The sequence below is a fragment of the Salmo trutta genome, chromosome 19, assembly GCF_901001165.1.
Source record: "Salmo trutta chromosome 19, fSalTru1.1, whole genome shotgun sequence".
Lineage (NCBI taxonomy): Eukaryota > Metazoa > Chordata > Actinopteri > Salmoniformes > Salmonidae > Salmo > Salmo trutta.
Genome location: NC_042975.1, coordinates 9,848,821 through 9,920,909, shown reverse-complemented (window position 1 = coordinate 9,920,909; position 72,089 = coordinate 9,848,821). Strand labels below are relative to the sequence as shown.

Sequence of the window (72,089 nt, the reverse complement as noted above, 5' to 3'; positions counted from 1 at the left end):
AGCCCTGTCCAGCCCTGTCTAGCCCTGTCCATCCCTGTGTAGCCCTGTCCAGCCCTGTGTAGCCCTGTCCAGCCCTGTGTAGCCCTGTCTAGCCCTGTGTAGCCCTGTCCAGCCCTGTCCAGCCCTGTGTAGCCCTGTCCAGCCCTGTGTAGCCCTGTCCATCCCTGTCCAGCCCTGTGTAGCCCTGTCTAGCCCTGTGTAGCCCTGTCTAGCCCTGTCCAGCCCTGTCTAGCCCTGTCCATCCCTGTGTAGCCCTGTCCAGCCCTGTGTAGCCCTGTCCAGCCCTGTGTAGCCCTGTCTAGCCCTGTGTAGCCCTGTCCAGCCCTGTGTAGCCCTGTCCAGCCCTGTGTAGCCCTGTCCATCCCTGTCCAGCCCTGTGTAGCCCTGTCTAGCCCTGTGTAGCCCTGTCTAGCCCTGTCTAGCCCTGTGTAGCCCTGTGTAGCCCTGTCCAGCCCTGTGTAGCCTTGGTTAAACTTGGAGGGATAACAACAGCTGTAGCTCCCTGGCAACTCCTCCAACACAGGATGACAGAATAGACTCAACCCCACAGTGTTTTGAGTTATGTTTGAAGGTACAATGTGTAAATACCCTTTAGACCTCGTGCCGCTCTCTGTAATACTGTCCAGAGATGGTGTCATGGTTGACTTTCTCTTCCATCTATTTCAGTCATTGTTTTACATTCACCTGATAAACGGTGACATTTTGCTGCGAAAAGACAGAGTCATTTGATTTTCTTTTTTGTTACTGTCCATATGTAGCTTGTTTTTGGTCGCAGGTTCAGGAATGGCTGAAGAATTGCAACATTTACCTGGAGTTAACTCTGCAGATAGCACTGCTGGGTGATGTGAAAAGTCATAGTCAATTGATCAATAATATAATAATACTCGTACCTAAAATGTGTATCTTTAATTTACAATCTGTAGAAACGATGAGAATAGAAAGGTTCAGAACTTTTGTGAAACATCACAGAACAGTTGAACAATATATGGCAAATAGAAATAAAATGATGTTCAGAGATAGATGGGAGGGGTTGAGGGGAGCTGAAGGGTGGGACTAAAAACAAATAAAAGATAACTAATGTATAAGTTTCTGTAGTGTAGTGGTTATCATGTTCGCTTAACACGCGAAAGGTCCCTGGTTTGAAACCGGGCAGAAACAGCGCTCATTGACACATGCAACAAGTACCGTATTTGTAAAGATAATTATAAAAAAATGCATGAAATTAAATGTATGAAAATGAATGCATTCACAACTGTAAGTCGCTCTGGATAAGAGTGTCTGCTAAATGACTAAAATGTAAAAAAATATAATATACCATGTCCATAAAATGTATATAGCACAGGAGGTTGGTGGCACCTTAATTGGGGAGAACGGGCTTGTGGTAATGGCTGGAGCGGAATTGATGGAATGGTATCAAATACATCAAACACATGGTTTCCATATGTGTGATGCCATTCCATTTGCTCCATTCCAGTCATTATTATGAGCTGTCCTCCCCTCAGCAGCCTCCACTGTTATTTAGTATGTATAAACTGGAAGTAGAAGCCTAAGTGTTGTTGTCCATTAGTTTACTCCAATTAGGGCAGGGGTTCTAGGGTTAGGGGAAAATAATAAAGGAAAATATATCAAATATATTTAAAATAATATCTACATTTATAAACAAAATATATATGGTGGATTGTAAATTATGCAGACAATTACATTGATAGAAGCTGCAATCTATCTGCAATGTTAAAGCTGATCCACCCCCTAAAAAGACATTATTTCCATATAACATACAGCCAAGATACTCTGAGAAAACATGGTAACATCACCTCAGGCTGGGGAGGTTTTTAAACAGACAATGAACATGGAATCTTGGGAATGCAGCAGAATGTGAACTGTACCCACAGCTATGCATCATCTGTAGCCCAACAAGACTACACTGTGTCTAGTCTACACACACCACTGCCCTCCAGAGCTCTGAGAGCCTGCCTAGACCACCTCTCAATCTCTGTCAGGGACGAACTAGATACTAGAATGACAGCGCTTTGAGGGGAATCTGGAGACATTGATGTCCACTCTTCATAGAGACAACAAAGACTATTCAAACCCTCTGATGTCATATCATGTCATTTCATGTCATTTTCACTGTTCAGGAAACACAGGACCACTGTAGCCCATTTATGAACATTTTAACAACTTGACCATGTTCTGTTATAATATCCACCCGGCACAGCCAGAAGAGGACTGGCCACCCCTCATAGCCTGGTTCCTCTCTAGGTTTCTTCCTAGGTTTTTGGCCTTTCTAGGGAGTTTTTCCTAGGGAGTTTTTCCTAGCCACCGTGCTTCTTTCACATGCTTTGCTTGCTGTTTGGGGTTTTAGGCTGGGTTTCTGTACAGCACTTTGAGATTTCAGCTGATATACGAAGGGCTATATAAATAAATTTGATTTGATTTGATTTTGATTTGTAAACACATTATGAAATGAGCCTTCACTGCATTGTTTCAAATGTCAATAATTGCCCATTAAAATAAATAACTCAACTGCATTTTCCAAGGCTGTATGCAAAGTAGAGCCTTCATATTTTTTCTAGTTATCCAACCACCCTGGGGAAATATATTGGCATAGCACCTAGTCCACTTCAACAACTCCATCTCCAAACAACCAGCAATTATGTACTTATCCATTTTGACATGTTCACTAAAGCAGCTGTTCCCGTAATCACAGCCCAATAGCACTGCTCTTGACCCATTCTGACCCTCTGAATGGTATATCTTATATGACACTTGAGAGGCATGAATCAACGCATTGACAATTCTGAGTGGTGCTCCAATTCCTCCTAGGGCGGGCATGGGAGAGACAGACAGATAAAGAGATAAAGATGTTCTATCTGTCTGTGTTTGTCTGCCATGCTGGCCAATGGATCCTCCATCTCCCCAGAGTCTCCCTTTATAACACTGTTGTGGAAGGAGAAGCAGGACCTGCTATTGTGACCCTGCCCCCTTAAGTGAAATATGACACAGGGCTCTTTTGTAATGCTGCAAGTCTGTGTGGAGTGACAGGCCACTCCAGTTAGCAGGTGTACTGAGAGATTGTGCCTTCATCAGCAGAATACAAGACGAGGGCTGAAGCACCACTCTGCAAAAGTGTCACGGTTCTTCTCCTAATGGTTACTATAGAGTGACGGGCTCGGCCTGCATGGGGCCACGGGCTCTGCTGTGCTGTCGATCAAATAAACCAAGAGCCAGCCTCATGATCAGCTGGGAGCTGACAAATAAATCACAGGGAGAGGACAGTTATTTCTTTACATCCTCAATGTCAAATTAATAGCAGCATTTCCCTGCTGAAGTAAAACATGCATGAAATGACATCAGCAGATATGCCTTGTGACAACACAACAAAGGACCTGTCCTTCACTCCTACGAAGAAAAAAAAATAAACTGCTGCATTCATATGGAGAACACTCGCCGATCAGCTGTTATGATTAAAAATCCCTTCAAAGTAAGATTCAATTATATGCATTATTAAACAATTACAAATATCATTACTCATATCAATCATATTAACACGTTCAGTTCAGTGATTCATTCATCATCATTCTGTGTAATAAGCAGCAGAAGTCTTCAGTGCCGGGCAAAAAAATAAACCCCCTTGTCAAAGTAAATTAGAGATGACATGTTTGCTGGCTTCCTTGAATGGATGATGTACATGCCAGTTATACACCTGCTTCTTTAATAGGTGCTTTAAACAAAGGAAGCAAGAGGGCAATTGAGATGACAGAAAGATGGGATTTCTGTTCAATTATGTAATGGCAATGGCAATAAATCAAGGAGTGAGTCGAAGAGGAGAACAGAGCAGAAAGACAGTCCTTTTTACCTTGTCTGGGGCTCCATACTGGAGGTTACCGACGTCCAGAGGGGTGATAAGCGGCACGTTTTGGAAGCCATCCTCCACACTAACCGGTTTAGCGCCTTTGTCTTCTAGATTGCTCCCCAGTTTAACCATCTTTACTAATAGAAAATAGTGCACTTCTCAAGCAGATGCTGTAAATATAACAAAAACTATGTTAGTTCATTGTTCATGTGTCATTTATCAAACAATAAAAAATCTACTGACCACGCAAATCGATACGTTTGTTATTTAATCCAACCAAGTTTATTTAAACATTTAAATGACCTACATTGGATTTCAACTTTAACTTCATAATAACATCAAATATTGTAACAGGCTAATAAGATGCTATGAAAACCCGTTTAATTATTCAAAAGATTTGATAAATTAAATGTGGGTGTGCAGGCTAATTTGAGATATAATTTCCCCCATCTAATTTATCAAAATTAATATATTCTACATTTAAAAAAGGTGGAAAATCACCTTTTCCAACGCCACAGAGCAGGCATCAAAATAAATACTATGTTATCGGGCTATGTTCATAGGGCTACACCTGCAGTAACCTAGCCTAGTCTACTTCGCCCTTAGCGTCCAAAAACAATATGTCAAATAAAAACATCTACTTACGATGGACACACTTTTATAAATCCTTTTCGTTTCTTCGTCTGCTGTTTTGTAGGCTAATATCAAAGACGCGAGGCAAAGAACGCAGATGCAGGCAGACCGGGCTAAAACGCAATCAAAGCTTGGTGGTGCTGATGCGAGACAGTAGGCAGAGTAGCAGATTCCATAGGCAACCCAGCCCCCAAACCCAAACACTGCCTCCTCACTTTATACTTGCAAACGGCACCACTAGGTGGATTTTTGAATGAAATCCCACATTTGTTTTGGCCGATTTGAATAAAACCATAAACCTCACTCAGATGTATTTTCTTAGTCTTTATCGCCATCTAGAGACCTGAAGTTAAAACTGTGCGGCAGGGTTGGGTAGTAACGGATTACATGTTTCGGGATAACTAAATGTAGTAACTGTAATCAACCCGGATTATAAAACAAAAATGTCTAATCGGATTACAGTAAATAATCCGCCCAACATTTACTGTGCCTGTCTGTATCTCTCCCTCTGCATAATAAATAGCCATCTCTATAAAACTGCCTTCACATCATCTAGTAACTTTATAAATAACAGCATATGACTGGGAAAATCCACTTGAAAGCCAATCCAATTGATAATTGCAAGTGGGAAACTCATCTATTATCCCAGTTCTCCCCTGCACCTCTCCGGCGTTATTTGTCAGCAAAAAAGACATTAAGCATGGCGGTGTCATCAGCAGTAGTTTATTGATTCTGTTTATCTTCCTTTTGATTTAGAAAGTGAAAGCATCTCTGGATATACTTTTCGTCGGCAAAAAAGAGCAAAACACTCATAAACCTTCTAATGACCACCATGTTTGATGGTATTTCCCAGTTCGAAACGTGAAAGCACACAACTTGTATTTACGACTTCGCAACTGGTAATTACCACATTCCCACTTTGTTAGAAAGTAGAACTGAGGAGCAGTTAAGTAAAACTGAGGAGAAATAACATTAAAATGGACATGGCCAGTGCCGTTTCTAGACATAAACTGCCACTTCAACAGTCATTGGCCACAACTCAATGTGCTGTTTAGTTAGGATTGATAGTAGGACACACAACTAACAATTTCATAGTGCTTCAGCAGTTTGGCAGTGTGTCAGCAGTTTTCGTCTTGTTATGTCAGTCACTGACGTTAACTCAATTAGCCCATGTCAGCTAACATTGACAGCTATCTAAATCTTTTAATAATCATGGCCGAATTACTAACCGGGCACTCAAGCTACCTAGGCACCATCACCTCCAGGGGTCCCCCATTGATTTAGTCACTCTCACTCAGATATCATATGAACATTGCATAAGACATGGCAAAATGTGTAGCATTGCAGGAAATTAGCTTTAAAACTGCTAAATAAGTTTATCTCCAACCCATGCCAAAATGTGTAGAATTGCAGGAAATTTGCTTTAAAACAGCAGGGTTCTCTCCGCCCCATGGCAAAATGAATAGAATTGCTAAATTGCTAAAACTGCTAAATGTTTTCTGTGCCCCATGAGAGAAAAAAAAAGGATTACAGAAAATGTGCTTTAAAACTGCAACATTTTCTCCATGCCATTACCGTTAAAGCCACACATTTTTCTCTCCACCACCAAGACGGGGCAGCTAAAATGTTTTGCCCGGGAGATGTGGGGGCCCCACCAAAAATGCTAGAAATGGCCCTGGACATTACAATCCAAATTCCAAATTTGTGAGATGTTAAAAGTTGTCTGATGTGTTGTCCATGTTGTCCAAGTCTAACAGTTTAGCTTCCATCCCTCTCCTCATCCCAACCTGGTCTCGAACCAGAGACCCTCTGCACACATCAACAACTGACACCCACGAAGCATCGTTACCCATCCCGCCACAAAAGCCGCGGCCCTTGCAGTACAAGGGGAACAACTACTTAAGGTCGCTGAGCGAGTATCGTCTCTGATTGAAACGCTATTACCAAGCAAGAGGCACCATGAAGACCAAGGAGCTCTCCAAACAGGTCAGGGACAAAGTTGTTGATAAGTACAGATCAGGGCTGGGATATAAAAAAATATCAGAAACTTTGAGCATCCCACAGAGCGCCATGAAATCCATTAATACAACACATTTGGTGTTCGCCAAAGGGCATGTGGGAGACTCCCCAAACATATGGAAGAAGGTACTCTGGTCAGATGAGACTAGAATTCAGCTTTTTGGCCATCAAGGAAAACGCTGTGTCTGGCGCAAACCCAACACCTCTCATCACCCTGAGAATACCATCCCCACAGTGAAGCATGGTGGTGGCAGCATCATGCTGTGGGGTTGTTTTTCATCGGCAGGGACTGGGAAACTGGTCCAAATTGAAGGAATGATGGATGGTGCTAAAATACAGGGATATTCTTGAGGGAAACCTGTTTCAGTCTTCCAGTGATTTGAGACTGGGACGGAGGTTCACCTTCCAGCAGGACAATGACCCTAAGCATACTGCTAAAGCAACACTCGAGTGGTTTAAGGGGAAACAATTAAATGTCTTGGAATGGCCTAGTCAAAAGCCGAGACTTCAATCTAGTTGAGAGTCTGTGGTATGACTTAATGATTGCTGGGGGGGGGGGGGGGGTGAATAGTTATGACCACTCAAGTATTCTTATTTCTTGTTTGTTTCACAATAAAAAATATTTTGCATCTTCAAAGTGGTAGGCATGTTGTGTAAATCAAATGATACAAACCCCCAAAAAATCTATTTTAATTCCAGGTTGTAAGGCAACAAAATAGGAAAAATACCAAGGGGGTGAATACTTTCATAAGCCACTGTATTCAGACCCCTTGACTTTTTCCACATTTTGTTACGTTACAGCCTTATTCTAAAATGGATGAACTGATGAGGTAAAAAATCGAATCTACACACAGCACCCCATAATGACAAAGCAAAAATAGGTTTTTAGACATTTTTGCAAATGTATAAAAAATGTAAAACAGAAACCTTACATAAGTATTCAGAACCTTCGCTATGAGACAAAAAAATTGAGCTCAGGTGCATCCTGTTTCCATTGATCATCCTTGAGATGTTTCTACAACTTGAATGGAGTCCACCTGTGGTAAATTAAATTGATTGGACATGATTTGGAAAGGCACACACCTGTCTAGTCAAATCAAATCAAATGTTATTGGTCACATACACATGGTTGGCAGATGTTAATGCGGATGTAGCTAAATGCTTGTGCTTCTAGTTCCGACAGTGCAGAAACAAGTAATCTAACAATTCAACAACAACTACCTAATACACACAAATCTAAAGGGATGGAATAAGAATATGTACATATAAATATATAGATGAGCGATGACAGAGAGTCATAGTATATACATATGAGATGAGTAATATAAGATATGTAAACATTATTAAAGTGGCATTATTTAAAGTGAATAGTGATCCATTTATTAATATTTATTTACATTTATTTAACTAGGCAAGTCAGTTAAGAACAAATTCTTATTTATAATGACAGTCTACCACAGAACAGTGGGGTAACTGCCTTGTTCAGAACGACAGATTTTTACCTTGTCAGCTCGGGGATTCAATCCAGAAACCTTTCAGTTACTGACCCAACGCTCTAACCACTGGGCTACCTGCCGCCCCGGCAGTAAAGTGACCAATGATTTGACTGTAGGCAGCAGCCTCTCTGTGTTCGTGATGGCTTTATAACAGTTTGATGGACTTGAGATAGCTGAAAAACAGTCTCTTGGTCCCAGCTTTGATGCACCTGTACTGACCTTGCCTTCTGGATGGTAGCGGGGTGAACAGGCTGTGGCTCAGGTGGTTGTTGTCCTTGATGATCTTTTTGGCCTTCCTGTGACATCGGGTGCTGTAGGTGTCCTGGAGGGCAGGTAGTTTGCCCCCGGTGATGCGTTGTGCAGACCGCACAACCCTCTGGAGAGCCTTACGATTGAGGGTGGTGAGGTTGGCGTACCAGGCGGGGATACAGCCCGACAGGATGCTCTCAATTGTGCATCTGTAAAAGTTTGAGGGTTTTAGGTGACAAGCCACATTTCTTCAGCCTCCTGAGGTTGGAGTGGCGCTGTTACACCTTCTTCACCACACTGTCTGTGTGGGTGTACCATTTCAGTTTGTCCGTGATGTGTACTCCACCACTACTGTCTCGTCGATGTGGATGGGGGGGTGCTCCCTCTGAAGTCCACGATCATTTGTTGTTTTCCTGACATCACACTCTGAGTGCCCTCACCTCCTCCTTGTAGGCTGTCTCGTCATTGTTGGTAATCAAGCCCACTACTGTTGTGTCATCTTCACACTTGATGATTGAGTTGGAGGCGTGCATGGCCACACAGTCATGGGTGAACAGGGAGTACAGGAGAGAGCTTGTGGGGCCCCAGTGTGGGGCCCCCTTGTGGGGCCCCAGTGTTGATGATCAGAAAAGTGGAGATGTTGTTTCCTACTTTCACCACCTGGGGGCAGCCCGTCAGAAAGTCCAGGACCCAAATGCACAGGGCAGGGTTGAAATACAGGGTATCAAGCTTAATGATGAGCTTGGAGGGTACTATAGTGTTGAATGCTGTGCTGTAGTCAATGAACAGCATTCTTGCATAGGTATTCCTCTTTTCTAGATGGTATAGGGCAGTGTACAGTGTGATGGCAATTGCATCATCTGTGGACCTGCTGGGGCGGTATGCAAACGGAAGTGGGTCTAGGGTGGCAGGTAAGGTGGAGGTGATATGATCCTTGACTAGTCTCTCAAAGCCACTCATGATGACAGATGTGAGTGCTACGGGGTGATAGTCATTTAGTTCAGTAATCTTTACCTTCTTGGGTACAGGAAAAAGGACTATATAAGGTCCCACAGTTGACACTGCATGTCAGAGCAAAAACCAAGCCATAGTGTCGAAGGAATTATCCGTAGAGCTCCAAGACAGGATTGTGTCGAGGCACAGATCTAGGGAAGGGTACCAAAATATGTCTGTAGCATTGAAGGTCCCCAAGAACATAGTGGCCTCCATCATTCTTAAATAGAAGAAGTTTGTAACTACCAAGACTCTTTCTAGAGCTGGCTACACAGCCAAACTGAGCAATCAGAGGACCCAATGTTCACTCTGACAGATCTCCAGACTGCCTTAGTGGAGATGGGAGAACCTTCCAGAAGGACAACCATCTCTGCAGCACTCCACCAATCAGGCCTTTATAGTAGAGTGGCCAGACGGAAGCCACTCCTCAGTAAAAGGCACATGACAGCCCACTTGGAGTTTGCCAAAAGGCACCTAAAGGACTTTCAGATCATAAGAAACAAAATTCTCTGGACTGATGAAACCAAGATTGAACTCTTTGGCCTGAATGCCAAGCGTCACGTCTGGAGGAAACCTTACACCACCCCTATGGTAAAGTATGGTGGTGGCAGCATCATGATGTGGAAATGTTTTTCAGTGACAGGGACTGGGAGACTAGTCAGGATTGAGGAAAGATGAACGGAGCAGAGTACAGAGGGATCCTTGATGGAAACCTGCTCCAGAGCGCTCAGGACCTCAGACTGGGGTGAATGTTTACCTTCCAACAGGACAACGACCCTAAGCACACATCCAAGACAACGCAGGAGTGGTTTCGGGACAAGTCTCTGAATGTCCTTTAGTGGCCCAGCCAGAGCCTGGACTTGAACCCAATCTAACATCTCTGGTGAGACCTGAAAATAGCTATGCAGTGGCGCTCCCCATCCAACCTGACAGAGCTTGAGATGATCTGCAGAGAAGAATGGGAGAAACTCCCCAAATACAGGTGTGCCAAGCTTTGTAGCGTCATACCCAAGAAGACTCTATGCTGTCATCGCTGCCAAAGGTGCTTCAACAAAATACTTAGTAAAGTGTCGGAATACTTATGTAAATGTGAAATTTCCGTTTAAAAAAATATATATATGCAAAAATGTCTTAACCTGCTTTTGCTTTGTCATTATGGGGTATTGTGTATAGATTGATGAGGGGGAAAAAATATTTAACCCATTTTAGAATAAGACTGTAACAAAAGAAAATGTGGAAAAAGTCCACCGGTCTGAATACTTTCCAATGCACTGAATTCTGCACCAGATCACATAGGGTACACAGGATACACACAGTGTTCAATAACCTAAGATGTACAATTCCTGTCCTAGAGTACTGATTCTTATCAATGTTCTAACTGAGACAACATGCCCAGGGCAGAGGCCTTGCCTTCCTATGCATTTTACCAGACACCACGACCTAGCTGTGTTTACAGAGTGGTCCATTTCTCTGTGACCTTGTTACTGACTGCCACAGAAGCAGAGAGCGAGAGAGAGAGCGAGAGAGAGAAGCAGGCATCCGGTAGCAGAATGGATTGGCTCAGCAGAACCTTTGTCTCCCCTGTGAGATAGACAGGCGTTATGTCATCTGGATCTTTCATCCAAGCCTTGTATCAGTAATATTCTATGCACACTTCCTGCATCAGGATAGCCACGCAATGACATCTAAAACGTTTTCTCTTGCATGACTTATTTGGATGATAGCAAGGTAATTGGATATCAAATGATTTTGTCTACATTGAAGAAAAACACTAGGGGAGAGTTGGGTTAGTTGAGCCACCCCTTGTTTCTAGGAAATCATACACAAAAAGAGATCATCATTTCATGGAGTCTGTAAATGAAGAAACCACATACAAAAAGTGGTAAGCAAGTTAGGTAAAAAAAAATGATTTTCACAAAGTCAAATGAATTTAGTGTGTTAAAGGTTTCATGATACTTGTTTCTAAACCAAAGTAGATTGTTTTAAGACTTTAATACATCTGTTGGGGTCTCTGAAAGCTACAATATGAGGTCCTAAACCTACATGACAGTACATCGTTGTAGCTGTATGGGCTAATATAGTCAAAATGTTTGCCTTGGGTTAAATTGAGCCAATTGCCACCATACCCCATACAAATGATGATTGCAAAAATTCGATGCATATTAACCACAAAACAGACAAAATGTAATGTCATAGTGCACTCATCGTGTATTAAAAGTAAAACAAGCAGGGGTCTAGCCCCCCCTTGAGGTTCTTGAGAGAGAAGCCAAGGAAGTGAGAGAAGGAAAGAAGTCCATTTGAACAGCAGCAAGAGATGAAAAAAATACACTGAATGACACTGAAGAGGTACATTAATAAAAAATACTATTAACATGTACCTGTGTGAAAGAGAGGCTATGATAGAGTAGCAGAGGCACACCAGGTCTTATCTGATGACATGGAGTCTGAGCTTGATAAAGAGAGGCTATGATAGACTAGCAGAGGCACACCAGGTCTTATCTGATGACATGGAGTCTCAGCTTGATAAAGAGAGGCTATGATAGAGTAGCAGAGGCACACCAGGTCTTATATGATGAAAATGGAGTCAAAGCTTAATAAAGAGAGGCTATGATAGACTAGCAGAGGCACACCAGGTCTTATATGATGACATGGAGTCTGAGCTTGATAAAGAGAGGCTATGATAGAGTAGCAGAGGCACACCAGGTCTTATCTGATGACATGGAGTCTCAGCTTGATAAAGAGAGGCTATGATAGAGTAGCAGAGTCACACAAGGTCTTATATGACGACATGGAGTCTGAGCTTGATAAACATATCAAGAATTTCACAGACCAGTTTCATGGGCTTAGTAGCCTCAAATTGGCACATCAAAACAACATCCTTGTCCCGGACAACTGGACACGAAATGGAAGGGTAAGTGATAAAATTAAATCAAATCAAACGTTATTTGCCACAAGTGTAGACTTTACTGTGAAATGCTTACTTACAAGCCCTTAACCAACAGCACAGTTCAAAAAGAAAATATTTACCAAGTAGACTAAAGAAAAAGTAATAACCAAAAGTAATAAAATCAGAATAACAATAACGAGGCACCGGTACCGAGTCAGTGTGCAGGGGTACAGGCTAGGTAATCTGTACATGTAGGTGGGGGTGAAGTGACTATGCATAGGTAACAAACAAACAGCGAGTAGCAGCAGTGTACAAGATTGTGGGGGGGGGGGGGGGGGGTCAGTGTACATTGTCCGGTGGCGATTTTTCTGAATTGTTCAGCAGTCTAATGGCTTGGGGGTAGAAGCTGTTGAGGAGCCATGTGGTCCTAGACTTGGCGCTCCGGTACCGCTTGCCGTGCGGTAGCAGAGAAAACAGTCTATAACTTGGGTGACTGGAGTCTCTGACAATTTTATGGGCTTTCCTCTGACACCGCCTATTATATAGGTCCTGGATGGCAGGAAGCGTGGCCCCAGTGATGTACTGGGCCGTTCGCACTACCCTCTGTAGTACCTTACGGTCAGATGCCAAGCAGTTGCCATACAAGGTGGTGATGCAACCGGTCAGGATGCTCTCGATGGTGCAGCTGTAGAACCTATTGAGGATCTGGGGGCCCATGCCAAATTGTTTCAGTCTCCTGAGGGGGAAAAGGTTTTTGTCGTGCCCTCTTCACGACTGTCTTGGTATGTTTGGACCATGAGAGTTTGTTGGTGATGTGGACACCAAGGAACTTGAAACTCTTGACCCGCTCCACTATAACCCCGTCGATGTTAATGGGGGCCTTTTCGCCCCACCTTTTCCTGTAGTCCACGATCAGCTCCTTTGTCTTGCTCACATTGAGGGAGAGGTTGTTGTCCTGGCACCACACTGCAAATTCTCTGACCTCCTCCTTATAGGCCGTCTCATCGTTGTCGGTGATCAGGCCTACCACTGTTGTGTCGTCAGCAAACTTAATCATGGAGTCGTGTTTGGCCATGCAGTCGTGGGTGAACAGAGACTACAGAAGGGGACTAAGTACACACCCCTGAGGGGCCCCAGTGTTAAGGATCAGCGTGGCAGACGTGTTGTTGCCTACTTTTACCACCTGGGGGCGGCCTGTTAGGAAGTCCAGGATCCAGTTGCAGAGGGAGGTGTTTAGTCCCAGAGTCCTTAGCTTAGTGATGAGCTTCATGGGCACTATGGTGTTGAACGCTGAGCTGTAGTTGATGAACAGCATCCTCACATAGGTGTTCCTTTAGTCCAGGTGGGAAAGGGCGGTGTGGAGTGCGATTGAGATTGCGTCATCTGTGGATCTGTTGGTGCGGTATGCGAATTGGAGTGGGTCTAGCGTGTCCAGGAGGATCCTGCTGATGTGAGCCATGACCAGCCTTTAAAAGCACTCCTGGCTACCGACGTGACTGCAACAGGTTGGTAATCATTTAAGCAGGTTACCTTCGCTTCCTTGGGCACAGGGACTATGGTGGTCTGTTTGAAACATGTAGGTATTACAGACTCGGTCAGGGAGAGGTTGAAAATGTCAGTGAAGACACTTGACAGTTGGTCCACGCGTGCTTTGAGTACGTGTCCTGGTAATCCGTCCGACCCAGCGGCTTTGTGAATGTTGATTTGTTTAAAGGTTTTGTTCACATCGGCTACCTAGAGCGTTATCACACAGTCATCCAGAACAGCTGCTGCTCTCGTGCATGCTTCAGTGTTGCTTGCCTCAAAGCGAGCACAGAAGGCATTTAGCTCGTCTGGTAGGCTCGCGTCACTGGGCAGCTCGCGTCTGAGTTTCCCTCTGTAGTCCATAATAGTTTTCAAGCCCTGCCACATCCGACGAGCGTCAGAGCCTATGTAGTAGGATTCTATCTTAACCTGTCTGGGCTAGGGGGCAGTATTTTCACGGCCGGATGAAAAACGTACCCAATTTAAACAGGTTACTACTCTGTCTCAGAAACTAGAACATGCATATTATTAGATTTGGATAGCAAACACTCTGAAGTTTCTAAAACTGTTTGAATGGTGTCTGTGAGTATAACAGAACTCATATGGCAGGCAAAAACCTGAGAAAAAATCCAACCCAGAAGTGGATTGTAGTTTTTCAAGACTGGGCCTATTCAGTATACAGTGACTTGGGTTCAATTTGCACTTCCTAAGGCTTCCACTAGATGTCAACAGTCTTTAGAACGTGTTTCAGGCTTTTGCAGTCAACAGAGAGCGAACAAGACCTCCTGGAGTCTGATGACCGAGAGAATGACAGGCAACAATTACGTGCGTTCACGTGAGGAGATAGCTGTGTTCCAAAACGTTTTTCAAGACACTGGAATCGTCCGGTTGGAATATTATTGAAGTTCTAAGTTAAAAAGGCCCTAAAGATTGATGTTTTACAACGTTTGACATGTTTCAACGAACGTAAATATAACTTTTTGTCGTGACATTTACGGCGCACTTCCTACATTTGGAGTAGCTTACTGAATGCGCAAACAACAAGGAGTTATTTGGACATAAATTATGGACTTTATCGAACAAAACAACATTTATTGTGGATCTGGAATTCCTGGAAGTGCCTTCTGATGAAGATCATCAAAGGTAAGTGAATATTTCTAATGCTATTTATGATTTTAGATGACTCCAAAATGGCGGGTATCTGTATTGCCTGGTGTATTTTTCTGAGCGCAGTACTCAGATTATTGCAGTGTGCTTTCCCCGTGAAGCTTTTTTGAAATCTGTCACAGCGGTTGCATAAAGGAGATGTTCATCTATAATTCTTTGAATAACAGTTTAATATTTTATCAACGTTAATGATGAGTATTTTTGTAAATTGTTGTGCTGATTCACCGGCAGTATTGGAGGCAAAATATTTTCTGAACGTCACGCGCCAATGTAAAATGCTGTTTTTGGATATAAATATCAACTTTATCGAACAAAACATACATTTTTTGTGTAACATAATGTCCTAGGAGTGTCATCTGATGAAGATCGTCAAAGGTTAGTGTTTCATTTCTCTGTGTTTTGGGTTTTATTGACACATGTCCTTGCTTGGAAAATCGCTGTGTGATTATTTTTGTCTATGTACTCTCCTAACATAATCTAATGTTTTGCTTTCGCTGTAAAGCCTTTTTGAAATCGGACAATGTGGTTACATCAAGGAGACGTGTATCTTTAAAATGGTGTAAAATAGTTGTATGTTTGAGAAAGTTGAATTATGACATTTTGTTGTTTTTCAATTTGCCGTCCTGATATTTCACTGGCTGTGTCCCGCAGGTGGGATGCTACCGTCCCACCTAGCCCATAGAAGTTAATCCTGTATTGACGCTTTGCTTGTTTGATGGTTCGTCTGAGGGCATAGCGGGATTTCTTATAAGCAAGGATTAGTCTCCCGCTCCTTGAAAGCGTCAGCACAGGATGTTGCCTGTAATCCATGGCTTCTGGTTGGGATATGTACGTACAGTCACTGTGGGGACGAGGTCATCGATGCACTTATTGATGAAGCCGATGACTGAGGTGGTGTATTCCTCAATGCCATTGAATGAATCGCGGAACATCTATGCAGTCTATGCTAGCAAAACAGTCCTGTAGTGTAGCATCTGCTTCATCTGACCACTTCCGTATTGAGCGAGTCACTGGTATTTCCTTCTTTAGTTTTTGCTTGTAAGCAGGAATCAGGAGGATAGAATTGTGGTCAAATTTGCCGAATGGAGGGCGGGGGAGAGCTTTGTATGTCTCTGTGTGTGGAGTAAAGGTGGTCTAGGATTTTTTCCCCCTGGTTGCACATGTGACATGCTGATAAAAATTTGGTAAAAGTGATTTAAGTTTGCCTGCATTAAAGTCCCCGGCCACTAGGAGCGCCGCTTCTGAGTGAGCATTTTCTTCTTTGCTTATGGCCTTATAGAGTTGGTTGAGAGCTGTTTTAGTACCAACTTCGCTTTGTGGTGGTAAATAGATGGTTACGAATAATACAGATGAGAACTCTCTTGGTAGATAGTTTGGGCTACAGCTTATCATAAGGTACTCTACCTCAGGCGAGCAATACCTCGAGACTTCTTTAATATTAGACATCGCGCACCAGATGTTGACAAAAAGACACATACCCCCACTCTTCGTCTTACCAGAGGTAGCGTCTCTGTTCTGCCGGTGCATGGAAAATCCCGCCAGCTCTATATTGTCCGTTTCTGCATTCAGCCACGTCTCAGTGAAACATAAGATGTTAGTTTTTAATGTCCCGTTGGTAGGATAATCTTAATAGTAGTCAACAATTTTATTTTCTAACGATTGCACGTTAGCAAGGAGAATGGAAGGCATTGGGAGTTTATTCTCTCACCTCCGGATTCTCAGAAGGATCTCCGATCTGCGTCCCCTTTTCTTCACGCAAAAGGTGTGGATCTGGGCCTGTTCCAGTAAAATCAGGATATCCTTCTCATCAGACTCGTTAAAGGAAAACGTTTCTTCTAGTCCGCTGTGAGTAATCGCTTTTCTGATGTCCAGAAGTTCTTCTCGGTCATATGAGACGGTAGCAGCAATATTATGTACACAATAAGTTCAAAAATAAGTTACAAAATTGCACAATTGGTTGAAAGAATGTAAAACGTCAGTCATGTTCTTCGGCGCCATCTTGATGGGAGTGATATTGAAATTATATTAAACAAAGAGATATATATATATATCTGAATGTACACCCCAATCCATGAATTCAACTTTGACCTACCAGCACCATCACACTGTCACAGGACACCATCACCCACTTACCCCAAGGAGGCTCAACTTACTCTGTCCCTGTTCTCCCTAAACCCGGGGTAAGTTGTGTCAAGAAACCACTTTTTCTTTCGACAAGCTATGTTTTCAAAACTGTTGTTTACATTAATTCTGATTATATCCAGGAATACACAACATTCTGAATATATGTAGATATCTTTGTTAGAAAGAATACTATATTCCCCTTGATGTAGTGATGCTGAATGTAAAAAATGTCTCAACATACCCTACTCTCCTCTACTAGGATATGAGATGGTTTTGCCTACATTGAAGGAAAATTGTATGGGTTTACACTTTAGCCTACTCATGCAATGTGAGTGCTGCAACCTAAGTTACGCAAGGTCCCAAAGGTAGTGAGCTAATGGTTTTCTTTTCAGGTTGGAAGGATTATTAGAGGACCACAGAAAAGTGGATTCTAAGTAGCATAACCAATGGTTTCATACTTTATATTGGTAATGTACCAGTCAGCAGGTAGGTGGAGCTGCTGAGTCTGAGGAAGATGTTTACTTACTGTGTTTGTAGACACACTAATCACACCTCATTATCAAATTGAATTTCTGCAGTATTATCAATACCCTGGCATGCATGATACATCTACACTGCTCAAAAAAATAAAGGGAACTCTTAAACAACACAATGTAACTCCAAGTCAATCACACTTCTGTGAAATCAAACTGTCCACTTAGGAAGCAACACTGATTGACAATAAATTTCACATGCTGTTGTGCAAATGGAATAGACAACAGGTGGAAATTATAGGCAATTAGCAAGACACCCCCAATAAAGGAGTCGTTCTGCAGGTGGTGACCACAGACCACTTCTCAGTTCCTATGCTTCCTGGCTGATGTTTTGGTCACTTTTGAATGCTGGCGGTGCTTTCACTCTAGTGGTAGCATGAGACGGAGTCTACAACCCACACAAGTGGCTCAGGTAGTGCAGCTCATCCAGGATGGCACATCAATGTGAGCTGTGGCAAGAAGGTTTGCTGTGTCTGTCAGCGTAGTGTCCAGAGCATGGAGGCGCTACCAGGAGACAGGCCAGTACATCAGGAGACGTGGAGGAGGCCGTAGGAGGGCAACAACCCAGCAGCAGGACCGCTACTTCCGCCTTTGTGCAAGGAGGAGCACTGCCAGAGCCCTGCAAAATGACCTCCAGCAGGCCACAAATGTGCATGTGTCTGCTCAAACGGTCAGAAACAGACTCCATGAGGGTGGTATGAGGGCCCGACGTCCACAGGTGGGGGTTGTGCTTACAGCCCAACACCGTGCAGGACGTTTGGCATTTGCCAGAGAACACCAAGATTGGCAAATTCGCCACTGGCGCCCTGTGCTCTTCACAGATGAAAGCAGGTTCACACTGAGCACATGTGACAGACGTGACAGAGTCTGGAGACGCCGTGGAGAAAGTTCTGCTGCCTGCAACATCCTCCAGCATGACCGGTTTGGCGGTGGGTCAGTCATGGTGTGGGGTGGCATTTCTTTGGGGGGCCGCACAGCCCTCCATGTGCTCGCCAGAGGTAGCCTGACTGCCATTAGGTACCGTGATGAGATCCTCAGACCCCTTGTGAGACCATATGCTGGTGCGGTTGGCCCTGGGTTCCTCCTAATGCAAGACAATGCTAGACCTCATGTGGCTGGAGTGTGTCAGCAGTTCCTGCAAGAGGAAGGCATTGATGCTATGGACTGGCCCGCCCGTTCCCCAGACCTGAATCCAATTGAGCACATCTGGGACATCATGTCTCGCTCCATCCACCAACGCCACGTTGCACCACAGACTGTCCAGGAGTTGGTGGATGCTTTAGTCCAGGTCTGGGAGGAGATCCCTCAGGAGACCATCTGACACCTCATCAGGAGCATGCCCAGGCTTTGTAGGGAGGTCATACAGGCACGTGGAGGCCACACACACTACCAAGCCTCATTTTGACTTGTTTTAAGGACATTACATCAAAGTTGGATCAGCCTGTAGTGTGGTTTTCCACTTTAATTTTGAGTGTGACTCCAAATCCAGACCTCCATGGGTTGATAAATTGGATTTCCATTGATTATTTTTGTGTGATTTTGTTGTCAGCACATTCAACTATGTAAAGAAAAAAGTATTTAATAAGATTATTTCATTCATTCAGATCTAGGATGTGTTATTTTAGTGTTCCCTTTATTTTTTTGAGCAGTATATTTTACAATGACTGGCTTCATCAGCTAATCAGCTGTGGCTTGTATAGGATGACCAAGGATAAGCAAGGATGACTGTAGCATTATAGTGACATTCTACATCTTTGAAAAGATCAGAGTAACAGCTGGCATACAAACACACTGACTTTGTAGCGTGGACAAGGAAATAATCAATGGTTGTAAAATAAATGCTCATAAAATATTAATGCTTACTTTGATACCGACATTATCGAAAGCTGCTTGTGGTCAGCATTTTAACTCCCTATCTAGCGCTCTTTCACACACACACACACACACAGCCTAACTTACATAACTCATTGTGACCTTATTTGCTTGTATGTAGTAAAGATATCTGAATTAATTTGGAGGTTTTATCAACCAGGGCCCAACAATGGCTGCTGCCTAGCTTTATGAAAGCAGCAACCGATAAACCGCTACAGAAAACGGACTGTTACAACCCACACCGAAATAAACACACAATGGGCCTTATCACAGTTAAGTTTTATTCATTCAACATTTCACATTACAAATATTTCAAAATGATGCACTGTTATAAATAGTTGGCTGCAAACAATTAAATAACAGAATTTTATTTTTCGTTTCACTAGCACTGCTACAGACCAACTCCTAGAAATATGGACATTTTGTATTACATAACTTAATTAGAAAGGAAAATACAAAAATAGGAACTTATAAAGTGAAATGACAATAGAAATTAAGGTGATATCTTAAGTAAAAAATGCTATTAATAAATACAACAACCTTCCCATACAGTTAAAAACTATTGAAATTTTGCCATTAAGTAACATCATTAACAGACAAATATTTAAATATTTATTTTCCTTCAGAAAATGTTAATCATATATTGTGGAGCACAATATAGCAATTAGTAAAAACTAGACACTTTAAAAGCTTCACCTCAAAAATATAACAAAAATCTGATCAAAATTATAAAAATTATACATTCCAATTAAAAATATACCAATAAACAGCTAAATACATTATTGACCTAATAATTACAATGCAATCACAGTAGCTTGAAATAAACAAATGAGCACAAAACCTTTAATGTTTTAAAAATAACTTCAATTATTTATATTAGTACAAATAGTTTGATTTCTTTTTTACAAACACCAGCATGAAAAGGATTACAGTAACAGTAGAAAATGACTGAAAAACATATTAACGTCTTCTTTAAATGTCTGCAATTAAAAATGGCATTAAAGAATTACATTGCAAAGAGTCTTTATCTGGAAAAAAGTAAAAAATAAAATGTATTGCACATAACAACTCGAAGTTAACTTGCAACATTTACCACATTCAAGTCTTAAAGTTCCCCTTCTTCCAAAACGGTTGAATTACCTCAACAGACAGTGGAGATGAGTTAACAAGTCTTTTCAACAGTGTCCTATAAGATGCTCAAGTCCTCCACTGCTAAAATAGATTTTAGAGTTAGTTTTTTTCTTATTTTCTCATCTTTTTTCTTTGCATCCTGCAGAGGTCTGAGTATGGAGAAGGCAAAGATATTAACACATGGGAGGGAAGTGAGGTGTGGGGGTGTCCTTAACAAATTAAAGTTGAGAAACATCTGGTGCACAACCACAACAATCAAATTCAATAGCTAATTCATGTACTTATCTTTTTTTCGTCATGCATGCTAAGGATTACAATAGGAGCTAGTTGGCAAGTTCAAGAATATATATTTTCAAATGTTAAAATATCTAAACACCAAACATCCATTCTTGTGATACGAGATTCAGCCGAAGCATGAACCATAATTTGCATTATCCTTATAATAGTTATATTCCAGCTATGGAAAGGAAACCAAAAAGAGAAGTTACCATTTTCCCCAACTAGGATAACAATTTTTTTTAAACAATAACATTAAAATTTCAAATGACAACGTTGTCCTCGCCATGCTGTTAAGATCTGATTTTTGTGAAACATCTAGTGTATAAGATCTAAGACCTTTAAGCAGTACACTGATCGTTCCTCTGCCGTTTCGGAAGTCGCGTCAATGCACGTACGCTACTTGGTTGTGAAGATTCCTCAGCACTGAAATGTAGAAAAAAGCAGAACTGAAAATAATATATATCGAAATCACTACATTTTTTTCGTTAAATGAAAAGTGTCCATATATGCAGATCTCTCAGTAACAAAAGTACAAAAGCTACCATTCACAATGTGAAAAATTGAGGTATTGCAAAAAGGAGTTTTCCCCATTTGTGAAAAATGTGCCTAAAATGACTGTTGGGAAGAAAAAAAAAATATTTAGAAAAGTAGTGCATAAAATGTTTATATGTGCATGACAAAATAATTTAGCTAGAAAACACTGTACCAAAAATCAGCAGGCCATGTATAAAATAATCTTTTTTTTTTGTTTTCTCTCATTAACAGCAAATTCTTCAAAAAGTGTTTAACTCCTAAAATGTTTATCCACCACACCAGCAAGCTAAAGTCATGGTGCAGAACTGGTGCAGCAGAACACCATCAAGCTAAAGTCATGGTGCAGAACTGGTGCAGCAGAACACCATCAAGCTAAAGTCATGGTGCAGAACTGGTGCAGCAGAACACCATCAAGCTAAAGTCATGGTGCAGAACTGGTGCAGCAGAACACCATCAAGCTAAAGTCATGGTGCAGAACTGGTGCAGCAGAACACCATCAAGCTAAAGTCATGGTGCAGAACTGGTGCAGCAGAATACCATCAAGCCAACACAAGGATACGGTTTTCACTAGTGTGTTAAATTCTATTTCAGCACTCCCTCCCTGACATATTAAAACGCTAGTAGATTCAGATACTGTATGACTATAATAACCAAACCAAATGTGAGCCTTTGTTTAGCTTTTTGTGTTCACTTCCCCAAACCTGTTGCAGACCTATTCACGTTACACAACTGCCTAGCAACAAACGTCTCCATTTTGACCTTTGGAAATGAGGGGATTGACTGGTGAAAAAGCCTGGGTGTCTGTAAACTGAATAAGTCCAGTTGTTTTCACTAGTGTTTTCCTGGATTTTGACTGCACTGTTATCTATTGAAGGCCAATCTTTGGTTTGCTGTAGTCCATCTGGTCTTCGTAAGAAAAATAGGAAAAGAATAACTCAGAAAAACTAAAATGAAATACTGTATTACTCACTACTGCACAGCCGACTTTGGTTCCCTAATGCATGTAGGTATAACCTCTTTATTGCAGTCTTGTTTGAGTGAGTGAACTGCATTGTGGGACGCACGTAGTAGAGCACATCGCATGGACTATCTTCATTTATGCTTAGAACACTGGCTGAGTTAGCTGGGCTGGCACAGGAAGAGAGGTCTGCAGGTCTAGTAACAGCATCCTCCTCTAGATGGAAATGTGTTGATGACAAGCCTGACTTTTTTAATTCATTTCTCTTTTTTGAGGGGGGTTAAAAACAGAATACGGTTGTGAATAAAGGATTGGGAGATTTGCACCAACGCAATAATAATAATAATACATGAAAAACAGGGCTTTCTGCTCACGTGCAGCCCTGATGAGAACTAGGCACTAGCCTCTCCTAGCTAGCATGACCTCAGACACAGAGGGGGGGGGGGGTCACTTATCTCTATACGGGCCAGCGCTGAGGGCCTCAGGAACCTCCAACGCCATACATTCCCCAATAAAATGCTCTGTTCATTCTTAGTACAACCTTGGGTCGGATTACAAAAATAAAGAAGTGACAAAGCAGCGTCTATAAAAATGTGTCTTTTTGCTGACGCCGTTTCCCTTTGATTGTGGTCCTAAGGGAAGAGGGATACCAGCTTACTTTCTTTAACTTATTTGTCACATTAGCAGCTAAGCTTGAGGTATTAGTTTTTGCATGTCAAAATGGAGATCAAACCAGAACGCCTGTTGTGAAATGGATCTTGTCAAGTAACATCAAATATTAGCATGGTCTCTAAAAAAAAATTAAAATATTCAAACATCTGATCTGGGAAAGAATCCACGTTTCAGTACTTGTTTCTTTTTCAAACCAATTGAGATTAAGCTTTGGTTAACTACTGAGACGTTATATTCTGCACTCTAAAATAAAGAAATAAGTGCACTCTTCTTTAGCAACACCTTTGCTATTAACATCTGCTCTGGAGCCTATTGGATGAACTTCTGCTCTGGAACCTATTGGATGAACATCTGCTCTGGAGCCTATTGGATGAACTTCTGCTCTGGAACCTATTGGATGAACATCTGCTCTGGAGCCTATTTGGATGAACATCTGCTCTGGAGCCTATTTGGATGAACATCTGCTCTGGAGCCTATTTGGATGAACATCTGCTCTGGAGCCTATTGGATGAACATCTGCTCTGGAGCCTATTGGATGAACATTTGAACTGAACATACTGCTTTGAAGTTGATGGTCAATGACACGCCAATGGATAGTAGGGTGACAATTGAAAGCCTAATCTTTTCAAATTCTGCTCTAATAAAATATAAAAGCAACTGGAGAAAGTCAAGAGAATGGGATTTCACATGGGATACACATTTTCTTTTCCTTTCTTGACATATTTCCGCATCTTTAAAAGAAATTAATTTAAAATTAAACATTTTTTTTCCCAAATTAGAGTTAGAAAGGAACCAGCAACAGAAAAGTGCATTTATTTGTACAATGATTTTGCGACTCCTACTCCCCCCCTCTCCCCTCTGCCTCTCTCTCAGTTCCAGCGGAAGGAGATGTGCCTAGGCCGGTCCCCTCCCTCCTTGACCAGTGGCTTGTGGAACTCCCGACCAGCGCGTGAGTGGATGGCTGCCCAGCAGTATTCACAGTAATACTGGAGACAGGTGACGTTGGCGCAGAAGAAAGGGGCAAACTTGCCCCCGCACCGAGTTCCCTGACACTCATCACACAACTGGTCGTCCAAGACGTATGGCTTCACTTCCACCTGGGGGTGGGAAGAGGGCAGAGAGAGACAGGGACAGGACCAGAGAGAGAGACAGGGACAAGACCAGAGAGAGAGACAGGGACAGGACCAGAGAGAGAGACAGGGACAGGACCAGAGAGAGAGACAGGGACAGGACCAGAGAGAGAGACAGGGACAGGACCAGAGAGAGAGACAGGGACAGGACCAGAGAGAGAGACAGGGACAGGACCAGAGAGAGACAGGCAGAGGAAGACCAGAGAGAGACAGGGACAGGGCCAGAGAGAGAGACAGGGACAGGACCAGAGAGAGAGACAGCGGGAGGACCAGAGAGAGAGACAGGGAAAGGACCAGAGAGAGAGACAGCGGGAGGACCAGAGAGAGAGACAGCGGGAGGACCAGAGAGAGAGACAGCGGGAGGACCAGAGAGAGAGACAGCGGGAGGACCAGAGAGAGAGACAGCGGGAGGACCAGAGAGAGAGACAGCGGGAGGACCAGAGAGAGAGACAGCGGGAGGACCAGAGAGAGAGACAGCGGGAGGACCAGAGAGAGAGAGAGAGAGAGAGAGGTAGAAAGAAAACCATCCATCAGACATGCAGTAAAGAATAGAACTAGGATGAATACATCTTACATTAACGTACTGTATCTAAAGATTTAACACAACAAAAAATTGCATTGACAATTACATTCCAATTAGGACAATGGTCAACAATAAACATTCTAAAGTCAGTATCAAAGTAGAGACGTGATTGGTTGGTACGTTCATTATCAATTTTACTTTCATCTATAAAACCATTACAATAAATAACAAAATGGTCCTTTTAAAAATGAACAAGACAGGAGCATTATGTGTTTGGTACAACATTTCTGCGTATTTGTGTAATGCTGTATTAGCCTGAGAAAGAGAGGGCTTTCACTAACCCGTTTATCGATTTCTCCATGCTGCAGTTGGACAAAACGAGCGCTGATAGCAGCAATGTAGCTCTGTTGATTAGAGAAGGCGACCCGCCCTGCTCCCTTGGGGTACTTGAGCTCCGGGTCTGTGTCAATGCCTGCATAGCACACGCCTCCATACAGCCTGTCCATGATCATAGCCAGCTCCACTGTGGACGGAGGGAAACAGGTTGCAGGTGGCACAATGCCAGGGTGCAGCCTCGTACACTTCATGTAACATTCCGAGCTTGGTCGTAATGTTCCAAATAGCTTCCATTTTCATTATGAGTTGCTACCAATTCTCTTCTCCTCCCTTACATACTGTGCATGCTGATGTGATGAAATGCAGCACTAATCTAACAGGTTTTAATACGCCGTAGAGGATACATGTCTGTGTCCCAAATGTCCTATGGGCCCTGGTCAAAAGTAGTGCCCAATATATGGAATAGAATGCCATTTGGGATGCATACTAGGACTAAAGTGCCAATGGAAACGGTGCTTTAGCCGACTAGGATCAAAAGGTTACCTGCACGGAGAGGGCGTGGCACCCCACCCACAAAGATGGTCTTCCTGGGGTCCAGAGGCTGGGAGCCGTCCATCACAAAGTCACTGTCGTTCAGGTTCCAGGGACGGATCTGGACCTGTCACACACAGAGAGACATGTTACACGTCACGTCCCGACGCCGGCCACGTCCCGATGTTGGCCATGTCTGTCATGTTATGTCTCGATGTTGGCCATGTCTGTCATGTTATGTCTCGATGTTGGCCATGTCTGTCATGTTATGTCTCGATGTTGGCCATGTCTGTCATGTTATGTCTCGATGTTTTGCCATGTCTGTCATGTTATGTCTCGATGTTGGCCATGTCTGTCATGTTATGTCTCCATGTTGGCCATGTCTGTCATGTTATGTCTCCATGTTGGCCATGTCTGTCATGTTATGTCTCGATGTTGGCCATGTCTGTCATGTTATGTCTCGATGTTGGCCATGTCTGTCATGTTATGTCTCGATGTTGGCCATGTCTGTCATGTTATGTCTCCATGTTGTCCATGTCTGTCATGTTATGTCTCCATGTTGTCCATGTCTGTCATGTTATGTCTCCATGTTGGCCATGTCTGTCATGTTATGTCTCCATGTTGGCCATGTCTGTCATGTTATGTCTCGATGTTGGCCATGTCTGTCATGTTATGTCTCCATGTTGGCCATGTCTGTCATGTTATGTCTCCATGTTGGCCATGTCTGTCATGTTATGTCTCCATGTTGGCCATGTCTGTCATGTTATGTCTCCATGTTGGCCATGTCTGTCATGTTATGTTATGTCTCCATGTTGGCCATGTCTGTCATGTTATGTCTCGATGTTGGCCATGTCTGTCATGTTATGTCTCGATGTTGGCCATGTCTGTCATGTTATGTCTCCATGTTGGCCATGTCTGTCATGTTATGTCTCCATGTTGGCCATGTCTGTCATGTTATGTCTCCATGTTGGCCATGTCTGTCATGTTATGTCTCCATGTTGGCCATGTCTGTCATGTTATGTGTCCATGTTGGCCATGTCTGCCATGTTATGTCTCGATGTTGGCCATGTCTGTCATGTTATGTCTCCATGTCTGTCATGTTATGTCTCGATGTTGGCCATGTCTGTCATGTTATGTCTAATGATGCAAAGCCAATTCTATAGGGAGGGCAGCTGCTTGCTTATCTATCAAACATGAAGCAGTACAATTCTAGGGTGTATTACAGAAACAGCTTACCGTTTGGTTCTTAAACGGAATCAAATGTAACAAAACGGAGAGTGACCTACCCAAATTTGTCCAATAGAAACTCTCGTTTGCTAAATGTTTCGCCATATAATCGCCGTAATGAATACACCCTTGCTGCATCTTGAGCTCTTTCATAATAAGAGTTAAAGAAGGAAGCAGATGGATGATGGTGATAGCACAATCCACTCACCGGCTTGTCTTTGATGGTGGGGCTGGACACACACAGGTAGAGCTTTCCGTCCTCTTCAATACAGGCTTCAATCAGGGCCTGCACAGAGCTCTCATCCTGGAACAGCAGGAAGGCATAACCTACAGGACAGAACAGACACCACTTAAACCGCCTGCACAGAACCATGTCACAGAGACCACTAGAGGACATAACTCTGATCTCTACCGTTTCATTCGCTGTCTGTTGCTGGAAATGACTGTTTTGAACAAATCAAACTATTTAGACATCAATAATAAACTCTGATAACCCATTTTGATTACAATGCTGCATGTGGCTGACAGTAAAAGGGCAGACTTGTCACGTGACCCACCTTTCGGGGGAAAGTAAGATTTGCTCTCTGCCTTGTGAGGCCAGTCCACAAAGAGGTGTCCAAAGCGACGGAAACTTGCAGTTATTTCATCTAAAAGTGAACAAGCAAACAAAAAACATTCAACAATTGCCTCACAGCGGTTGTACTGTGATAAGGTGTGTGTCATCAGATGACTGTTCTTAGCGGGCTCTACCAGAGCGAGTCCCCGGTAACATTAGCGGGCTCTACCAGAGGGAGTCCCCGGTAACATTAGCGGGCTCTACCAGAGGGAGTCCCCGGTAACATTAGCGGGCTCTACCAGAGCGAGTCCCCGGTAACATTAGCGGGCTCTACCAGAGCGAGTCCCCGGTAACATTAGCGGGCTCTACCAGAGCGAGTCCCCAGTAACATTAAATAGGGAGATTAAAGCAGAGCAGATGGTAGCCTCAGCTGTTCTCTAGTCTTCTGCAAGCAACACTGATCACACCTGAGAGATGTCCTACACTACTTATAACACAGAATGTACTAGAACTATGCCTATTCGCGAGCCAAAGCCCTCAGGAAGCAACAGGAAACGGGCGGAAACTAAATAACACAAGACTTGCGATGGTAGAGCAGTGCTGCTTGGTGAAAGTCTACGTCCGAAATTGGTCAGAGGGACTGGTCTTCAACATCAGTCACGTAACCCTGTGACTACTAGCCATGAAGATATCCACACTGTAGACCTACCCACGATCAACCAGGTGTTCAGCCCAGTCAAAGCATCATCATAGCCTGGTCACAGCACCTCTGCCTATGTGAACGTGGTCTGCAGTGTTGTAAAGGTTACCTTCATCAATATCTGGCGGGAGGCCACCGACAAAGACCTTGCGGGAGTAACGCTCAACACGCTCCCCATTCTGGTGGGGGAAGCAGTGGGGCGAGCCAAGGCCAGGCAGGCTCTGCTCACCACGCTCGTCGTCAGGGAAACCATCCTCCATGGGGAACAGGGAAGAGTGACCTGAGGAGAGGGAGTGAGCGAAGAGAGGAGGGAAGAGGAAGAGGGGACGAGAAGAGAGAGAGGAGACAACACAGTCAGTCAATGACAGATTGCATAAAGATGTCACACAATGGATACTTTATGTATTACTTAGGTTTATCAACATGAATGTTATTACATGGTTAGGTATTGTATTGTCGAGCAATACTAGCTATAACAATGTGTCTATTTTCCAGTAATTCACCTGATTCAGTGAGTGCCAGAGACAGTGCTACATTAAGGCCTTCTACAAGCAGCCCTGCTGTGCTGTTTGAGAGGGACTGAGCCAGGGATACCTCTCTCTCCCTCCTCCACACCAGCCATCCCCATATCAGCTCATTTGGCTACTCGCTCAGCTGGGCGCACACACACACACACACGCCTGCAGCTAAGCCTATGGCAGCAGCAAAGGCTAAATATTGTTCCCGCCCTACGTCCTGAAGGTTAAGCCACCCCAACCTTATTCCTAACCAAGTGACAGAAAACAGAGACGACCAGCTTTATGATCAATTATGTAAGAGAGTTAGCCCCGAGTCTGTACACAGAGAGTCTGTACACAGAGAGTCTGTACACAGAGAGTCTGTACACAGAGAGTCTGTACGTGTGTGTGTGTGTGTGTGTGGTACAAAAAAATATGCAATGCTGACGACTACAACACCACAGACAAAAGCTCTTAGAGCTGAAAACCCCCAAACAACATGCCAGATCAAACACATAGACCAACAACAAACCACAACATCTACATGCAAACACATACTGTCCCCCTTCAGAAATACTGGGCATGGACGCAAAAGACCGGGTCTTTCTATGCCAGTTTGAGGGGGAAAAAATATTCAGTTTACCTCGTCGCCTCCCATAATTCCTTGCTGCATGTAAAATAACATAACACCAACAGTGACCAGGAATGACAGATATTATCCATTCTTTCATTCACAACACATGCCCTCTCCTTCTCAGTCACATCCTCCATGTGACTGGTACCATGTTGCCTCCTCGGTGCTCCAGGTTGCGTGGCAGACAGATGAGCTTGTATTGAACATTCACCTCTGATTTCTTCGTTTTATATTGTGGGGTTTTCTTCTACCTTGTTGTGCTACATTGTTATTGATTACTCCATTGGTGAGCTGTCAAGAAAGGCATTTCACAGTACTTGTGCATGTGACATTAAAACTGGGTTTCCTGTGCAGTCACGTCTATACACGTCTCCAGGCATACTCATGAGAATCTCAGACACACTCTCCCTTCCTAGGCCATATACAGAGAAGGTCTTTAGGAGGTCAGTGGAGGGTGGTTATACACACTCTCTGGTGTGTGTTCTACAGAGTAACTATCCGCTGGCGTGACTGCCTCTCTAAGACTGGTAGTACCCTCTGAACGGCATCCATGCAGAACCACCATCTGTCCTGTTGGACCAATATAACACTGAGGCTCAAGGAGAGAGTCCATGGTGGATCACCATGTTGGACCAATATAACACTGAGGCTCAAGGAGAGAGTCCATGGTGGATCACCATGTTGGACCAATATAACACTATGAGGCTCAAGGAGAGAGTCCATGGTGGATCACCATGTTGGACCAATATAACACTATGAGGCTCAAGGAGAGAGTCCATGGTGGATCACCATGTTGGACCAATATAACACTGAGGCTCAAGGAGAGAGTCCGTGGTGGATCACCATGTTGGACCAATATAACACTGAGGCTCAAGGAGAGAGTCCATGGTGGATCACCATGTTGGACCAATATAACACTATGAGGCTCCAGGAGAGAGTCCATGGTGGATCACCATGTTGGACCAATATAACACTATGAGGCTCAAGGAGAGAGTCCATGGTGGATCACCATGTTGGACCAATATAACACTATGAGGCTCAAGGAGAGAGTCCATGGTGGATCACCATGTTGGACCAATATAACACTGAGGCTCAAGGAGAGAGTCCATGGTGGATCACCATGTTGGACCAATATAACACTGAGGCTCAAGGAGAGAGTCCATGGTGGATCACCATGTTGGACCAATATAACACTGAGGCTCAAGGAGAGAGTCCATGGTGGATCACCATGTTGGACCAATATAACACTGAGGCTCAAGGAGGGAGTCCATGGTGGATCACCATGTTGGACCAATATAACACTATGAGGCTCAAGGAGAGAGCCCATGGTGGATCACCATGTTGGACCAATATAACACTGAGGCTCAAGGAGAGAGTCCATGGTGGATCACCATGTTGGACCAATATAACACTATGAGGCTCAAGGAAAGAATCCATGGTGGATCACTGAGCTTTCAGTTGCATTTCGGCTTATGCATATCAAACTGCAGTTGAGGAAGCTGTAGCTAAAGAGATTAGCTTTAGTGTACCTTTGTAGCTACAACTAGCCTACGGTATTCGTGTCTGTATACAGGAAAGAAGTGAATCATGCACCGATTCAATATAAAGAACTATAACAGGAAATGTCACAGAATGTTTAAGGAAATACGCAACACAACGCATTGAGAAATGGTTAGACTAACATCTCTAGGCAATAGGAGGTTTTTTCAAAACCCAAAAAATTAAGAACACAAATACGAGGAGCTTAGTTCCTTCATTGCACAGGCAAAAGAGACCTGACGACTGAATGCAAATGGGATAGATACACTGCCTTAGGTGAGGGATTACACAACATTACAACGTGTTTAGCTATGCAATTTAAAATGAAATAATTGATCTATATTACTAAATCCTTATTTAATAAATCCACATCAACCATTAAAGAACTAATGGAATAAGAAGACTGGTGCCTCAAGAGCATGCAAACATGGTGCTGCTAATCTTGTTGACTATGTTACCAAATGGCTTGTTTCACCTTCCATCCATTAGCATGGGTTGAGCATGTAGAACACTAGTGTTAGCAAACCCTTTTTACATACCATTTATGGGCAGAGGACTATCTCCCCCTGGATGGGTGAATCCTAGGCGACCTAGAGAGTGGAGAGACATCGTTAAGAGATTGTCACAATCAAACACACAAAACGAGCCCTGGTTACATTAGCCCACATCATCTATCTCTCAGCCGCCTGCTCGCTGGCACATTCCCTGTTCCTCCCGACCTCCTGCCAAATATACTTGAGAGTTGAACTGTGCCATGCTGGGGTGCCTTGGTGGAGGGGATGAAAGGAAAACTAATAGTAAACCCATTGTGACTGGAGTGGACTCGTTTTGGGTTTCCCAGACCTTTCATCAGCCCCCCCCCAGACGTTTCACATTTTTATTTAAAAAATAAACTGGCACTCCCGATTCAATTAGTCAACTAACCATCAAGCCTTTGACTAATTGAATCAGGTGTGCCAGTTTAGGGTTCAAACAAAAATGTGGAACATTGGGGGGGCCCCCCGAGGAGAGGGTTGGTAGTGTTCAGTGATTGGTGTGTTCCATCACACAAATTCTCCAAGCCCCTCCCCCGCATTCCACCTATTAAATCAGAGAGAATGAGAGAGCGAGCGGGCAGGGTGGTGGACCGGCTCGGTAGTCAGTGGTGACACAGACAACGTTTCAGGGAACAGAGTGCTCTTTTCAGTCAACAGAAGACAATGCTGGAATCGATTCAAAGCCACTTCTACAGTCGATTTCCCCCTCCTTCCTTTTCATCTGTTCTGCAGAGCAGCGGGGTTCATGTCTGAGGGTCGGGTCATTCTTTTCAATTAGGGGTAGGGGTGCTGCTTGGGACCCTTGGAGCTCACCCCAGTAGGGACAGCACAAAGTGGGAGCAGTAAACCCTTCATCTGTGTGGATCTTTGTAATGTAGAAACACGTTGCCCTGGAGACAGTGGCGAGATGGAATGATGCATCATAATGATGTTTTCCTCTGCATCTCTAACCCTCTGTAGCTGGCACGTAGCACTGGGAGCGTCAAGGCAATACATCAGCTCAAACTAGACTGAGAACAACAACTCATCACTTCAGGCTCTTCGTCTCTCAGATGTTCGCCAAAGTTGTGCTTCACTGTGGTTTAACAGCTGAATACAGAGGTGTAAAACAAATAAATGCATACACAAGCTGTGGGGGCAGTTAAACAGAAACAACACCCAGGCTACTCTAATTAATCCCTCCCCAGACAAACACCAGTTGGTCATCCTGACTGACAACAGGAACTTTCTGGTTTGGGACATTTGCATCACAAACCAAATGGACAACAGATATAGACTGCTGCGAGCGCTGTATTTACATTCCCCATAATACCATACAATCAACAAACACTTCACAAACTGCTGCTATGAAAACTCTAAAAAGGGACAAGTAACACCTCCCACGCCACCACCATAAGGTAGATTTAGCTCCATCTTTGACATTTTTGAAAACCTTTGAAATACTTCTTATGAACAATAAGTCCAAATAAAACCAATATGCTATGAGTCCAAATAAAACCAATATGCTATGAGTCCAAATAAAACCTGTATGTAGACCCAGGGTACATCTCCTAACTTGAGTTATTGATAAATTGATAAATCAGAAATCAGATTTTCCGTGTCCATTTAAAACCTTTGCAAATCTACTTCACAATGGCCTACCAACTTCAAACTATAAGGTCAAAGACATTACCATGACGAACCATGTTAAGTTTGGCATTGATATCGTAAAAAATGTTGGAAACGCTTAACAATTCACTTTTTTGTGTACCGCTAATGCCTAAAATAATCATTAAAAATCTTTATGGACTAAATGTAAGATTCTCTGCAAATTTGGTCTTTGGACTAAGTAAATGCATATTAGCACATACACTAATAGACCAAAAATACTTCTCATGAACCATAAATCAGATTATAACAAATCTGGAGTAACACTCAATGAATTAGCCTCTAATGACTTTGACAACGATTAGTTGCTGCATTCGAGGGCTGTCACGCTACCAACCTACAGCACTATATTTTACATTTGTCATTTAGCAGACGCTCTTATCCAGAGTGACTTACAAGAGCAATTAGAGTTAAGTGCCTTGTTCAAGGGCACATCAACAGATTATTCACCTAGTTGTCTTGGGGATTCAAACGAGCAACCTTTTGGTTACTGACCCAACGCTCTTAACCGCTAGGCTACCCATGACCCACTAGACCAAACTCCACTTCCGTCATCCTTGTGGTATTGAGAGATAAACATGGTAATGATTTCACTGATAGTTCCTACATGATATAATGCTTGCTTTGTTATCCAACTGAGCTTGTGTCCTTTCTGTCATCCTGTGAACCCCGTTCATTGCTGCTTGCAGCAATATTTCCATTTGCACTCTCTGTACAAAAGCCTAGCCTACATAAGCCTCCACTCTTCACTTTCTAGTCCACTCTAGTGCCACTGAAAGGAAAGCTCAATTCAGCAGTCGTCGGACATGGCTGTGGGGCAGCAGACAGACGCCCGTCCTAGATGACCTTGCAGCAGATTTGAAGGACAAAAGGTTTTTAGATATGGCCGCTAGCATCAATATTGTGACAGGACATGCAATCCTGGTGGTTTTGTGATTGTTATCTTACCTTTCAGAGTATCTTGCTCGGCCCTCATGATGTCAATGAGAGAGTTCTCCAGGGAATGCATGTTGAAGCCATCAAAGGATCTGGTGCGCTCCTGTGTAAAAGAGAGATGAGAGGGCTGCTTTGAAAGTATGGAGCTGCCACTGCTTAAATGTTACATTTATTTTTATTTTGGGGGGGAAGAGAGATCAGCTTTAATATTGCAGAGTGCCCCATGGTGGCGGTGGGGTTATGGGCAGGTATGGGCAGGCATAAGATACGGGCAACGAACACAATTACATTTTATCGATGGCAACTTGAACGCACAGACATACCATGACGAGATCCTGAGGTCCATTTATTTGTTACGGTATCGATGACTTACATCTGTATTCCCAGTCATGTGAAATCCATAGATTAGGGCCTAATGATTTCATTTCAACTGACTCATATGAACTGTAACTCATTAAAAAAAAAAGTAATCTATGAAATTGTTGCATGTTGCATTTATATTTTTGTTCAGTATACTTTGTACTGTATTTATAGAGGATGTAGTTGCTTTTGTGGTTATGTAAACCACAAATTAAATGCTGCTAAATAATTGTAACTTTAATATTTAGGTAAGAAATCATAATTTAGAGTATATGTTAATCCTTTGGAGCGTAATTTGAGTGAAAAAAAAGCAGTTTTTCATTCCACCTCTAAAATAACTGATGTATCGGTAGATACAGTGCAGTCGGAAAGTATTCAGACCCCTTGACTTTTTCCACATTGTTACGTTACAGCCTTATTCCAAATTGGATTTAAAAATATATATAATTCTCAATCAATCTACACACAACACCCCATAATGACAAGATTCTCTGGTCTGATGAAACAAAAATTGAACTCCTTGGCCTCAATACCAAGCATCACCTCTGGAGGAAACCTTGCACCATCCCTAAGGTGAAGCATGGTGGTGGCAGCATCATGCTGTGGGGATGTTATTCAGTGACAGGAAGTGGGAGACTAGTTAGGATCGAGGGAAAGATGAACGGAGCAAAGTACAGAGAGATCCTTGAGCGCTCAGGACCTCAGACTGGGGCGAAGGTTCACCTTCCAACAGAACAACGACCCTACGCACACAGCCAAGACAGCGCAGGAGTGGCTTCGAGACAAGTCTCTGAATGTCCTTGAGTCGCCCAACCAGAGCCCAAACTTGAACCCGATTGAACATCTCTGGATTAGAGGTCGACCGATTAATCGGAATGGCCGATTAATTAGGGCGGATTTCAAGTTCACACCAATCGGTAATCGGTATTTTTGGCCACCGATTTTTTTTATTTTTAGACCTTTATTTAACTAGGCAAGTCAGTTAAGAACACATTCTTATTTTCAATGACGGCCTAGGAACGGTGGGTTAACTGCCTTGTTCAGGGGCAGAACGACAGATTTTTACCTTGTCAGCTTGGGGATGCAACCTTATGGTTAACTAGTCCAACGCTCTAACCACCTGCTTTACATTGCACTCCACGAGAAACCTGCCTGTTACGCGAATGCAGAAAGAAGCCAAGGTAAGTTGCTAGCTAGCATTAAACTTCTCATAAAAAAAAATCAATCATAATCACTAGTTAACTACACATGGTTGATGATATTACTAGTTTATCTAGCCAGTCCTGCGTTGCATATAATCGATGTGGTGCGCATTCGCGAAAAAGGACTGTCTTTGCGCCGACGTGTACCTTACCATAAACATCAATGCCTTTCTTAAAATCAATACACAAGTATATATTTTTAAACCTGCATATTTAGTTAATATTGCCTGCTAACATGAATTTCGTTTAACTAGGGGAAAATCTGTCACTTCTCTTGCAAACAGAGTCAGGGTATATGCAGCAGTTTGAAAAATCGTTGCGAACTGTGAAGACTATTTCTTCCTAACAAAGACAGCCAACATTGCCAAACGGGATGATTTAACAAAAGCGCATTTGCGAAAAAAAGCACAATCGTTGCACAACTGTACCTAACCATAAACATCAATGCCTTTCTTAAAATCAATACACAGAAGTATATATTTATAAACCTGCATATTTAGCTAAAAGAAATCCAGGTTAGCAGACAATATTAACCAGGTGAAATTGTGTCAGTTCTCTTGCGTTCCTTGCACGCAGAATCAGGGTATATGCAACAGTTTGGGCCGCCTGGCTCGTTGCAAACTAATTTGCCAGAATTTTACGCAATTATGACATAACATTGGAGGTTGTGCAATGTAACAGGAACATTTAGACTTATGGATGCCACCCGTTAGGTAAAATACGGAACGGTTCCGTATTTCACTGAAAGAATAAACGTGATAGTTTCCGGATGTGACCATATTAATGACCGAAGGCTCGTGTTTCTGTGTGTTATTATGTTATAATTAAGTCTATGATTTGATAGAGCAGTCTGACTGAGTGGTGGTAGGCACCACCAGGCTCGTAAGCGTTCATTCAAAATAGCACTTTCGTGCGTTTTGCCAGCAGCTCTTTGCAATGCATTGCGCTGTTTATGACTTCAAGCCTGTCAACTCCCAAGTTTAGGCTGGTGTAACCGATGTGAAATGGCTAGCTTGTTAGCCGGGTGCGCGCTAATAGCGTTTCAAACGTCACTCGCTCTGAGACTTGGAGTAGTTGTTCCCCTTGCTCTGCATGGGTAACGCTGCTTCGAGGGTGGCTGTTGTCGATGTGTTCCTGGTTTGAGCCCAGGTAGGAGCGAGGAGAGGGACGGAAGCTATACTGTTACACTGGCAATACTAAAGTGCCTATAAGAACATCCAATAGTCAAAGGTATATGAAATACAAATCGTATAGAGAGAAATAGTACTATAATTCCTATAATAATTACAACCTAAAACTTCTTACCTGGGAATATTGAAGACTCATGTTAAAAGGAACCACCAGCTTTCACATGTTCTCATGTTCTGAGCAAGGAACTTAAACGTTAGCTTTCTTACATGGCACATAATGCACTTTTACTTTCTTCTCCAACACTTTGTTTTGCATTATTTAAACCAAATTGCTAAATTGATTTTATTGATGTATTATATTAAGTTAAAGTGTTCATTCAGTATTGTTGTAATTGCCATTATTACAAATAAATAAGTTGTTATTTTATTATTATTATTAAAAAAAGATATTATTATAAATTTTTTTATTTTAAATCGTCCGATTAATCGGTAGCGACTTTTTTTGGGTTCTCCAATAAATCGGTATCGGCGTTGAAAAATCATAAAATCGGTCGACCTCTACTCTGGATGGACCTGAAAATAGCTGTGCAGCGACACTCCCCATCCAACCTGACAGAGCTTGAGAGGATCTGTAGAGAAGAATGTGAGAAACTCCCCAAATGGGTTATTGCGTGTAAATTGATGGATAAAACATTTAATTTTTCTCATTTTAGAATACGGCTGTATTGTATCAAAATGTGGAAAAGGTCAAGGGGTCTGAATACTTTCCAAATGCACTGTATATCAGTAATTTGCCCCCATAAAAATCTGTATCTGACCCAAAAATCCTGTATCTGTCACGCTCTAACTTGTATCACAAACCATGTTTGAGAAAATCATGATGAAACTGGTCATTTTAGACCTACACATGCCTCCTGTAAGACCTTATGATCTGTGAACCGTACATGATACAGACATCATCTTGGTGTCGTACTTCATATGTTACTATAAGAAGTATGTCTAAATTCTGAAATACTTATATAGTTAACAGAAAAAAGGCAGTTTAAAATGTTAAGAAAATGTTTTCATGTCACATACCTAGTTGAAAGACTCCACAGAATGGCATACCAGAGGCCAGCCAACACACAATTCAAGTCCTACTTGGTAATAATGAGAGGCTTGTTGCACAAGACTGGGAAATAATTCACCATTGACAGCATCTTTCAGCCCAGGCCAGACAAGACTGGGAAATAATTCACCATTGACAGCATCTTTCAGCCCAGGCCAGACAAGACTGGGAAATAATTCACCATTGACAGCATCTTTCAGCCCAGGCCAGACAAGACTGGGAAATAATTCACCATTGACAGCATCTTTCAGCCCAGGCCAGACAAGACTGGGAAATAATTCACCATTGACAGCATCTTTCAGCCCAGGCCAGACAAGACTGGGAAATAATTCACCATTGACAGCATCTTTCAGCCCAGGCCAGACAAGACTGGGAAATAATTCACCATTGACAGCATCTTTCAGCCCAGGCCAGACAAGACTGGGAAATAATTCACCATTGACAGCATCTTTCAGCCCAGGCCAGACAAGACTGGGAAATAATTCACCATTGACAGCATCTTTCAGCCCAGGCCAGACAAGACTGGGAAATAATTCACCATTGACAGCATCTTTCAGCCCAGGCCAGACAAGACTGGGAAATAATTCACCATTGACAGCATCTTTCAGCCCAGGCCAGACAAGACTGGGAAATAATTCACCATTGACAGCATCTTTCAGCCCAGGCCAGACAAGACTGGGAAATAATTCACCATTGACAGCATCTTTCAGCCCAGGCCAGACAAGACTGGGAAATAATTCACCATTGACAGCATCTTTCAGCCCAGGCCAGATCTGTCTGCCTGTCAAAGGACTAGAGAAGCACTTCAACTCGGCCAGAGTCCATGTTTGACAAATCCAAAAACATATTAGTGTGAAGTCTCATGTAGTTGCGTCATACATCCTATCTCCTCCAGGAAATTAAGACAAGCTGCTCCAGGTCAATTAAAATATCATGCTAAGTAGGGCTGGGCGATATGGCCAAAATATCATATGGTATTTTTCACATTTCTGACGGTACGGCGGTATTTGACGGCATTTTATGTTTTTGAATAAATAAAAGTTGTACGTTTGCTTTATGAGTAGTGAGTGATCCCAGGGTGCTTTATGACTAGTGAGTGATCCCAGGGTGCTTTATGAGTAGTGAGTGATCCCAGGGTGCTTTATGAGTAGTGAGTGATCCCAGGGTGCTTTATGAGTAGTGAGTGATTGTTTTATAATGTTCAATTCAACTTCAACCTAAAACAATTTCCTGCATTTCCATCAATTTCTGCATTTCCTGCACTCATTTGAGATCATTTCCACACTGCCACGATATGGGCAAAAATACTAGGCCTTATTTTTAACCAAATGCTGCAATTGCGATTTAGATCAAAACACTTGGGTAAACTTTTGGAATCATGGAAATAGAATGTTTATTATAATTCTATAGTTAGAATATAAATAATAGTGGGCACTTTGAATACAGTGTTTGACATGACAACGAATGAAAATGTCATGGACGAGTTGTGACAGGATAGGAACCAAATTGATGTTCAGTGTTTCCTAGGGGACCCTATAATTTTGGCTACGTTAAATCTTTATTCATAAAGCCAACATATTCATGCTAGCCAGCTAACTAGCTATTAGCATTAGTGGCTAACATGATTTAGCTTATCTTGCTAAGAAAATACAAACTAGCTGTTCGCAGATGTAAGAAACACAAACTAATATTGTAATTATAGAATGCTTGTGGATTTATATTAAGATCAAAGTGGAAACCACATCGTTGACATCAACATTGTTGCATGTGCTGCACTGACCATGCAGACTGAACGAAAGTGTCTCGTGGTCAAGCAACAACAAATGCGCTCCTTGAGTGACAGGGGGTGGGACTAGGTCTGAGAGAGAGAGAGAGAGATCAGAGAGAGATGACTCAAGTAGCGGAGTAAACTATAAAAGTGGACGTTACACACAACTTATCACATTTAACAAAACAAACAAGCTCTACGTGGCAGTGAGGAAATGATCACAAATGAGATTTATGAAAATGCAGACAATTATTTTGGGTTGAAGTTTAATTAACCAGTATAAAACAATCAGAATGGAGAGAGACCCATTGAAATCACTTAGAACGTATGTAGGGTCACGCACTACTCATAAAGCATTTAACTTGTACTATTCAAAAACATAAAACAGTCAAAAATGTGAAAAATACTGTGATATTGTGGCCATGTCGACCAGCCCTAATGCTAAGCAGTGGGAATGGAAACAAGCGTTAAAATGGTGGCCATGGAGCAGTAAACTAACAGAATTAACAACCATGACCTTAGGAGTGACAACCACACAAATCACCAGTAGGCTGGGGCTGCAGTAGCCAAGAATGTATTTTCTACAATCCACAGAGAGATGAACTACTTGAAGTCAAATAGTAGATTAACACAAAAACACTCTTAATTCATTACAAAATAAATACTCAACAAAAAAACAGTGTGCACAGAGCCCTATCCTAAGAGGCGAAACAGGAAGGGTCCTAGTAAAGTACTAGGTAATGAGATGCCATACGGCATCATGACGACGCACAAGTATGGCTGCTGTTGCAGTAGTTACGCATCTGAATGGATTGGCAACTGTAGCGATTAAAGGGATACTACGAGATTATGCTGTCCTACTTACCCAGAGTCAAATTAACTCATGGATACCATTTTTATGTCTCTACGTGCAGTATGAAGGAAGTTAGAGGTAGTTTCGTGAGCCAATGCTAACTAGCGTTAGCGCAATGACTGGAAGTCTACAGGTACAGTAGCATACGCTAGAATCTGACTCTGGCTAAGTAGAACAATAGCACAATTGTCATAATCTTGCAATATCCCTTTAATCGCTACAGTTGCCAATCCATTCAGATGCGTAACTACTGCAACAGCAGCCATACTTGTGTGTCGTCATGACATGGCATCTCATTACCTAGTACTTTACTAGGACCCTTCCTGCGGTTGCCAATGCATTCAGATGCATAGCAACAGCAGCCATACTTGTGCGTCGTCATGGTGGGAGATGGATTCTACAGGACTAGGCTACGTACGTAGGCACACAGACACATAGCCCTTATGAGCACGGCATTGGCCAGTTGAGCCTGCCTGTCCCTCATTTCAACTCTTTCCTTCTCACAGCCTCACATGAGAAGTTTGGTTCACCTCCAAAGTACACACCTAGGTGGGCGGGTCAAATAAGACTTTTCCTTACCAAGCTCAACAATAATCTTTAAGGAATTTTTTTTTAAAGTCAAGCTTAGACTAAGTAATAGGCGAGTGGCACATAGGAATGTAATGAAATAATTCCCTAACTATGAGGAAAAATAGTTTTCAACTGATTAAGAGACAAAAGAATAGTGGGAAACAGTCAGAGAGACCAAACCGGAGTATTTTGTATTTCAACTCGCTCCAGGCAGCGAGCCTGTGTTTGGGAGTATAGCTAGAAGCTAAGGCCAAACTATCCGACGTGAAGAACACTGCTAAAACAGGCCTTGATGAAACATGCGTTTCTGCCACAACATTAATGTACAATGTCACGGCTAAAATAATGGAAAGGGAAGGGGGAGGGAGCTAGGGAAGGGGGGAGGGAGCTAGGGAAGGGGGGAGGGAGCTAGGGAAGGGGGGAGGGAGCTAGGGAAGGGGGGAGGGAGCTAGGGAAGGGGGGAGGTAGCTAGGGAAGGGGGGAGGGAGCTAGGGAAGGGGGGAGGGAGCTAGGGAAGGGGGGAGGTAGCTAGGGAAGGGGGGAGGGAGCTAGGGAAGGGGGGAGGGAGCTAGGGAAGGGGGCCCAGCTTTGACACTTGATTTTTGTGTTGCTGGTCAAGGCATTTCAAAGCCTTCCACATTAAAACACCCACAAGCCCATGAAGCCAGTCCCAGAGCATGGTTAGGGAGGGAGGCGTAGCAGGGGGTGCAGACTGGTTCCACAGAGGAGCCAGATCTACTTTGGTGATAAAGTAATTAAAAACAGCAACAGATCCTAATCAGAGACTGGGAGTTAAAACGCCTGTGACACTTCAGACACGTCCCCCCCCCCTCCCCCATCTCCGCTCGTTAAAACACACAGTACGCGTCCTGTTTCATAACTCCATTCAAGGGTAGAAGGTTAGAGAACATAAGAACACGGTCGTGCACTTGTCACTGATGGTCAATTCTTTCATTATTCAAGGGGCATTTACCGCCATCAGGATCGTGACTAATTGGCTAATGCCCTCTAACTTTTAATAGCTGGAAAGTGTGCTGGCCGTAAATGGGGGGCTAAATGAGATCGAATGAATGAGGCTTGTTACTATAACCATAGAACAAAAGATTACATCTGACAGGGCTCTACAGCGCGACCATTTTACTTGCATATGTACCCAAATCTTTTGCTGTGCGACCCAGAATTTATATTTAAGAGCACCAGTGCGCATAGAAAATTGAAGGATTCTATCTTTAATATCTCAAATATTTTTCATTGTGCTCCTTCTTTCTGTGTGCCTAAATCTTTCAACTTAAGAGCACATGTGCTCCTTGTAAAAAAGGTCAGCGTAGAGCCCTGTCTGATACTAACCTCAGCACATTAGTCAGTCAAACAGTCAGTCTACACATCCCAAAACATCTTCCCATTAGTACACCGTCAACTGATACACACAATGATGTGAACACGAGACCTTTGGGGTCGATATTTTCTGTTTTGATAAGACATCCTGCCGTATCATGAACTAACAGACGTCATAGGCTACTTCCATGGTCTTAAAGGGATATTTCGGGATTTTGGCAATGAGGTCCTGTATCTACTTCCCCAGAGTCCGATGAACTAGTGGATACCATTTTTTCTGTGTCCACTATGAAGGAATTTAGATGTAGGTTCGCAAGCAAAAAGCATGCTAGCAGATACCCATAGAGTTCAGTCATTGGGCTTATGCTAGTTAGCATTGGCTCGCAAAACTACCTCCAACTTCCTCCATACTGGACACAGGGATAAGTGGTTTCCACTAGTTCATCAGACACTGGGGAAGTAGATAAAGGGCCTTATTGCCAAAATCCCAAAGCATCCCTTAAAATGTAAAATGGCACCGGAGCAGAAGGCAGACGTTTTACATGCCCCCAACCGCACCATCAAGAGCATCCTGACTGGTTGCATCACTGTCTGGTATGGCAACTGCTCGGCCTCCGACAGCAAGGCACTGCAGAGGGTAGAACGAATGGCCCAGTACATCACTGGGGCCAAGCTTCCTGCCATCCAAGACTTCTATACCAGGCGGTGTCAGAGGAAGGCCCTGAAAATTGTCAGACTCCAACCACCCTAGTCATAGACGGTTCTCTCTGCTACCACACGGCAAGCGGTACTGGAGCGCCATGTCTAAGTCCAAGAGGCTTCTAAACAGCTTCTACCCCCAAGCCATAAGACTCCTGAACACCTAATCAAATGGCTACCCAGACTATTTCCATTGCTGCCCCCCCCCCCATCTTTTACACCGCTGCTACTCTGTTGTTATCATCTATGCAGTCACTTTAATAACTCTACTTACATGTACATACTACCTCAACTAGCCGGTGCCTCCGCACATTGACTCTGTACCGGTACCTCCTGTATATAGTCTCGTTATTGTTATTTTACTGCTGCTCTTTAATTACTTGTTACTTTTATTTCTTATCCATATTTTTTTATTAACTGCATTGTTGGTTAGAGCCTGTAAGTAAGCATTTCACTGTAAGGGCCACACCTGTTGTATTCGGCGCATTTGACTAATACATTTTGATTTGATTATAGAAAACAATCTCACAAATCACAAGCACACTTGCTAGTTAGTAGCCAGCTAATCTCTATAATTCAAGTTTAGCCAACTTGGACCTATTTCCTAGCTAACAAGGTAGAAGTGTTGTTATGAACACACCCATCTGTCCATTTCCATACGTTTGAACAGCATGCTAGCCTGTCCACTTTGTTCAGTTGAAATCGAGTGGCCTAACTTATTTCTCAGAATTAGAACGAGCTCGCAATTCCTTATTTAGGGTGTGTTCGTAAATTCAAGTCCCAGAGTGCACTCTGGGTGTTTGCCAATTCAGAGCGTTGTCAGATTGTCTATTCGTAAATTCAGATCACTTCGCTCTCGGAGCGTTCAGAGCGCACACTGGGCGCTGTGACCTGGGAGTAGGGTTGATCCGAGCGTTCTGACCTCACAACGGCAGTCAAGCACCCAAGCTAATTGGCTAAGGTTGGCTAGCTTTCTAGCTACTTCGACACAAATTAGAACATTCCACTCTGACCATTTTACTCGGCCTAGCAGAGCTGGTTAGGCTGTTTTCGTGTTATCCAGAGCGCTGGTGGCTATAACAGGGCTGCTGGCAACAATTTAAATTTTGCCGACGCTTACCGACACCAGCCAATATTCAACAGGTGTTGAGCATTTGTAAATTCATCAGTTATTCTGCACTCTAGCACACAATCGAGAGTGCTCAGAAATTGGAGTAGATGGCAAGAGTGAATTTACGAACGCACCCATCTTTGATGAAAATTGCACATTTCTAAAAACACAGACTAGACAGCTAGTATAACAGTTTTTGGCTAAAATGCTGCTAGTGGTACATGGTACCTCAAATGCTGCTAGTGAAAAACTGAGAATTCATTTTTCAGAATCAATTTTAATGGATACTCCCCATTTTAGTAATGACTGCTCTGTGTGAAATTTGTTGAGTTGATACATAAAAAGGTTTTCATTAGAAAGGTTAACTACTCCTGTATTACAGTAAAATAATGTCTCAACGTCTTTGTGTGTCCATATGACTGATTCTGTTGGAACAAACCTCAAATACTGAATTGAAACCGGTTTCGGGAATATTGTCCTAAAACATACATTTGAATTAATTTGATATATCACCCAGCCCTAATGACAACAACTGTGATTTGAAGCAGCTATAAATGCAAGCAAACATATGTTCTTGGTTTAAAAAAAGGTTAACCAGAAAAATCACAACCGTAGGCTACCTCTAACAATTTTCCACATACATTAGATTGCTAAATATGGCCCTTTGGGTGCCTGCCCAACCCCAGATCCACAGGCATGTTACCGAGCAGTAGGCCCTGTCCCTCCCAGTCACGGAAGTCTGTAGAGCAGCTTACACAGAGCTAAGAGGATGCCCGGGGTTTAGAAAGTGTAAGACCGGCCCTGCCTCAGTGCAGAGAGCTTGGCCTAAGAACACAGCTCTAATACCGTACCCAAAGGCAGTAAGCCTATAGTCGGGACCAGGGGCCTGTCCATGTTTTATATTATCATAACATCCCTCTCTGGGAGGCATAGTCACTAATCCCTGAGAGATGACACTGGACCTACTGTAGGAAACATATGACTGTTTGCCAACGGCACCTGCAACCAGTGACAAAAGCTGCTCTAATACAGAAACAAACAGAGAGGAGACCTAGCCTGAAAAACAAACAGCCTCCTTGTTCATTTGGGGCGGCAGGTAGCCTAGTGGTTAGAGCGTTGAGCCAGTAACCGAAAGGTTGCTGGATCGAATCCCTGACCTGACAAGGTAAAAATCTGTCGTTTTGCCCCTGAACAAGGCAGTTAACCCCGGTAGGCCATCATTGTAAATAAGAATTTGTTCTAAACTGACTTGTTAAATAAAGGCTAAATAAAAAAAATGTAGGTTAGGTCTCCCAGTACAGTCATGCTCTGTGATCAGCAGCTGCACAGCCCAAGGCCATCACAGAATGAACATCACATCTAAATAAAGGGTCCATCTTTATGGCCCTAGAAAATCGGGTTTATTTTTTGCCTGATTGTGTTATCTCCGTTTTGTTTTTCCCATTTATTTATCGCTCTGAAAAAAAAAAAAAAAAAAAAACATTCGATGTTATAAGTCCAGAAAAATGCTTAAACCGCATCAGACCACTTGAAGTCTGGGAAAAATAGAATAAATTAAGATTTTGGGGTGTAATTACCCTTTAATGCCGTTGTTTGGTTAGCCAAGTTTCTGTAGCGCTCATGTAATTGCAGAGTTGGCAAAACAAATAACCACTGGATTGATGCAAACAATCATGATATTCTGTCTGGTAGGCCTAAAACAAACTTTGTAGTTAGCATTTAATTGAGAACCTTTGTGGGAAACGTTATCATTAGCATCATCGCTAACGGCCACACAAAGTGTAGATATCCGCGCGCGCACGCACACACACACACTGAAGAACATTCCTGTTTAGTTTCAGAAAGTTGCAGGAAAATAAGAATCACTGATGCAAGTCTTATGATTAACTTGGGGAAATTAATGTATTTTCTAATAAATTCAATACATTTTGTGAATTTCCTACTAAGTTCAATACATTTCTGAATATTGTTGAATTCCATTTTAATGTCTGGATTCCATAATTCCGTCCGTGTTCTACGCAACACTTTTGTTTTTAGCGCCATTGCCTTATAAACCGGTTTTTGTTCTCCCAAGTGGGAGCAGCATCTCCCTTCTCATTTCCTCCCTGAGACACAGGTTAATCATCAACATCTCACCTGTGTGGGCTTGCATGGAGCGAGTGCTCTAGTCCCCCCATCAGACAGCCTCCACTTTCACACCGAACATGAGATATTCTTGGCTGAGACACAGCAGGCCTATGGAAACTTCCAGCACCATTAAACTCTAAGAGCTCAGTATCACATCACTTTAATGTGTTAACTCCCCAAGGCAGACACCTAAACAGTCAGTGAAAGCTCATTTAAATAAGTTACAAACAGGCATCCACTGTTGATTAACATAACCAAGATTTCTATGAAAAGGTGCTGCTACAGTATGAAGCCGAAGTATTGTAGACAGTAAGGTATTTCTACACAATGTTACTTGAGCAATGTAAATGTTGTGCAAGCTTGATGGACGTAGGCTATGCTAAATAACGAGGGACAACATAGCCTACAGCAGGGGTAGGCACCTAGATTCAGCCGTGGGACGGTTTGTCAAAGCAGATGATCGGGGGGCCGAAATTCATTTTTAGATCTTGATTAAACAAATAAAAATGTATTCATGGGAATGCTTGGGAACAGATTTTCTACAGTCAACTTATTTTTTGCTGAATTCCTGTTAAATGTTGACGTCTTGTTTCACCAAAAAACAAAATCCTAAAACAATTTTTTTTGGGGGGGTCTCCTGTTGCCGACCCCTGGCCTAAAAGCATTATACCATTAAAAACAGGTATAAGGTTAGGAATGGATATGCAGAAAAATGACTCCAAAAGGAACACCACAAACCCCCCACCTGTTTTCTCCGTGATGAGATGGAAACTATGTAGAACCATTTGGACATGCCTGGCAGTCACAAGAGAAAGTCATGCAATCAATGGCCTGGTGTTCACTATCACTAAGTTAAGCTGAAAACATTGCTTGTTCAGGGACTGAGAGACAGGGAACCTATTTATTATGTACGCTAACAGTCACAAGTTTGGACACACCTACTCGTTCAAGGATTTTTCTTTATTTTGACTATTTTCTACATTGTAGAATAGTGAAGACATCAAAACTATGAAATAACATATGTAATCATGTAGTAACCAAAAAATGTTAAACAAATCAAAATATATTTTATATTTGAGATTCTTCAAAAGTAGCCACCCTTTTCTTTGGATGACAGCTTTGCACTCTTGGCATTCTCTCAACCAGCTTCACCTGGAATGCTTTTCCAACAGTCTTGAAGGAGTTCCCACATATGATGAGCACCTGTTGACTGCTTTTCCACTCTGCCGTGCAACTCATCCAAAACCATCTCAATTGTGTTGTGGTCAGGAGATTGCGGAAGACAGGTCATTGATGCAGCACTCACTCCATCACTCTCCTTGGTCAAATAGCCCTTACATGCTGAACAGACCGGACACGTCGCGTGCACGAGCGTTACAAAATAAATGTAGAAATCCATGTTATTCAATTATTGTACCCACACTGCTCACGCGCGTCCGCATTGCCAAGAGCTAAAATAGAAGTGATTCCTATTTCTGATGTAGATCACGCTGCAAGTCCTGCCTCTCCCATATCCTCATTGGTTTATAGAAGCAGGTACCCACGTGCCATCTCCTCATTGGTTATACCCACGTGGGTGATTGAAAGATTAACTGTTTTGCCAGTCGTCGTGGTAATACTATGAAAGTTTAGATGCCAATCACCATATAAGTTCAAAGATGAAAAAGCCTGGAAGGAGGAGAGATGACTAGAAACGATTCGGTTGACCGTTTTATGTGTGGATTAATTGCCGGAGTAGAGGACCTTGTGCATTTCAGGTAAAATAACAACTCAATGTTTATATCCCAGGACAAATTAGCTAGCAACAGCAAGCTAGCTAAATAGGACAAATTAGCTAGCATGTGCAAGCTAGCTAGCTAAATTGCCATAAATGTTTAATGCTTTTCGACCTGTCCCCAAATTAATGTAATTGGTTCAGAGTTTGTTTTGATATTTTAACCTGCGTGTCGTGATCGCGTTTGGTGTAGGGGGACAAAATAAATGTATGCACAATGGTGCACAGCCGGTTTGGGTTCCATGTTACACAGCCTAGAGGTGTGTTTTGGGTCATTGTCCTGTTGAAAAACACATAATAGTCCCACTAAGCGCAAACCAGATGGGATGATGTGGTAGACAAGCTGGTTAATTGTGCCTTGAATTCTAAACAAATCACTGAGTGTCACCAGCAAAGCACCCCCACACCATCAGATTTCCACCGGCCTAATAATATCCATTGCTCGGGCCCAAGCAAGTCTCTTTTTCTTATTGGTGTCCTTTAGTAGTGGTTTCTTTGTAGCAATTCGAACATAAAGGCCTGATTCATGCAGTCTCTTCTGAACAGTTGATGTTGAGATGTGTCTGTTACTTGAACTCTGTGAAGCATTTATTTGGGCTGCAATCTGAGGTGCAGTTAACTCTAATGAACTCTGGGTCTTCCTTTCCTGTGGCGGTCCTCATGAGAGCCAGTTTCATCATAGCGCTTGATGGTTTTTGTGACTGCACTTGAAGAAACTTTCAAAGTTCTTGAAATGTTCTATATTGACTGACCTTCATGTCTTAAAGTAATGATGGACTGTCATTTCTCTTTGATTATTTGAGCTGTTCTTGCCATAAAATGGACTTGGTCTTTATACCACCCCTACCTTGTCACAACACAACTGATTGGCTCAAACGCATTAAGGAAATAAATTCTACAAATTCACTTTTAACAAGGCACACCTGTTAATTGAAATGTATTCCAGGTGACTACCCCATTAAGCTGGTTGAGAGAATGCAAAGAGTGTGCAAAGCTGTCATCAAGGCAAAGGGTGGCTACTTTGAAGAATCTGAAATATAAAATATATTTTGATTTAACACTTTTTTGGTTACTACATGATTCCATGTGTTATTTCATAGTAGTGACGTCTTCACTATTATTCTACAATGTAGAAAATAGTAAAAATTCTGGAATGAGTAGTGTCCAAACCTTTGACTGGTACTGTAGTAATGTAATTAGCCTATATAATAAAAGTAATCATTAGGTTACATAGAACAGATCATCTTACCTATGTGATTTATCCTAGCGTGACTAAGCATGATTATACAATAACAATGTAATATCTGTGTAATAATTCCACAGCAGTTGCGAACAGATACACCTAACCTACTACTGGATTTTGATCCACGGCAGATCCCTCAGTTCAGTCACACGACAGTAGCCTTTCACCACCCAAACCTTCGATATAGACATCGTTGCAGAGGATTCATTTCCAATGGATTTAAAGAGCACAACTTCATTCCGACAGTCTCTATGGAACACTTCTGCCTGTCAGGCCAACCTTACCCGATATCTGGGAATATTCAGCATCCCCTGTTGAAGTAGACTAGAAAATGCTTCTTAATTATTTTTAAAAAACAATGTGTCTCAGTTATTACAGCCTGCATCAGGAAACTAACCCCCAATCATACCCTCCACCCCAATGCATTTAGAGGTCAGAGGGCCATAATCCAGCTAGCCTGAGCAACACAGGCTAGCTGAACCAACAAGAGCACAGCACTGCCGTGTGCTACAGTAACATAGCAGTCAGGTTATATCTAACTTGGTCGATATGGCATCATGGCTGTCAGCACTTCTGGGGGGGGTATCCTCAGAGCCTTCAAATCAAGCCTTCCAGCACGTATACTAGCCCAACCCCTGCACCCACCTCTACCCCCCCCCCCCCTCCAGACACAGTCACCCCTGTGCTTGATCAATAAAATCATCTCCAAGCCCTTTCCATCAATCCTATCAGTTTTCCAACGCATAATACCGTTATCCAAGTCATCTTCATTGTGTGCTATCAATCAAATTTCAGATTGCATTATAAATGAGGTGGCATTATAAAGGATGTGTAGACCGGTAGTCTCAGGTTATTAATAGCCCTGTAATCCTAAAAATCACTTTCACGGAAAGATAGGTAATTGATGTTCCATCCATTTCGCTACAGTGTGTTCTCTGGATGAAGAAAATGATCTGATATTTTCTAGGCTGTCATAGCTTCTGTATGTCATATACGTGGCACACATCACTGCAGTGGTACAGCTACGCTAGTCATAAGAGGCCTCTGGCAATTAAAGCATTAGGACCAACATCTAATAGCGTGACAAATTCATCACGTAACGCAGAGTAAGGTCTTTGGGTACACACAATTCTATTTCGTCTCGCTGAATGGCTCTAATATCATTAAACAGTCAGAAGACACTATATAAAACCAGTGGGAATTATTGACTGACCTGGAAGGGGAAGATGTTGTCACTCCTGCTCACACTCTCATCCATCCAGGATTTGGGGTTGAACCCAGGGCTGGTGCGGGAGTACTTCTGCGACGGCACGTGGTTGTTGGGGAAGGTTTTCTTCAGCGGGGAGATGGAGTTCAGGGGGGTCATGCCTCCGTTGAGGCCCCGACGGTACTCACGCCCCTGGGAGCCTCCCCAGCCACCATAGCCCCCGCCAGGACTCCAGGAGGTTGAGGAGGGAGAGGGAGAAGGGCTTTGGTAGCTACCCCAAGGTGACGGGGGTTTATTCAGATTATTGGACAAATGCGGCAACTGGCTGAACGCAGCATTCCTATGGGGGAAGGGAGGAGGGTGGGGGCTGGCTGGGGACCTGCGGTGCTGTTGGTGTTGGTTGTGTGGGTGCTGAAAGTGTGGATGTGGGGGATGGTGCTGGGAGATGGGTCCAATCTGGGGGGAGAAGTTTCCCCCAAAGCCTGGGCTGGTGTGGTGGGAGAAATTCTGGAACAGGAGGGCCCCATTGTTAGCGGAGGCAGCTGGGTTGAAGAAGCTGACATCCTCGTTGATGATGGTGGAGGGTGTCTGGGAAATAGCCGCTGACCAGTTGTTGAAGCCGGTCAGGGACGAGGAGGTACTGGACTGGGCTGGAGTCCCAAGACCCGATGTCTCTTGGTAGTCGAAGCCTGTCAGTACTGGGGACTCGAGGCGCAGCTTCTCCTTTCCATTGCTACCCTCTGAGGGGCTGCCCTCCACCTTGTTCTCCTCGGACCTCGCCTTCTCTAACTCAGATATGATTACAGACTCTTGGTGGCCAGGGGACAGTTGTTGCTTTTCTTGCGTTTCTTGCATTTCCTGTTGCTGGGCTTTGGGCTTTTCAGACCCAAGAATTTCATCTTGCATGCTGCTGTGGGCAGCTGTGGCTGAAAACAGCCAAGGCGACCCACTGCTACTGCCATTACCAGATGTGGTATTGTTTATGAAAGCAGCAGGGCTTGGAGACGCATTCTGATGATGATGTGGAGGTTGCAGATGTGGGTGAATTCTAACTGGGAATGCAGACTTGTTGCCAGTGTTGTTTTGCACTAAGACTCCAAACCCGTAATCCCCCATTTGTTTTCCCCCACACAATATGTGCTATCCCGTGATCTTTACGTCCTAAAGAGAGGGGCAAACAGAAAACACACCAGTTATTATTTCAATGATTGTAATTGAGAATCCGGCAGTCAACAGTGTAATGGACTTTGAAATCTAGCTACGTCAGACCCTTTTCTGCTAGTAACCATCTTGCTAGTCCACATTTGGCAAACTCATTCAGTTAAATAAAAGGTTAAATAAATAAAACAAACATTTTTATTGATTTTTATTCCACAGAGGGCTGAGTGCCTCGGGTTCACACTCATCCCTTGTACTTAGCTAATTAATGAATTTAGGTCACTGATACATTAGGAACTCCTCTTACCTTATGGTTAAGGTATTAATGGACACAAATTCATGGAATGAGTTAAAGCCATCTGTCGAGAATAGCTGCTAATATAATAACCTTGCTAACGTGAGATGCCACATCAGTTCCACCTTGTATGTTGTAGCTAAATTATTTATTGTATGCTAGCTAGTTGGTTATCTAGCACCATCTTTACATTGCCACAGAATATGCTACACTAGTCTAACTACCTAGTTAGCTAACGTTTTCTGGTAAGCTACACTACATGCTCGTCGAACATCTCATTACAAAATCTTGGGCATTAATATGGAGTTGGTCGCCCCTTTGCTGCTATAACAGCCTCCACTCTTCTGGGAAGGCTTTCCACTAGATGTTGGGACATTTCTGCGGGGACTTGCTTCCATTCAGCCACAAGAGCATTAGTGAGGTCAGGGACTGATGTTGGGTGATTAGTTCTTCCACACCGATCTTGACAAACCATTTCTGTGTGGACCTCGCTTTGTGCACAGGGGCATTGTCATGCTGAAACAGGAAAGGGCCTTCCCCAAACTGTTGCCACAAAGTTGGAAGGACAGAATCGTCTAGAATGCCATTGTATACTGTAGAGTTAAGATTTCCCTTCACTGGAACTAAGGGGCCCGAACCATGAAAAACAGCCCCAGAGCATTATTCCTCCTCCACCAAACTTTACAGTTGGCACTATGTATTGGGGCAGGTAGCGTTCTCCTGGCATCCGCCAAACCCAGATTTGTCCGTCGGTCCTCCAGATGGTGAAGCGCGATTCATCACTCCAGAGAATGTGTTTCCACTGCTCCAGGGTCCAATGGCAGCAAGCTTTACACCACTCCAGCTGAAGCTTGGCATTGCACATGGTGATCTTAGGCTGCCCGACCATGGAAACCCATTTTATGACGAAGCTCCCAACGAACAGTTATTGTGCTGACGTTGCTTCCAGAGGCAGTTTGGAACTCGGTAGTGAGTGTTGCAACCGAGGACAAATTACTTTTACGTGCTTCAGCACAAATTACTTTTACGTGCTTCAGCACTTGGCGGTCCTGTTATGTGAGCTTGTGTGGCCTACCACTTCACAGCCGTTGTTGCTCCTAGACATTTCCACTTCACAATAACAGCACTTATAGTTGAGCGGTGCCGCTCTAGCAGGCGAGGTGTCATCCTATGACGATGCAACGTTTAAAGTCACTGAGCTCTTCAGTACTGGCCACAATACTGCCAGTGTTTGTCTATGGAGATTGCATGGACGGGTGCTCGATTTTATGTACTTGTCAGCAACGGGTGTGGCTAAAATAGTCGAATCCACTACTTTGGCAATGTAGTGTATGTCGGACAGTCGACAGGAGATTGCAGTGGTGACATTTCTAAGGCCAATTAACTAGCTAGCATTTTGTCGATAACATACTAAAGTTAGCTGGCCAGTTGCAATAGTCATATGCAACAGTATTTGGAAAATGACGCTAGCCAGCTAACATTAGCTAGCTAAATTTGAACGAAATCATGACAGACAAGCGACCTTGCTTGCCTGACAGCTGTCAAAGCCTATCCCGTTGTTTGGATTCAACCTTTTAATTTCAGAAAATGATGATGGTTTATTTACTCTTAATCTGTTATAGGCACTTCCCCCAACAGTTTGATTGTTTTAGGCAAAATCTTAAACAGATATGACATAGTCGATAGTCACAGATGCTAGCTAGCTATAGTAGTGTATGAATAATCTGGCTAAAGCGACGTTGCACACACATCGACAATAAAATCCCTTTTTCACCTTTTGGTCGCTAACGTTACCCTTGATCCAGGCGATGACTCGATCGTCCTGTAGTCAACCGGCAATCTCGATGTGTCTGATAAAATTGTGAAAATCAAGTTTATGACAAGCGATATGGTACTTTTATGGCTTTCGCTCATATAGTAGCTAGTTATGGCTAACCAGCTTTTCTCTCCTCTCCTGACGTGTCCTGCCTGCTCAATGACACAGCTCTCTCGCGAACCGCTAACCTTGCTTGTCTAAAAAAAAAAAAAAAATGTCATTGAATTAAATTGTTAAAACGAATTCAATACTAGTTGACTGTAGTGGCTTATTCGGTGGGTTTCATTGTTTAAAGGATTTCTGTAAAAAAAAAAAAAACATTCTCTCTATCCAACTGACTTGTTCCTGCGTTTCTTTTGCCGTTGCTGTCCCTCTCCTCAGAACCAACCGTGGCCAAATGACAGAGTGCTCAGCCGCGAGACACTTCCGGGTAGAGCTCTGCCCCCTTCTAAAACCTTCCCACCGATGGCTGGGAGCCTCTCCTCAATTCGTGACACCACCCACACCTCGTGAGATAGTGGCGTATAATTGGTCATACAAACCAGTAGCCTCACCCACCTTAAAGATGTGCCCGCCCTTTAAGGTCAATTAACGTGATATGCGTATATCCTCTTTGACGCCAAGTCTCCGCCTAGTAAGGTCGAATCATGAGCGCTCAGATCAGAGAGAAACAGCTGAAATTGCATTCCCTCCCTTTCGTTTGTAAATTAAGAGGTCAAGCCTCCTACAAAAGGTTTAAAAGGTGATGAACGATATGTATTCTGAGCAGAAATATAGCATTGAACAGGCTGTAGTTGTAATATAGATATAGTCCTACCTTACTCTTACATTCATGCATATAGCTTGTCGTCCTTAACTGTTATTGTTTGTTTTTGGCTAGAGGTTATACATTAGCTATAGCATGAACACCCCAGTACAGCTCAATGTTCAACATGGAAAAGAGAGCTTGCTCCTTCCAGTGTTCATAGACATATTCACCATCAAACACTCAGGATAATGTGATGTTCCTTGGATGCAGCCCTATTACTGTAGGTGATATACATGGGAGCTTGTGTGGTGGAAATATCTTCTGCAACTTCCTGAAAATCTCTCAGTGGTTTTGAAAGAGAAGTTGCTGGTGATAGTATGGGGTCAATTTCATGCCTTAAGTATTGAATTCAAAATAAAATAAATCGTAAACAGTTGAAAATGCAAAAATAATATTTTAGCTGAAAAGTTAAATAATGGATGTTGAGATTAAAAACAAAAAAAATTGAAAGCAAAAACGTGTAGAATTGTAAACAAAAAGAATATCAAAAGACAAATAAAAAAACTTGCAAGCAAATCATTTTTAAAGCTGGTGTACAAAACCAAAAGTTACAGATGCAAAAATGAAACTTACGAAAGGGAAGCATAGAAATAGTGCACATATGACAGATATACTGATTCTTATACTTGCTTTCAATGAGAATGTCCGGTCTATAACTTAGTTTTCTATATTAGTTTTCTATATGTTTTTGGTAGGGTAGGCCAAAAAGTCAAATTTTGCATCTTAAAATTTTTCCAACAACCAAACCTATTGAATCCATTTCAATTACCCTCTTGCCTGCTGTTACTACCTTTGGTTAGGTTACTCTGATCTGTGCTTTTGCCATCTGTTTCTTTGCCTTCACTAACCATGTTTCCATCCACAGTTTTTATGCAAAGTCATACCTCACAAAAAATGATCACAACAGCTGCCATGGAAACAGGATGTTTCGGTATAATTGTATAAATGCCAACAGATCATTTGTTCATTTGACATGGGTGTAATCTTCTTCAGGCAATAAAATTAATTATGCGAGAAATGCTGGTGGAAACGCCTTTATGCATATATATTTATATAATAACCATCATGTCAAAGTAAACTTAGCATCACACAATGATATGGTGTATGGTCCTCCTAACCCACTCGGGAAACCATGTACAGTAGTTTGTTAGGCTAGCCTACAGATGGAAATAATAAACTTCACATGGTGGAGAAAGTGCACGGTAATGTGCTTGATGCAAATTTCCAATAAATATTGAGGGTCTTATTCTGGTGTCATGATGATTGATGCTTGACTGCCATTTGACCAAAAAAATATATTGTAGCTCTTATCCATAATAATCTCATCATGTAGACTAGCCTACCCTCACAGCCTACCTGCACTGTATCTGCAAGCTGTTGGCTAGAGTGCATGTGGCAAGACCAGAGTGGGCACATTTTCTATTTAATGCAACAGTTTTTGTGATAAAACTATCCGTAGGCCTAGAGTTAAAAATGCGATGAAAACAGATTTTTATTCTGAAAATTAAGCGAAAAAGAAAATGTTGTGTGCACTTCGCCATCACACAGATTTTTATCCGCAACAAGTCCGTTTGTGCATATTTTCTTTATGTGGATTTTAGAATATTTGCATGAAAATCTGTTGTAGCCACTGCTAGTTTTTTCAATTGCGAGTTTTGGCATTTTTTTTCAGTAAAAGCGGGGTTTAGAGGGAGGTGTAGATAATGCACCTGCATTGGTCCACTAGTTTTGGAGTGACGGTTCATCCTAACCCAATCAATGAGCAGGATAGTCATCCTAACCCAATCAATGAGCAGGATAGACAGAGGGTGGTTTCTTTCTATTTCTAGCTTAGTTGTCTGTTTTACTGTAGTTATCAGACTAGCTAGCCAAATGGAATTAATCGCAAGAGTCTGCATGCCTGTAGCTAGCCCGTACCAGCCGTAGTGAAAGCTTTGTCTGTATCGTTTTAGTAAACCATAGTGCTTGTTATGGACGAATAGACCATTGTGATTTTTATCCCATGACGAATGCCTCCAGTTAAATGTAACTAGCTAGCTACATCATTTGTATTTAGACCAGGGACTTGTGTATCCACTTTGACATATCAACACTCTTACACAAGTCTTCTGGATTACATATATAATTTAGTTAGCTATTTATCTAGCTGGAGATATTCATAATGAGATTGAAATCACATTACGCCCTTTACAGATAGAATAATTACTTGGCCTGCGAAAAGCATACAGTCAAACCTGTCATTCATATATGATTGTATCGTAATAACCCTTAACAAGATGTTCTGTAGTAGCTGGCTATTTAATCTAGAGACATTCATGGGCAAGACGGTTAATGCTTTTCCCTTGTTGCCCCTATATCCAGCTAATGTTGACTTTGTCTTCAGCAGAAAGAATATTCAGAGTTGGTTTCGGCTGCACACAGCCTCATCTCTGTACTGACCCAGACTATTAAGTACTGTAGCCAATATAAAAAGGCCACCCTCCTCAGTCTATCCTGCTCATTGATTGGGTTAGGATGACTATCCTGCTCATTGATTGGGTTAGGATGACTATCCTGCTCATTGATTGGGTTAGGATGACTATCCTGCTCATTGATTGGGTTAGGATGACTTGTCATTCCAAATCTAGTGGATCAATTGAGACGCATTATCTACCGCTCCCTCTAAACCCTGCATTCGTGGAAAAAAATTGCCAAAGCTCACAATTGATAAAACTGGCAGGGAAAACAAAGAAACGGACGGTGAAAGCAAATATCAGAGTAACCTAACCAAAGATAGTAACTGCAGGCAAAAAAAAGTTCAGGAAAAATGGATACAATAGGGTTGGTTGTTGGAAAAGTTTTACAAAAAAACTATTTTTGCATTAGTTTTGAAATCAATTTGTTTTGATCTCACTTCATTTTTTTTGCATGCACATTTTTTGGGTTTTGCTTTTGATATCATTCTTTTTGTTTACAATTAAAATAATTTAGCTTTAGATTTTTTGGTTTTTGATCTCAACATCCATTATTTCACTATTCTTCGAAAATGATAAATTATTTAATTTTAAAGTCAATACTTAAGGCATGGAATTGACCCCATGTGATATGGCAGATTGTGACAGCGGTGGAAAGGTCTGCTGTCGATGGTATTGGTAGTGGCACCTGCTTGCTCTCTTCTCTAAATTTTTGGGCCAGCAGGATCAATCTCATTACCAGTGCGGATGTGAAATGATGGGTCAGGGAGCACAGAGAGAGAGAGCCTCTGCTCTGAACAGCTGTGGCCACAAACAGAGATCTCATTAAACCAAGCTGCTGCCTAGTCTTCTATTCTCTCACCCGCTAATCAAGCTCTTCCTGCCTGATCATTTTCACTACGCTGCTCGGGTCACGACTAACTGACAATCTCTCATTGCCTTTTCATGAAACGTGAAGTCTACAAATGTGCTCATTCAATTAAACCTGTAATTTTATTTTCAGGTGTGTGTGTGTGTGTGTGTGTGTGTGTGTGTGTGTGTGTGTGTGTGTGTGTGTGTGTGTGTGTGTGTGTGTGTGGTATACTGGGGGTTCTAGACCGTGTGTAACTGCATGCGGGTGGTAGCCATGGATACTAGAGTATGAGAGTCTCTCATTTCTCTTTAACCTGACACTTCACTCAGTGAGACAGGCCATATCCCTTTAACCTGCTGATAACAGCTCTGACTGAATTTAATTCAAATCCGTGTGTGATTTTCTGCCTGTGTTGCCACTGCAGTGTTTGACAAGCCGGCTGAATTGAAATACAATGAGGCATTTGTTTGCAACAGATTACATTACACAGTTATAATGCAACATCAGCAATCATTTAACAGTCAAAAATCCAATCATTCTGACATGGCATGACATACAGTATGTCATGTCTCTTTAAATGGGCCTCATCCACTTTGCCGGTTTCAGGATTTCTGTAGAGGAGGTAAACGTAACCATTCTGTTTCACTGGCTGCTGCTGTTCTGAGAATCAGCTTTTTTACACTGAATAATTGTTTATTTATGGTCCATAGTTTTTCCAGTTCAAAGACCCAGACACAGATAGCAGCCTAATGCGTGCACAGTAATAATTGCATAGTGTCAGTTAATGTAGACACCTCCACAGCTCTCTGTCCTATACACATTTCTTTATTTTTACAATTTTCTCCCCAATTCAGCAAACATGATCCCAGGGATATTCATCCATTCATCATATTAATTCACTAATCTTGACAACAGTGGGAAGAGGTGGAGGAAAGAAGCATTTGAAACACATATTTCTCTCTCACAGTGGGGTGGAGATGTTGAAGCATGCGTACATGAATTACAGAAGGATAGAATAACCGATCTTACTGGCTTCATTTACAGAGAGAGACAAAACCTCTTCTCCCCAACTCATCGTCCTTCCCATGCACCCTCAATGCTAACATTCAAAGCAGGGAAATAAATGCTAACATTCAAAGCAGGGAAATAAATGCTAACATTCAAAGCAGGGAAATAAATGCTAACATGCAAAGCAGGGAAATAAATGCTAACATGCAAAGCAGGGAAATAACATCCATATTTATGAGAGAAAGCAGTGTGGCGGATGATAATAGCCTTTATGTGTCCTACTGTATTTCTGGTTGGTTACGGTGTTTGTCCACCGTAACCAATCGCATATCCAGACATGTTTTGTATCTCTTTTTTACGTGTATATATTGCAACAGTTCCGACGAGGCTATGAATAAAACATAAAATCCATTAAAAAATGAATCACCCATACTGGTTCTTCCTAGAGAGCTGTGAATAGACGACGACAACAAGGCCACATTATATTGTGTAATACCATTGTATTGTACCACATTAAATATTCAATACACCAAACAAACTATCTCAAGTTTCAAGGTGTTATTGTCACGTGCACAAGTACAGTGAAATGCCTTTCCCGACAATGCAGTGATCAATATCAGTAGTACTATAAAATAAAGTAAAGTAGAACAAAAACACACGAGAAATAGAAACAAGAAGAACATGAGAAAGTAAGTAAGTTATATCCAGGGTCAGGGCACTCTACTGGGCACGCTACTGGGCACGCTACTGGGCACTCTACTGGGCACGCTACTGGGCACGCTACTGGGCACGCTACTGGGCACTCTACTGGGCACACTACTGGGCACTCTACTGGGCACACTACTGGGCACACTACTGGGCACACTACTGGGCACACTACTGGGCACTCTACTGGGCACACTACTGGGCACGCTACTGGGCACGCTACTGGGCACGCTACTGGGCACGCTACTGGGCACACTACTGGGCACGCTACTGGGCACGCTACTGGGCACGCTACTGGGCACGCTACTGGGCACACTACTGGGCACTCTACTGGGCACTCTACTGGGCACGCTACTGGGCACGCTACTGGGCACACTACTGGGCACTCTACTGGGCACTCTACTGGGCACACTACTGGGCACACTACTGGGCACTCTACTGGGCACTCTACTGGGCACGCTACTGGGCACACTACTGGGCACTCTACTGGGCACACTACTGGGCACACTACTGGGCACACTACTGGGCACACTACTGGGCACGCTACTGGGCACACTACTGGGCACGCTACTGGGCACACTACTGGGCACGCTACTGGGCACACTACTGGGCACGCTACTGGGCACGCTACTGGGCACGCTACTGGGCACGCTACTGGGCACGCTACTGGGCACACTACTGGGCACTCTACTGGGCACTCTACTGGGCACGCTACTGGGCACACTACTGGGCACGCTACTGGGCACGCTACTGGGCACGCTACTGGGCACACTACTGGGCACGCTACTGGGCACGCTACTGGGCACACTACTGGGCACACTACTGGGCACACTACTGGGCACACTACTGGGCACTCTACTGGGCACTCTACTGGGCACACTACTGGGCACTCTACTGGGCACACTACTGGGCACTCTACTGGGCACACTACTGGGCACTCTACTGGGCACACTACTGGGCACTCTACTGGGCACTCTACTGGGCACACTACTGGGCACTCTACTGGGCACACTACTGGGCACTCTACTGGGCACGCTACTGGGCACGCTACTGGGTACGCTACTGGGCACGCTACTGGGCACACTACTGGGCACTCTACTGGGCACTCTACTGGGCACGCTACTGGGCACACTACTGGGCACTCTACTGGGCACACTACTGGGCACTCTACTGGGCACGCTACTGGGCACACTACTGGGCACGCTACTGGGCACGCTACTGGGCACACTACTGGGCACACTACTGGGCACTCTACTGGGCACTCTACTGGGCACGCTACTGGGCACACTACTGGGCACGCTACTGGGCACACTAGTGGGCACGCTACTGGGCACGCTACTGGGCACGCTACAGGGCACGCTACTGGGCACTCTACTGGGCACGCTACTGGGCACTCTACTGGGCACGCTACAGGGCACGCTACTGGGCACGCTACTGGGCACGCTACTGGGCACGCTACTGGGCACGCTACAGGGCACTCTACTCGGCACGCTACTGGGCACGCTACTGGGCACGCTACTGGGCACTCTACAGGGCACGCTACTGGGCACGCTACTGGGCACGCTACAGGGCACGCTACAGGGCACGCTACTGGGCACGCTACTGGGCACGCTACTGGGCACGCTACTGGGCACGCTACAGGGCACTCTACTGGGCACGCTACTGGGTACGCTACTGGGCACGCTACTGGGCACGCTACAGGGCACGCTACTGGGCACGCTACTGGGCACGCTACTGGGCACGCTACTGGGCACGCTACTGGGCATGCTACTGGGCACGCTACAGGGTGCCTGGCCTTGTGTTCTCAGCAGTTCTCTGTCCTCGTGAGCTGCAAGGCAGGAGTATCAACAAAGGCATCATTTCTGTTTGACGTGTTGTATATAGTATAAACATACATGTTTGTTTACCACCACCACGCCTACGTCAGTGCCAGGCGCCCAACCCTAGCACGTTCCACTATACCTCCATTCTGCCTCTCTAGCTTTGACTCTTGCTCCATTCTGTATTGCCCTACTTTGTTTGAAAGGAATGGAATATAATAGTCATGAACTGTGTTCCAGCACAGTAGGCCAGGGCTTGTTCACATTGTTCTCTGTGTATTTGTCCTGGTGGGTTTTTCCCAGGGATGAAATAGAAATGAAGCCAAAGAGGTCTAGCCAGTGGAATATCTCAGCGTTTGAGGGAGGAATGGTGGATGTCAGAGAGACCTTAGTGATTTCATTAGTCCTTTGGGTACTGTACGGAATACATTACAGTGGACCAGCTGTGTGTGTGTGTGTGTGTGTGTGTGTGTGTGTGTGTGTGTGTGTGTGTGTGTGTGTGTGTGTGTGTGTGTGTGTGTGTGACAAATGAGATGCCACTTTCCTTCTGGGCAGCTCTCCACAGTTGATGAGCTTGGCCCGTTGACAGGGGACATCTGACAATGGCCATATCGAGTGGCACAGCTCACTGCGATGGTGAATAATGAAAATGGCTACCTTACCATCAGCTCACTTACACTACCAATCCACCCAGAACGACCTCTCTCTCCCCTCAACCCACTCACTCCTCTTTCTCCCCTCACTCCTCTCTCTCCCCTCACCCCTCTCTCTCCTCACCCCTCTCTCTCACTCCTCGCTCTCCACCTATCTCTCTCTCTTCTAGCTCACATAGTGCTGACACGGCAAAAATCCTGGAGCTTTGGACGCAGAAGAGCTGAGTAAGACCGAGCTGAGCCATCCTTCGCTCCAGCAGAGATGCGGAGTGTGGCCTCATCAATAATGTAAATTCCTCTGCTGTATTTGATGGGGCAGACGTAGCCTACAGTATACCGTTCCACCTCTCCTCAGGTGAAGGATGGAGTTTCAACATGAACCTTATCAGTTGATGCAGTGTCAGCCCATGGACAATGTAATGTCTATGTGTCAGCCACCCTGACAGAAACTGGTCTGGGTGACGTGATACAGTGGCTGCCCATGTGAAAGAGTCTTTTACACCACAGTCTAAACAGTGTGCCACATGTCATTATTATCATTTGTTTTAAATCACACATACGAACAACAACCTACAGACGCACACAAACCACATTTCAAGGAGAGTGAAAAAATTGCTGTCCCTGTCACTAAACTCTAAACACTAAACAACAGTGCTTGAGATCATCATCATTAAAACCTTGAAAGCCTGAGGAGGGAAGATATGTATATTTTTGACTGCCTCTCTCTCTCTTTCCGAGATTACATTCAAGTTCTGACTTAATTACTTCAGATGTTAGTTTCTTGGTGTCCCCATAAACTTGATGTGTTTAAGCGCAGGACAAAAAAGAACTGAGGTGGATTCCCGTAGGCTTGGCATGGCCCCATTCTTTCCTTCACTGCTTTCAGCATACAGTAGCCTACTTGGGTCTGGGCAACTGGCTTTGCTCTGCATGAGCTAAACTGTATCTGACTAGTCCAGGTAGGGTTTCAGCCTTCCAGGTCATACATGAACGTAAGTGTACAGCAGCATTAGTGTAGGATTCAAACTAATATTCCAAAGTGTGTCGTGCTTCTAGAATAAATCATCAAACACAGAGTTAGTACAAACGGATGGACATTGATCTGTGTGTTGTTGTTCAGTTTTATTTTCAGGTTTTCTGGAAACATCATGATTAGCCTCGCTGTGTTGTTATGTTGTGAAGAGGACTGTTGACCTTTTTATCAGGACCAGAAGGAGGCAGGGCTTAGGTAAAGAGATTTCCACCCAGGGCCCCAGAGTACTGTTGTGTTTATTGACCTCTGTTTGCAGAGTTCACAATCTGCCTGATTGATAGTTAGTCCCATTGATTGAAGTATAACACATAGATTATCAATCTGTTGATATCTCTCTCTCTGCTCCAAGCCTCACAGCACAACGTGACTGCTGCCTGAATAACAACGAGAGAACCAAAGGAGAGACCCTGCAGTGTGAATGTATGAGAGCTCTCCCCTCCCCACCCCCACCTATACACTGCACCGTGCAGGATCGATACTGCACAAAATCCATGAGAAACAATTTAACATATCCTTTGATCATCACTTATTCTGCCCTGTAAAGAACCTCTTATTATAACGGTTCCATGGGTAGAGGAAGGGAAACACTGATGACTGTCTTTCAGTTTCTTTCTCTCGCTCTCTCCATCTCCTCCGTCTCTTTAGAACGCAAGGCTCTGCTGGGGACAGATGGCATGATGCAGCATATCAGAGCAGTAATCTGCAACCCCATCAAACATTTACACCACCATTCCACCCGCTTTACTGGGCTAGCAGGACAGACCCAGCCCTGTGCTGCCTGCCCTGGGACAACACGCCCTGCTAGTCTCCTGTTACCAGTTACCTTCACAGAAACATTAGGAACAGGACATCCCTTCATGTGTCACGTCCCGTACTGTCTGTCCTCTTAGAGACACCATGGATCGACATGAAAGGGAAGGGAATGGAGGATACAGGTACTGTGTGAGAGAAAAGGCTTGGATTAAAAATATATATAGAATAAAAAATAATATATATATATTATTTGTAATTTTTTTATTGAACATTTATTTAACTAGGAAAGTCAGTTAAGAACAAGTTCTTATTTACAATGACGGCCGAACAAACCCGGACGACGCTGGGCCAATTGAAGTGCCGCCCTATGGGACTCCCAATCACAGACGGATGTGATACAGCCTGGACCCGAACCAGGGACTGTAGTGACGCCTCCTGCACTGAGATGCAGTGTCTTATATACAGCATCTGCTCTAATTTGGAGAAATTAAATATATGCCATTTAGCAGACACTTCTTTCCGAAGCGACTTATTCATGCGCGAATACATTTTGCGTTTGCATTTTATGTATACATTTTTGATGCCTCTGTTTATGTGTTCCTCTACCCATTTGAAGCCCCACAATACAGAGGTATACTGGTCATCAATACTCTGAGAACCTTCTATTCACTGAATTCAGTTCAATCCAGTAGCTAGCTTTGATCAATACTGCCTTCCATTGTACTCCACTGCATCCATTGAGCTCTCGCTCCCGCTCTCTTTTTCATGGGGATTGAAGAGTTGTTTAGGGTGGAGGGGCACCCGCTCTTTCAGTTTCCACTCATCAGGTCTGGCTGGGTCACTGGCAGGGCATTCTGCTACAGGCCAATATCTGCGCTTATCAGATTGATCACTGTCATTCGCTGTCCATTGATCTGTATTGACACATATAAAATGTATAGACACAGCAACTCACAGGGATTATCTAACAACTCTCCCACAAACATTGCAACAAAACACACACATTGCAGTTTGTCCATTGAATCATGACAGTCTGGAGACGTCTGTGTAATGTTTTTAATTCATGGTGCCGTCTGTGTAATGTTTTTAATTCATGGTGACGTCTTTGTAATGCTTTTAATTCATGGTGACGTCTGTGTAATGTTTTTTATTCATGGTGACGTCTTTGTAATGCTTTTTATTCATGGTGACGTCTTTGTAATGCTTTTTATTCATGGTGCCGTCTTTGTAATATTTTTAATTCATGGTGACGTCTTTGTAATGTTTTTATTCATGGTGACGTCTTTGTAATGCTTTTAATTCATGGTGACGTCTTTGTAATGTTTTTATTCATGGTGACGTCTTTGTAATGCTTTTATTCATGGTGACGTCTTTGTAATGCTTTTTATTCATGGTGCCGTCTTTGTAATGTTTTTTATTCATGGTGACGTCTTTGTAATGTTTTTAATTCATGGTGACGTCTTTGTAATGTTTTTATTCATGGTGACGTCTTTGTAATGTTTTTATTCATGGTGACGTCTTTGTAATGTTTTTTATTCATGGTGACGTCTTTGTAATGTTTTTTATTCATGGTGACGTCTTTGTAATGTTTTTATTCATGGTGACGTCTTTGTAATGTTTTTTATTCATGGTGACGTCTTTGTAATGTTTTTATTCATGGTGCCGTCTTTGTAATGTTTTTAATTCATGGTGACGTCTTTGTAATGTTTTTATTCATGGTGACGTCTTTGTAATGCTTTTATTCATGGTGACGTCTTTGTAATGCTTTTTATTCATGGTGACGTCTTTGTAATGCTTTTTATTCATGGTGACGTCTTTGTAATGTTTTTTATTCATGGTGACGTCTTTGTAATGCTTTTTATTCATGGTGCCGTCTTTGTAATGTTTTTTATTCATGGTGACGTCTTTGTAATGCTTTTTATTCATGGTGACGTCTTTGTAATGTTTTTTATTCATGGTGACGTCTTTGTAATGTTTTTATTCATGGTGACGTCTTTGTAATGTTTTTTATTCATGGTGCCGTCTTTGTAATGTTTTTATTCATGGTGACGTCTTTGTAATGTTTTTATTCATGGTGACGTCTTTGTAATGTTTTTTATTCATGGTGACGTCTTTGTAATGTTTTTAATTCATGGTGACGTCTTTGTAATGTTTTTTATTCATGGTGACGTCTTTGTAATGTTTTTTATTCATGGTGACGTCTTTGTAATGTTTTTATTCATGGTGACGTCTTTGTAATGTTTTTTATTCATGGTGACGTCTTTGTAATGTTTTTATTCATGGTGACGTCTTTGTAATGCTTTTATTCATGGTGACGTCTTTGTAATGCTTTTTATTCATGGTGCCGTCTTTGTAATGTTTTTTATTCATGGTGACGTCTTTGTAATGTTTTTTATTCATGGTGACGTCTTTGTAATGTTTTTTATTCATGGTGACGTCTTTGTAATGTTTTTATTCATGGTGACGTCTTTGTAATGTTTTTTATTCATGGTGACGTCTTTGTAATGTTTTTATTCATGGTGCCGTCTTTGTAATGTTTTTAATTCATGGTGACGTCTTTGTAATGTTTTTATTCATGGTGACGTCTTTGTAATGCTTTTATTCATGGTGACGTCTTTGTAATGTTTTTAATTCATGGTGACGTCTTTGTAATGTTTTTATTCATGGTGACGTCTTTGTAATGCTTTTTATTCATGGTGACGTCTTTGTAATGTTTTTTATTCATGGTGACGTCTTTGTAATGCTTTTTATTCATGGTGACGTCTTTGTAATGTTTTTTATTCATGGTGACGTCTTTGTAATGTTTTTATTCATGGTGACGTCTTTGTAATGTTTTTAATTCATGGTGACGTCTTTGTAATGTTTTTATTCATGGTGACGTCTTTGTAATGTTTTTTATTCATGGTGACGTCTTTGTAATGTTTTTAATTCATGGTGACGTCTTTGTAATGTTTTTTATTCATGGTGACGTCTTTGTAATGTTTTTTATTCATGGTGACGTCTTTGTAATGTTTTTATTCATGGTGACGTCTTTGTAATGTTTTTTATTCATGGTGACGTCTTTGTAATGTTTTTATTCATGGTGACGTCTTTGTAATGTTTTTTATTCATGGTGACGTCTTTGTAATGTTTTTTATTCATGGTGCCGTCTTTGTAATGCTTTTTCTACCGCTTTTTTTTCTTCCAGAAACATCTATGAAGTTACTGTATTTTATATACAGACTAGGAGCAACTCTAATCAATCATTGTTTTGTGGAAAAGATAAGACGTTTTCTAAGGAATCTTGGTTAGACACAGTGTTTCTTTTTTCGTGACCTGATTTTCATTCAGCCAGGCATTGAGAAGGCGTCCTCTGTCCTTCTGCTCATGGCGACTCCTTAGCCCCAGTGTGTTGCATCTCAAGCAGTGCGTGGGCGTGGGCAGCTAAAGGCGCTGCACTGAGCCGCGGAGGACAGCTTACACCAGGCTCTCCTCCAGGCCATCTGGGGAAGGCCACAGCCCACTCCCTAGAGCAAGGCCAACACAGCGCCACATACACAGAGACATAGCTATAGGGGGATATCAGATAACACAGAGACAGACATAGACGCTCTATTCCAGAGACATGTTACTTTGTCTAGATCAGGGTTGATGATATGTTGATTAGTTCCATCAGAGAGGAATATGTTGATTAGTTCCATCAGAGAGGAAGAGGCGAAGCGAGAGGTTTTACAAATTGCTAATTTGCTACATAAGGCTTATTTGATTAAATAGAAGATTCTTAATGGTTAGGTTGTTATGAATGCACTGATATAAGTGGATGCACGTAGCATTTCGGCAACTTTGAAAAAAAACGACTTCATATGTGCTGTTGTCATGGAGATAGATAGAGGACTCATCATTGCTACAACCCGTTTTAGCATGGACATTGCCATTGAGGGCTTCCACCATTTTAAAGTAGTCAACTGGGTGGGGATTCCAATGAGCTGGGAGCAATCAGCCAATGAAGAAGAAAATGTACTACTTTCAAATGGAGATAGCCTCAAAGGCGCTGCTCATGTTGTCACAGACACTATAATGGCACATATACAAAGATGAGTCCGTCTATCGCTATAGCCTTTTGTTCACACCCTCTCATTGGCTAGAATGGTCCGACCTGATCTCGCCCCCTCCCACCTGCCTTCCATCTTTGAGGACATGTATTTCCATTGTTAGAGCGGCCACTTGACTATCTTGTCAATATAATAGACAATCTTTGGTTCAATCAAGTGTGTTAGTGTTAGGGCAAAAACCAAGATCGAGAAACACTGATCTAGATAGCACTGCAGATTTACACTGTATCTGTTAGACATCTCTCAAGCGCAACTAAATATGTACTGTATGTGTTTCTACGTAAACAACAGTTCTCTGTGCTGGTTGCTAAGTCAACCATAGCCTTATTATCCTTTCAGTTGTTACTCATCTTTCTTCTTATCACATCAGATAGGAATGCTGTAACATCTCTCAATACAAAGTCTACTTGACACTCTGTCCTGTTCTATTTCAAGCCAAAACATGACCATTGATTACTATTGATCGCAATTTAAACCTGCTCACCCCGAGTTTAGAAGAGGCCAGGTCAGTGCACCTTAGACTGTTCACCTGTCTGCCCATTGGTGGAGAGAATCCAGAAAGCTGTTGGAATATATGGAGTGTTTTTCATTTTCTTGGCCCAGTGCCATGCTAACCTTTCTGATAGGTGCCTGGCTACATTGCTGCTGTAAAACATACTCACTTTATGTGGATTGAAAATTATGGATGGCATGTTGTTATCGTACGAAAGTCCTCCTGGATACGGTAAATAAATGTATCGTATTGGACACTATATTACATAGCAATTACATTAGAACGCATCGTTAAAACGTGTTATATTGGGTATGATAAAAAAGACACATCTGCTTTCCAAGCAAAAATGTTTAGTACTAGCTTGCTTGCAGTGGAGGATGTTACTCCACAAACTGTCCTTGTCCCGCTCCCCATAGGTTAAGTCAGGATAGTGCAGTCCAGAGCAGACGTGGATATTATCTCATGGAGGGGATGCCCGGCAAACACACCGTAATCTAATTCCTGCTGGAAGGTAATTAGTTCAGCTCCCCACTCACACCTCCTCACAGAGGCGAGGAGGTGTGAGGCACTCTGGCAGTGGGGATAATGTAACAGCCAGGCCCTGTGAAAACACACATTGCCCTGCCCCAGTCCTTCCCAGCCCTCCCTGCCCTGCCCCAGCCTTGCCCTCCTCAGCCCTGCCCCTGCCCTGCCCCTGCCCCAGCCTTGCCCCAGCCCTCCCCTGCCCTGCCCCAGCCTTGCCCTCCTCAGCCCTGCCCCTGCCTTGCCCCTGCCCTGCCCCAGCCCTGCCCCTGCCCTGCCCTGCCGCAACCTTGCCCCTGCCCTGCCCCAGCCCTGCCCCAGCCCTGCCCTGCCCCAGCCCTGCCCTGCCCCAGCCCTGCCCCTGCCACAGCCCTCCTCAGCCCTGCCCCAGCCCTGCCCCAGCCTTGCCCCAGCCTTGCCCCTGCCCTGCCCTGCCCTGCCCCAGCCCTCCTCAGCCCTGCCCCTGCCCTGCCCTGCCCCAGCCCTCCTCAGCCCTGCCCCAGCCCTGCCCCTGCCCCTGCCCTGCCCTGCCCTGCCCCAGCCTTGCCCCTGTCCCAGCCTTGCCCCTGCCCTGCCCTGCCTCATCCTCCTACAGTACAATACAGTACAGTACAGAGCCAGACAGCACAGAGCCACAGACATAATGATCACTTTTTAAATGCCTCCCAGTGTCCATTCAAATTTCCTTTTCCAGCAGCACCACTATAATTCATTGAAATGCATGGCATGGTCCAGTGAGAGTGCTGCCAAGTGGTTTGCCATGACTGCAGAGCTCCGCTTCAAAAAGAATAGCCCACCACCACCTCCTGTTTCTGCTGTATAACCCAAAATCATTGGTATGCAACGTGTCTGTCATGTACAAAGGGAATGCACCACAGCATGCACAGTCATGTGTTTTACAGTACAATGGAACAGGCCCCTCCGCATCCTGCATTGTAAAAAACGATCAAGTCAGTCAGACCAACACGGAATAGACAAACAGAATCTTGTACGATACGGCTTCAGCTCAAGCTGATGTTTGACGGCCTAATGTGTTTGCGTAGCGGACCTACTGAGACTCGCATGCCTTCAACAAGGTACCGTTACCACACCACGTACCATTAGTTTATTAAAGACAGAAACAACACCAACTGTTTCTGGCATGCACATCATACAAGATTCTCTGAGGTTGCTCTAGTGTGCAATTAAATCACACCGCTTGCCTGCTCTTTGGCTCCACATCATCGGCAGGGAGGAGGAGGAGGAGGAGGTAGGGAGACAAGAGAGGTCCTCTTTTTTTAGCTGCACGTTCTTTTTTCATATGGTGATACAATTTAATCTGTAAGATTTACGCATCTCGATATAGCTGCTATAGATGAGCAGTCTAATTCAGATGCTATGATTGAGGCCAGGGAGCATCATTATAAAACAACCCACTCTCTCTCGCCTGCTTGCTTGTATCCACCAACCTGCAATCATCTTTTTATGGGTGGGAATGCCATGACTCTGCCGTTCCGCTCAACTTCGGTCGCCGCCTCACCCCTCGTCTCATCTAAGAGGGGGTTGGACACCCCCTCTCCCAGAATCCCCCACAGGAAGCTGCCCCAGTAATAGTCCTGTTGACAACACAAGACTCTATGCGCTCCCATCCTGATAATTAGCTCTGTCACATTCAGGTCCAGGTTCACATCTCACTCTCAAGTCTCATTTATGGTCCACAAATGAGGAAACACATTTTAATTTCCCCATGTATAAAAATACATAGATATCCTTGTGTCACACAGTAGAAGCCCTGCTCTGGTTGTCTCTAACCCCTTTGGTATATCACTCTGCTCTCTCTAGAAGTGGAGAGGAGGAAAAGGGCTACTGGAGCTGGGGATGTTGACCCTTCAGCACTGCCCTGACAAGGGTCCCAGTCTGCTCCTCTAGCCCCCGACAGAGCTCCTCAGCACAGCACAGATTAGCACTCAACCTGGCATGGAGTGGGGCTCCTGTCTGACACCCTGACCACTGCTAACCCCACAGGCCCTGCTTTAGGGCACCGCCTTACAGTGGTGGAAAAAGTACCCAATTGACAAACTTCAGTAAAAGTATAGATACCTTAATATAAAATGACTCAAGTAAAAGTGAAAGTCACCCAGTAAAATCCTACTTGAGTAAAAGTCTAAAAGTATTTGGTTTTAAATATACTTGAATATCAAACGTAAATGTAATCGCTCAAATATACGTAAGTATCAAAAGTAAAAGTATAAATCATTTCAAATTCCATTTATTAAGCAAAGCAGAGAGCACCATTTTCTTGTTTTTTTAATTTACAGATAGCAGGGGCACGCTCCAACACTCAGACATAATTTACAAACATAGCATGTGTTTAGTGAGATCAAATGCAGTAGGGATGACCAGGGATGTTCTCTTGATAAGTGTGTGAATTAGAATATTTTCCTGTCCTGCTCAGCATTCAAAATGTTATGAGTACCTTTGGGTGTCAGAGAAAATGTAAAGAGTAAAAAGTATATTATTTTCTTTAGGAATGTAGAGGAGTAAAAGCAAAAGTTGTCAAAAATATATTAATACTAAAGTAAAATACAGATACCTCCCAAAAATAGTGCTTTCAAGTATTTTTACTTAAGTACTTTACACCACTGTTGCCTCATAGATCCCACTATGGATCTATGAAACTGTCTCAACAACAGGGCCATTTTGTTTCGGGTGCAGAGGCCTGCTGGTTTAGTGTATCAAGCCCAGGACTGAATTACCCATACAGGAAGAAGCCAGGCTTTCTCCCTGGGCTGGATTCAGCTGACTGTCTAAAAGCTACCCCCCCCCTCTTTTCTCTCTCTGTCAGTGCATCAGCACAAGGTCAGACTTAAAAGGAAGGTCGAATGCAGCAAAGTTATGTGGTGTGGTGTGGTGCCTGCCATGGAGCAGCTTTAGCTGAGTGAGGCTACAGTATAGCTCACTGTAAAGCTGATTTACGGAGAAATCACAAATGCCACTGAAGCGCACCAAACTGTCTGTCCCTATACCCAGAGACCTCTCGTGCTGTCCCTCGTCATGCCACATAAACAATGCATTATGGCTCCGAGGGTGACTAAGAAACAATAATTACCATGACCACGTGATGGAGCGACGTGGCAGTGCAGAGTGGTGCAGCGGGCAGGGGGGTATTTCTGGGAAGGGCTGCTCATGGTGACTCATTGCAGAATCATAGTCAGGCAGCGTGCTTCTCCTCCACCAAGCTGTTCCTCACGAGGTCATGGTGTGTCGCCGCCGCCCGTACTCCCTCTCCATGGCAACAGTGATGATTGCATTACAGAATAGACATGAAGACTGTGGGGCAGGAGAGATGGAGAACATGCTCACACAGAGGGAAGACAGGCATGTCGATGCATTAGTGGGAGTGAGAGACCACATCTTGTGCTGTGGAGAGTATTGGGACCACA

General features: G+C 43.3%; 2 protein-coding genes and 1 non-coding gene across 4 annotated transcripts in view; 1 reads left to right on the top strand and 2 right to left on the bottom strand.

Moving 5' to 3' along the window:
- LOC115153969 (neuronal vesicle trafficking-associated protein 2) overlaps window positions 1-4,700 on the bottom strand; it is a 47,552-nt gene extending 42,852 nt beyond the window's left edge. Inside the window, exons 1-2 of the mRNA XM_029699701.1 lie at window positions 4,502-4,700; window positions 3,860-4,026 (exon numbers count right to left, since the gene is read on the bottom strand). Coding sequence (XP_029555561.1) covers window positions 3,860-3,988 — 129 coding nt within the window. The 5' untranslated portion in view covers window positions 3,989-4,026; window positions 4,502-4,700. The remainder of the gene's footprint in view (window positions 1-3,859; window positions 4,027-4,501) is intronic.
- trnav-aac (transfer RNA valine (anticodon AAC)) lies at window positions 1,086-1,158 on the top strand. The gene has a single exon. It is a non-coding gene; the product is annotated as a tRNA-Val (tRNA).
- A 14,920-nt stretch (window positions 4,701-19,620) lies between the features above and the next one.
- LOC115153968 (cytoplasmic polyadenylation element-binding protein 4-like) lies at window positions 19,621-53,941 on the bottom strand. Of its 2 annotated transcripts, XM_029699699.1 has the most exons (11): window positions 53,434-53,941; window positions 50,213-51,367; window positions 33,732-33,822; window positions 31,140-31,190; window positions 29,071-29,094; window positions 28,040-28,210; window positions 27,232-27,321; window positions 26,883-27,001; window positions 25,460-25,574; window positions 24,922-25,103; window positions 19,621-24,024 (listed from the first exon to the last, which is right to left on the bottom strand). In XM_029699699.1, exons 2-11 carry the CDS (start codon window positions 51,320-51,322, stop codon window positions 23,797-23,799), a joined length of 2,181 nt encoding a protein of 726 aa, XP_029555559.1. In that variant the 5' UTR covers window positions 51,323-51,367; window positions 53,434-53,941; the 3' UTR covers window positions 19,621-23,796. The 2 variants fall into 2 exon arrangements, with proteins under 2 accessions (XP_029555559.1, XP_029555560.1); XM_029699700.1 differs by lacking the exon at window positions 29,071-29,094 and having other exon boundaries at window positions 53,434-53,940.
- Window positions 53,942-72,089: the final 18,148 nt, after the last annotated feature.

Excerpts from the sequence above, each read along its gene's own strand:
- LOC115153968 (XM_029699699.1), bottom strand. The coding sequence starts at position 51,322 with ATGGGGGATTACGGGTTTGGAGTCTTAGTGCAAAACAACACTGGCAAC. Across the intron at positions 27,322-28,039 it reads CCCGCCAGATATTGATGAAG|ATGAAATAACTGCAAGTTTC; the intron begins GTAACCTTTACA and ends GTTCACTTTTAG. Across the intron at positions 24,025-24,921 it reads ATGGAGAAATCGATAAACGG|GTGGAAGTGAAGCCATACGT; the intron begins GTTAGTGAAAGC and ends TCCCACCCCCAG.